Raw genomic sequence first — 72,089 nt, 5'->3', positions numbered from 1 at the left:
CTTCACAGATTCATTAAGCGTAGTAAGGGCCTTAATGTGTTTTCGAAAACATAAAAACCCTGTTTTTGATAAACTATACACAGAACTATGCATAGCCTTAACATACAACCAAAACATAGTCCTGTGTTGGGTACCTGGCCATAGGGGCATAAAAGGTAATGTAGCTGCTGACGAAAGTGCAACGTCAGTCGCCTTTAATCAAACGGATGTGAATATACCCATACCAGCCACAGAACTTAAGCCCTTCTTGCGCCACAAACTGAGGAAACACTGGCAGGACCAATGGGATAATGCAGTAGCGAATAAGCTACACGTTATCAAACCAAAATTAGGGAACTGGATATCTGAAAGAACAGCAAGGCATAAGGAAGTGCTTCTTTGTAGGTTAAGAATAGGACATACCTATGCCACTCACTCCTACCTTTTGACGGGAAGCGAACCTCCGACATGTACCAAATGTGGCAAGAGGCTTACAGTTATTCATGTTCTTATCCAATGCACTGAAATAGAGGCAGAAAGAAAGAAGTACTTTCCGTCTGCTTATCTCCAACACATACCGTTACACCCAGCATTTTTTCTGAGCAATGAGCCCCTTTTTACTTTTCAATCCGTATTAAATTTTCTAACTGAAACGGACACCTTACAGGTGATTTGGCCAGGCTACTTGTAGCACGGCCTCCACCTGGAGGTCGTAGCTGCAACGAACGCATATTTTAGCACACGTGTCTCCCAGCCCTTGCTTTCAAGGCCTTGCTGAGGCACTAGTGCTAGAGACATTACTTGTTTTACTGATCATCCCTCATCTCGTGAAACATCTATTGTCATCGCAGACGCGATCAATCACTGTCATTTTTTTATACTTGTGTTTTACGCATTTCAGAGCGAATAAATTTTAGGCCCTTTTAGAGCCACATTGCACCACATGCCCATCTTGCACTTTTTAATGAATATTTTAGGCCACTATACAGCCCTGTTTCATTAATCCCCGCAATTAACACCCATATATCATTGAGAAGCACGGACCATCGACTTGGCGCTCTTTGGCCACATCTGGCCCTTGCGCCAATAAACTCTACTAATCAATCAATCAATCAATCAATATTCACCCCTTTGATGTCAACTTCGGGATCTGGATATGTGCTGATGGATATGTGCAACTATTTATAAGAAAAAAATTAATAGAGACGTATCCGGTGCAGGGTGGAATCCACCCTGCCTTACATGTATTTTGGCAATCTTTTCTGAATATGTATTCAAACCCATGGCACGTGAGGATTTCGCGGCGGTTCTGCTAGATGGCACAGCGTGTCCAGAAGGAAGTGGGAGAGAGGAACCGTGCCTCATACACGGCAAATACATAATGCCTCCATGAGGCGGTACTACGGTGTTTCGCTACATTGCTTCTATGCTAAGCGCGTTGTCATCGGCATTAATCGTGAGATGGGTTTCGCCGAATTTTTTCGTTAGCAATATATATGCGCGTTCATTTGCTGTTACTTCGTGTGAAATACCGCACAGAAATCAATAGTGCGCACTGCTGCACCCCCATTGCTGTCGCCCTTATATGACATGCACAGTGCAGTGCAAAATTGCGCATTGCCTAAAGGTATTCGCAATGCCAGCGACCTATTGACGATGATGAAGATGACTGTTATTGTGGCCTTCCCCTTTGCATCGTGTAGGCACATCATGGTGCCCAGACCAAGAAATATTAAAAGAAAGAAACGCTACATCAGTTCTATGAACAATACCTATGCGCCTTGCTCACTACACCCTGACCACCACTTTAGAAGTCTCGCCTTCGTGATGAAAGTCGCCGCCAGGGGTGCATGTTTGTGTCGTAGCTAGGGTGCCTCTATGTCCGCCTCCACTATAGGGTGGACACTCAGCTTTTTGTGGGTGCCATCTTGGCTCGAACGTTCCTGTTCACTGGCACTGCCCGGCGTTCAGCGACTGAGCGCTTTCGGTAAAATGCGCGGAAATTCGGCTCAGTCAATCGCTTTGGAAAGCAGGGTTTGCGCATATATTGTTTGTAACAAATAGGTGAGGCTTTATCTAACGTTAAATTTAAGCTGCGCTGTTCAGCAGTTCCAAATGCAAAGCTATTCAGCCTGTTCATATTGCTATACGTAGCACCAGTACTTACGATGCTGCGTTAATGTAGAATAGAGTTGATCTTGACAATCTGACACATTTTCTCCAATGGCAGAGCATTGCCTAAGCTGCTATGGCCATTTTTTTCGTCACTTTCAGACAACTCACCATAAAAAAAGAAAAGAAAAAAAAAGTGCTCACGACAGAATTAAAAAATGACTGGCAATGCGCAATGCTAATTGAAACCCATTTTATTTTGATTTGTAATGTTGTCAGCCTCAGAGGTCAGTGATTACCACATGTTCTCAGTCGGCCTTCCCTTCACCTTGTTTTGAGCGTTATTTCTCCTCTCAAAGTATAAATCAACTCCCCACAATTACTGCTTCAACTTAGCTTCAATTGATTCTCCTGTGCACTGAACCGCTGTGCACTGAACCGCTGTTGCTATTCTCTATCTTTACCTCCTACACAGGTTTTCATCCTTTGCAGAAATTATCCTGTAAACAATCACCAATTCTTCTCCGCATCGATTATTTTCTGAGTGATTCTGTTCCACACACAATCAAGAGCACCGTCCACCTACATATGCATAAAAAGTGGCAGACCTTAGGTTTAATTTTTGTTGTTATCTACGCAATGCTTCTGAGAAGTACTCGGTGTATAGCATCACCACAAAAACACAGCTGAAGCACATCATTTTAGTTGTAATGCTGCTAATTTTCTGTTTATGAAGCTCTAAGCCAGATATCGGTATTTTTGGCCGAAAGTGATAAAGTCAATGTAGGCTCAAAAGCATATACAACATATGGTTTCATTGAACCAGTCAGGTCGCACTGAATTGGGCTCAGCTTCACAACATTGAAATGGGATGCATTAATAAAACTGAATTGAGGAAGAGGGAACAGGAGGAACTGTACAAACGACATGGTGATATACACAAATATATAACTGCAAGAAAACCGAAAATACATTGCTAATCATAAACAAAAACTGCCATATCTACTCTTTCCGATTTGCAGCAGATCAATCATTTGCAACAGAAAAACATTGCTATTCACAAACAAAAACCGTAGTATCTCAACTTTCCGATTTGCAGCCGCTCATCATTTACACCAGAGAAACCATGGTCATTCTCACTTGAGGATCGTACTTGCAGCAGGCGTGCAGGTACGACTGGCCCGGTTCTTACGATGTGCTTAAGGAGTGTGTGTAAATGCGAAGTCGAACGAAAACAAAGCGGCTTGATGATGTGTGGTGTTTTATGGCGCAAGGGCCAGGTATGGCCAAAGAGCGCCATGACAAAGGTAATGTTACCGGTGCATTGTGAATCATGCAGGCAATGAATTAGACAATGAGTTTCTCATGGTATATGTTATATGGCTGTAAAAAGGCCTAAAATCGGTCGCTGTGGGTGGCGTAAAATATATACTTGATAAAATAATGACACTGGTTAAGTAAGTAGTGCTGTGGGCTATGGTAATGGAGTATCGTTAAAATCATGATGCAATAAAACATTACATTCACACTTTAGCTTCAAGAAAGCCGTTGAGTGCAGGGCTGTTATACGTGAGCTAAAAATTTCCTGGCCAAATGATCTCCAGAGTGTCTGTTTCAGCTAAAAACTCTAAAACTAGTTTCGGATTAAAAAGCGGTTCATTGCTGAGAAAACATTTCGGGTGAAGAGGAATATTTTCGCGATATGCGGAAATGAAATACTTTCTCCTCTGTGCTTCTATTGCAGGGCATTGAATAAGAACGTGCAGGACTGTGAGATTTTGACCGCACTTACTACAAGTGGGAGGATACCCCCCAGTCAAGAGGTAAGAGTGAGTGCCGTAAGTGTGTCCTATTCTTAATCGGCAAAGGAGCACTTCGTTATATCGTGATGTTCTCTCCGATACCCAATATCCTAATTTGGGTTTTATCAAGTGCAGTTTATTTGATATCTCAGCATTCGACTGTTGCTGCCAATGGATTTTGAGTTTGTGACGCAAGTATGCTTTAAGATCTGTGGCTGCGATGGGTATGTTTATGTCCGTGTCACTAAAAGCTGCTGAAGTAGCTTTCTTGTCCGCAGGTTCGTTGCCTTTAATGCCACAGGGGCCAGGTACCCAGCATAGGATGATCATTTGTTTAGCACTATAAGCTGAGCATAGCAATGTATACAGTTCATTAAAGACAGTGTTTTTATGTTTACGTACATTCGTAAGGGCTCGCACTACACTCAATGAGTCTGTGAACACTATAGCCCTAGTAAGACTCGTTTGCCTGATTAAAAAAAAATTATGGGGTTTTACGTGCCAAAACCACTTTCTGATTATGAGGCACGCCGTAGTGGAGGACTCCGAAAATTTCGACCACCTGGGGTTCTTTAACGTGCACCTAAATCTAAGTACACGGGTGTTTTCGCATTTCGCCCCCATCGAAATGCTGCCGCCGTGGCCGGGATTCGATCCCGCGACCTCGTGCTCAGCAGCCCAACACCATAGCCACTGAGCAACCACGGCGGGTACGTTCGTTTGCCTGATGTGCTTCACTACAGAGAGTATTGCATATGCTTCCGCTGTAAAGATACATGTATATGGGTTCAATGTACCGGATATTAAGAATGCTGGTCCCAGTGCTGCGTAAGCAACACCAGAAGAAGACTTAGTGGCATCTGTGTAAAACTCAGCACAAGAATATTTCTCCTGAAGCTCAAGAAAATGTGACCGTATGTGTGCCTCAGGCGCTCGTTTTGATACTTCTGCAAACGACACGTCACATTCGATAGTCTTCCACTCCCAAGGCGGTGGAAGCCGCGTAGTTGCCATTATGACATTCTCTAATATCGGCGCACCTGTTTCTTTGGACAATGCTTCCGACCGAAGGGACAGAGGAGGTGTAGTGCCTGGGCGGTTACGGAAAAGCCTAGCCGTAGACAGGTCGTAAATAACTGAATGGCATGGATGATGGAAACCTGATTTCACTTTGAGGGCGTATGATAGACTTAAATATGTTCTTTGAAGATGTAGGGACCATTCGTTAGATTCGGCATACAGGCTTTCTACGGGGCTAGTCCTGAACGCACCAGTAGCAAGACGGATACCCAAGTGGTGGACGGAATCGAGCATCTTCAAAGCACTAGGCGCCGCAGAGTTATACACAATGGCTCCGTAGTGAAGGCGTGACCGTATAAGGCTTTTGTACAAGCTCAAGAGGCATCTTCTGTCACTTCCCCAAGATGTGCGGGACAAGAGCTTCAGTAGATTCATTGTCCTCAAACATTTCATTTTCAAATATTTTAAGTGTGGGGTAAAAATTAGCTTGGAGTCTAAAATGAGGCCTAGAAATTCATGTTCATGACTAACAGATAGCCGTTCTCCATTAAGATCAATAACGGGCTCCGGTATTACCCCTCTCTTATTGGAGAAAAGAATGCATGTACTTTTTTCAGGGTTTAGTTTAAAGCCGTTCTCGTCTGCCCACTTAGACAACTTATTCAGGCCAAGCTGCACTTGTCGCTCGCAGATACTAAGATTACATGACTTGTAACCTATTTGGATATCATCCACGAATACGGAATAAAAGATTGTACGTGGTATGATAGTATGGAGCGAATTCATTTTTACAAGGAATAAAGTACAGCTCAGAACTCCACCTTGTGGCACACCTGTTTCCTGAGTAAATAGACGAGATAGGACATTATCAATACGAACATGAAATGTGCGGTTGCACAGATAACTTTGAATCACCCTTAGCAAGTTGCCTCGGATGCCCATTCCAGCTAGATCACGAAGAACTCCGAAACGCCAAGTAGTATCGTATGCTTTCTTCATGTCTAAAAATACTGATAAGAAAAACTGTTTGCGCACAAAGGCATCCCGGATATTTGTCTCGATACGGACAAGTTGATCTGTTGTGGATCTATGCTCCCTGAAGCCACACTGCAAGGGATCTAGTATCTTGTTACTTTCAAGAAAATGCACCAAGCGACGGTTGGTAATTTTCTCAAAAAACTTACATAGGCAGCTTGTTAGGGCTATAGGCCTATAGCTGCTGGTCAAAGACGGGTCCTTGCCCTCTTTCAAAATAGGGATTATGACTGCTTGCTTCTAGGCTGACGGGATGTAGCTGGCAGAGAATATGGCGTTAAAAAGGGAGAGGAGTGTTTTGTGTGCTTCGGGGTGCAGGTGTTGAATCAGCTCGTAAATTATTCGATCGGTTCCAGGAGCTGATTTATTACAATTCCAGAAGAGGGTTATAGCGCCGAAAAAACACAACACACAGCAAGCGAGACGGGACTCGTTTTCGGTGCTATAACCCTCTTCTGGAAAAATGCACCAACTAGCCCCCCAACAAGTATTACTCGATTTATTACAACTATGTAGTGCAGCCTGAAATTCAGTCATATTGAAAGGACGGTTGTACGATTCATTGCTCTTTCCTTTTAGGTCCAGAGGCAGTCTCTCAGCTTGTTTCTGGTATCTAAGGAATGCATCGGATTAATGCAATGGGCTAGAAATGTTTTCAAAATGTGCCCCAAGAGAGTCAGCTTGGTCCTGAAGAGTATTTCCTTGCGTGTTTACTAATGGTAGAGGATGAGTTTGCCGACCTTTGATTTTATTCACTTTGTTCCAGGCTTTTTGTTCGTCAGTATAAGAGTTGACGCTAGAAATATATCTTTGCCAGCTTTCCCTTTTGGCACGGCGCCGCGTTCTTCTACCCTCAGACTTTATTTTCTTGAAAATGATCAAATTCTCCGTAGTTGGAGAGTCTCGAAGGTTGTTCCAAGCCCTATTTTGATTTCTACGCGCTTTTTTGCAGTCATCGTTCCACCATGGAACACGGCGCTTACAGGACGATCCATTTGTTACGGGGATACATATTGACGCCGCATCAACTATGAACGCCGTGAAATATGTCACTGCATCTTCGATAGAAAGATTACAGATGTCATTCCAAGTCAAATGTGTCATCTCCCTGGATCGTGTCCAGTCGGCACAATCGACTTTCCACCGGGAGACATGTGGAGAGCACTCGTCACCTTTTGTTAGTTTTATGACAATGGGGAAATGATCGCTCCCGTAGGGATTCTTAATTACGTTCCACTCGAGATGCGGCAAGTGTAAACTCGATGCAATGCTTAAATCGATAGATTAGAATGTTTTGTTTGCGACACTGTAAAATGTAGGTTCTTTCAAATTAAGCAAGCAAGCATCTGTAGTGAGGAGGAAGTTTTCAACTAAGCGTCCTCTGGCATCACAACGACGGCTTCCCCAAAGGGTGTCCTGTGCCTTAAAATCTCCAACGACAATGTAGGGTTCGGGCAGTTCATAGATAAAGGTGTGAAATTCTGTTTTTGAAAGTTGGTAGTTCGGGGGGATGTATACAGAGCTAATTGTGATCAGTTTATTAAACAGTACCGCACGGACTGCAACTGCCTCTAGAGTTGTCTTAAGCTGTAGTTGCCGGCAAGCAACACCCTTATCTACTATTATTGCGACGTCGCCAGACGAGGTGAGGGCGTCGTTGCGGTCTTTTCGATAAACGGCATACTGCCGGAGAAAGTTCGTGCGTGATGGATTAAGATGTGTTTCTTGGACACACAGCACCTTTGGACTGTACTTATGTAAGAGTTCCTTAATGTCGTCTAGGTTGTGGAGTAAACCCCTGACGTTCCATTGTATTATCTGTGTATCCATAATGTATGTGTTCCCCGCAGGGGCGTCTGCGTCAGCAGGCGTTTGGTGTGTTGCGACACCACGTACCCGAGCACACGAGACCCTCCCGCGTGTAGCCGTGCGCGGCTTAGCCGTGTCTGGGGAAAGGGGGATCCTGGAGGTTGAGCCGATGCTGGGTGTTTGGACCTTTAAGGCCCCCCGGCGGAGGCAACACACCTCTTCGGCCTCGGCTTCACATAGACGGCACCTCCAGGCTGACCCACCTGGAGGAAATCGGCAGTCGCCTTTTCCTGTCCTCCTCTCCATTCTTCGTCTTTCTCTCCCACTTTTCCATCTTTCCTGTCTTCTCTTCACTTCTAATTACTTCCGTATTTCCGGGCGGCAAGGGTTAACCTTGTGTAATATATCCAGTCTTGGGTATATATATATTAGGTTATAGTGGGAACGTACCGCTGGCGTACGCAGAATAGAATTTTTCTAATCCTGTGACGTCCCCAGGTTGGGCTCCGAGGTGGGCGGCGGGCATTCCTTCCGAATACAGTAATCCTATATATGGCTTCAAATTTCCCCACACTCCCTGATCGCTCCCTGAAGAGGGGGCGCACCGATGAAACCTTCAACTTTCTCTTCAAACCAAAGGAAATATTTCCCAAGTACCACGTAATACATAGTCAACACGAAACCAAGACAGTCCGTACAATATCCCCGTTTGTGGTCGCAAAATGCCTGACAGAAGCAATCGGTTCTGGTTACAAAGTAACGAAGATGGGAAGCGGCGACCTTCTTCTGGAAGTGCGTGACAAGCTCCAATACAGCAAACTGACGAAACTTGTTGCGTTTGGTGACATTCCTGTATCTGTGGGCCCCCACCGGTCTATGAACACTGTGCGTGGTGTCATTTCTGATGACGACCTCCTTGATCTTAGTGAGAGCGAGCTGTTGGAAGGCTGGCAAGACCAAAACGTGGTAAAGGTGCAACGAATTAAGTTAAGGCGTGACGACAAGGAAATTCCAACAAAGCATCTAATAATATTTGGAACAAGTGAACTACCTGATTCATTAGAGACAGGATATTGTAAACTACGCGTACGACCGTACATTCCCAATCCGCGCCGATGCTTCAAGTGTCAGCGTTTTGGGCATGGGTCTCAGAGCTGCCGAGGGCGTGCCACTTGTGCAAAATGTGCATCTAAAGACCACTCTTCAGACAACTGTTCTTCTACAACCCACAGCGCCAACTGTGACGGAGACCACCCCGCCTATTCGCGATCGTGCCCGTCATGGAAGAAAGAAAAACAAATAATCGAACTGAAGGTAAAACTAAACATCTCTTTTCCAGAAGCGCGCAAGCGTTTTAGTGTCAACAACCAATCGAATCCGTCCTACAGTGATGTGACGCGCCGGGAGGCAGCGCCACATCTTCTGGCGGCCGCGCAAGTCACACGGAGTGTGACGGCGGTTACGCCATCAGCCCCCCTGGCGGGAGCAGTCACTGCTCTTCCGCCCCCTACCACGAAGGGCCAGCAGACCTCCGAGCCTGCTGGTCCCAGGGCCACTGCTCGTGCAGACAGGCCCGAAAAACCCCCGCGCGTGCCCGCTGAGCGGGCGTCATCCAGCGCCTCTGACGAGGCGATGGATGTCACAAAAACTTCTGCGGCGTCTCAGACGCCGAAGGAACGGCGTGGCTCCCTGGAGCGCGCCAAGAAAAAAGAAATGCCCCGCATCAAGGGGCCTGAAAAGGTCCCTGGAGCCAACATAATTGATCTCTTGACACACACCATAAAACACTTCCAATATGGACACACAGATAATGCATTGGAATGTGAGAGGTTTATTACATAATCTTGATGATATTAAGGAACTCCTGCGCAGGTTTAATCCAAGGGTGCTGTGTGTGCAAGAGACACACCTCAATCCTTCACATACTAACTTTCTCAAACAATATGCCATTTACCGCAAAGATCGCAGTGACGCTCTCGCCTCGTCAGGCGGTGTTGCTATTATAGTTGATAAGAGTATCGCCTGCCAACATTTACATCTGCAAACGTCCCTTGAGGCAGTGGCAATCAGAGCCGTGCTATTTGATAAGTTAGTAACAGTTAGCTCTCTGTACATCCCTCCATGCCATAAACTTTCCACAATAGAATTCCAGAGCTTTATCGCAGAACTCCCCGAACCTTACATTGTAGTAGGTGATTTAAACGCACATAACACCCTCTGGGGAGATTCCCGTTGTGATACGAGAGGGCGCTTATTAGAAAAGTTCCTTTTATCCTCCAATGCATGCTTACTAAACAAAAAAGAACCCACATTCTACAGCGTGGCTAACAAAACGTTCTCATCCATTGACTTAAGTATAACATCAAGTACACTAGTTCCATACCTGGAGTGGGACGTGATTAAAAATCCATATGGGAGTGACCATTTCCCAATTATCCTAAGATTAACAAAAGGCGATAAGTGTTCCCCACATCTGCCACGTTGGAAGGTCGACTGTGCTGACTGGAAAAGATACAGAGAGCTCACACATTTGACCTGGGATGAGATCTGTACTCTCTCAATCGATGATATAGTATCTTATTTGACGGCATTTATAACTGATGCTGCATCAATATGTATCCCTCAAACGAATGGATCACCCTCTAAACGGCGTATTCCTTGGTGGAATGAGCAGTGTAAGGAAGCCCGCAAAAATCAAAATAAGGCTTGGAGTCGCCTTCGCGACTGCCCAACTACCGAGAACTTGATTAGCTTCAAGAAAATAAAATCAGAAGGTAGAAGAACGCGCCGCCTTGCCAAAAGGGAAAGCTGGCAAAAATACATCTCTAGTATTAATTCTTATACAGACGAGGGAAAAGCCTGGAACAGGGTAAACAAAATAAAAGGCCGCGAAACTCATCCTCTACCATTGGTAAATACACAAGGAGACACACTCATTGACCAAGCCGACTCTCTAGGGGTACATTTCGAAAGGATTTCTAGCTCATCCCACTATTCAGACACATTTCTGAGATACCGGCAACAAGCGGAACGACTGCCTCTGAGTCGGAAAGGAAATAGCAACGAACCTTACAACCGCCCATTTAACATGGCGGAATTTCAGGCTGCGCTGAATGGCTGTAACAAGTCCGCTCCAGGAAGTGACAGAATATTGTATATAATGATCAAACACCTACGCCCTGAGACCCACAAAACACTACTGACACTCTTCAACTCTGTGTTCTCTGCCGGGTACATTCCATCCGCCTGGAAGGAAGCAATAATTGTTCCAATACTAAAAGACGGCAAGGACCCAACTTCAGTCAACAGCTATAGGCCTATAGCGTTGACAAGTTGCCTATGTAAACTCTTTGAAAAAATGGTTAACCGGCGTTTCCTTCATTTTCTTGAAAGTAACAAACTATTAGATCCCCTACAGTGTGGTTTCAGGGAAGGTAGATCCACAACTGATCACCTTGTCCGCATCGAGACGAATATTCGCGATGCTTTTGTACATAAGCAGTTCTTTTTGTCAGTATTTATTGACATGGAGAAGGCTTACGACACGACGTGGCGGTTCGGAATTCTCCGTGATCTGGCCGAAATGGGAGTCCGAGGTAATTTGCTGAATGTCATCCAAAGTTACCTGTCTAACCGCACGTTCCGCGTCAGAGTTGGTAATGTGCTATCTCGTCTATTTACACAGGAAACAGGTGTACCACAAGGTGGCGTGCTTAGCTGTACTGTATTCGTTATAAAAATGAACTCACTTTATACTATCATACCACGTACAATGTTTTATTCTGTGTATGTAGATGACGTACAAATAGGTTTTAAATCATGTAGTCTTTCCATCTGTGAGCGACATGTGCAGCTTGGGCTAAACAAATTGTCAATGTGGGCTGACGAGAATGGGTTTAAATTAAACCCACAAAAAAGCACGTGTGTTCTCTTCTCGAACAAACGAGGTATATTACCTGAACCCGCTGTTTATCTTAATCGACAACAGCTCCCAGTGAGCCATGAACATAAATTTTTAGGCCTCATATTAGACACTAAATTAACATTTATCCCCCACTTGAAATATCTTAAGGCGAAGTGCGTGAAGACAATGAATCTTCTGAAGCTCTTGTCCCGTACATCCTGGGGAAGTGACAGAAGATGCCTTTTGAGCCTGTATAAAAGTCTGATAAGGTCACGCCTTGACTATGGTGCTATAGTGTATAGTTCTGCTACGCCTAGTGCCTTGAAGATGTTAGATTCGATTCACCACTTGGGTATTCGTCTTGCTACAGGTGCCTTCAGGACTAGTCCTGTAGAGAGCCTGTACGTTGAATCCAACGAATGGTCTCTTCATCTACAAAGAGCATATTTATCTTTCTCTTACGCCTTGAAAGTTAAATCAGATATTCAGCATCCATGTCATCTTGCAATTAGCGACTTGTCCACTGCCAGGCTATTCCGTAACCGCCCAGCCATCAGGCCTCCTCTGTCCCTCCGAGTGGAAGCACTGTCGGAAGAAACAGGCGTCCCTTTTGTAGAAAATATCCTAATGGCTCCTATTCGGTTCCCACCGCCTTGGGACTGGCAAACTATTCAATGTGACATATCTTTCCTAGAAATATCGAAACGAGCGCCTGAGGCTCACATAAAATCACATTTTCTTGAACTAAAAGAGAAGTATTCCTGTGCTGAATTCTACACGGATGCTTCGAAGTCTGCTGATGGTGTTGCTTACGCAGCTCTTGGACCATCATTTTCAATATCTGGGACACTAAACCCACACACAAGCATCTTTACAGCGGAAGCATACGCTATACTCTCGGCTATTAAACACATCAGGCTCACAAACATCGCTAAGGCTGTTCTCTTCACAGACTCGTTAAGTGTCGTGAGAGCACTAATTAGTTTACAAAAACATAAGAATTCCGTTTTGAATGAGCTGTATAACTTATTGTGCGCCCTATATATGTGCAATCAAGTGACTGTCATACGCTGGGTACCCGGTCACAAAGCTATAAAAGGGAACGAAGCAGCTGACGAAAGCGCTACATCCGTAACTTTTAGCGACAGAGATGGAAATATTCCCATCCCTGCGACAGACCTAAAGCCTTTTCTGCGCCGTAAATTAAGGAATCATTGGCAAGGCAAGTGGGATAGACAAGTAATGAATAAGCTTCACATAATGAAACCAAAACTGGGGAACTGGATCAGTGGGAAAACAGCACGTTACAAGGGAGTAATTCTTTGCCGACTAAGGATAGGCCACACATACAGTACTCACTCCTATCTCTTGACTGGAGCCGATCCCCCGACTTGTGGTAAGTGCGGCCAGAGTCTCACAGTACTCCATGTTCTTATTCAATGCCCTGCAATAGAAACAGAGAGGAAAAAGTATTTTCCTTCTGCATATCGTGAAAATACACCTCTTCACCCTGCATTTTTTCTTAGTGATGAACCACTTTTTAACATGAAATTAGTCTTACAGTTTTTATTGGAAACAGATACTCTCAAAATCATTTGGACAGGAAATGTTTAGCACACGACTAACAGCCCTTCTAATAAAAGGGCTCTCTTGAGGTTTTACTATCACTGTTATGTGTTGCCTTGTTCCATCATGTTTTTTAACGAAACCCAATTGCCATCGTCCATGCCCTAATCAGTGTCATCATTTTAGTACCTATTTATTTTACGCCATTTACAGCGACAGTTTTTAGGCCTTTTTACAGCCATGTCACATTTACCATGATAAATCCACTATCCACTGCATTCACAATACATTGTTAAAATTACCTTTTGGCATGGCGCTCTTTGATCATACTTGGCCCTTGCGCCATTAAACACCACATATCATCATCATAATGTATGTGTTTTGTGCTGTGTGTCTTAAGAAATATGGATCAGATTATCTCACGAGACCTTTCCAGGCCCCGTGAAACGAGATCTCTCTATCTTCCGGGCGCGCTCAAGGGAGCTGCGCCGTTCCTTCGGCGGCTGAGACGCCGGATTTTTATTTGTATCCATCACCTCGTCTGAGGCGGTGGATAGTGCCTGCGCAGCGAGCACGTTCGTGGGGGTGGTGGGCCTATCTGCACGCGCAGTGGCCTTGGATTCAACAGGCCCGAGGGTCTGCTGGTCCTCCTTTGTGGGGGCCGGTACAGCGCTGGCTGTTCCAGCCGGGGGGGCTGATGGCGTGATCGCCGTCACACTCCGTGTGACTTGGGCGGCCGCCGAAGGATGTAGCGCTGCCCCCCGGCGCGCCACATCGGTGTAGGATGGACTAGATTGATTGATGGAGAAGCGTTTGCGCGCCTCTTGGAAAGAAAGGTTCATTTTTACTTTGATTTCAATTATTTGTTTTTCTTTTTTGCAGGGTGGACAAGAACGAGAGTATGCGGGGTGATCCCCTTCACAGTTAGCGCAACGGATGGTGGAATTGCAAGTGTCGGACGAGTGCTCATTTGATGCACATTTTGCACAAGTAGTGCGCCCTCGGCAGCTTTGCAAACCGTGCCCGAACCGCTTGAAGCATCGGCGTGGGTTAGGAATGTATGGCCTTACACGGAGTTTGCAGTATCCTGTTTCTATTGAGTCTGGTAAGTTGCTAGTTCCAAAAGTGATGATTATATGCCTGGTTGGTATTTCTTTGTTATCGCGCCTTATTTTTATCCTTTGTACCTTGACGACGTTCTGTTCTTGCCATCCTTCTAGCAATTCATCTTCGGTAAGTTCGATAAGGTCATCTTCCGAGATGACACCGCGCACTGTGTTCATTGACCTGTGTGGGCCCACAGAAACGGGAATGTCTCCAAATGCAACAAGTTTCGTGAGTTGGTCGTATTGTGGCTTGTCGCGAACTTCGAGCAGAAGATCGCCACTTCCCATCTTCGTTACTTTATAACCTGGGCCTATTGCGTCAGTGATAGATTTGGCTACAAGAAATGATGATATCATTCTGGCTGTCCTTGTTTCGTGCTGACTGTGGACAAAGTGGAAGTTAGGAAAGGACACTTTCGGTTCCATGAAAAAGTTGAACTGTTCATCGGTGCGCCCCCAGGTGGGTCAGCCTGGAGGTGCCGTCTATGTGAAGCCGAGGCCGAAGAGGTGTGTTGCCTCCGCCGGGGGGCCTTAAAGGTCCAAACACCCAGCATCGGCTCAACCTCCAGGATCCCCCTTTCCCCAGACACGGCTAAGCCGCGCACGGCTACACGCGGGAGGGCCCAACCCTCGTGTGCTCGGGTACGTGGTGTCTCAACACACCAAACGCCTGCTTACGCAGACGCCCCTGCGGGGGACAAAGCGGCTTAGCAGCTTGTCAGTTATGTCTGGATGCCTGGAGCAAGAAGTTTATCGCACACCGAGATGTCTACTTATGGGTGCTTTAGACGACTGAGATCTTCCTTCTCACTAATGTGCTTGAAGAAACTTTTGCATTGAAAGACAACTTTGAGAACCTCCCGGCTTGCATCATCATCATCATCATCAGCCTGGTTATGCCCACTGCAGGGCAAAGGCCTCTCCCATACTTCTCCAACTACCCCGGTCATGTACTAATTGTGGCTATGTTGTCCCTGCAAACTTCCTAATCTCATCCGCCCACCTAACTTTCTGCCGCCCTCTGCTACGCTTTCCTTCCCTGGGGATCCATTCCGTAACTCTTAATGACCATCGGTTATCTTCCCTCCTCATTACGTGTCCTGCTTATGCCCATTTCTTTTTCTTGATTTCAACTAAGATATCATTAACTCGCGTTTGTTCCCTCACTCAATCTGCTCTTTTCTTATCCCTTAACGTTATACCCATCATTCTTCTTTCCATAGCTCGTTGCGTCGTCCTCAATTTAAGTAGAACCCTTTTCGTAAGCCTCCAGGTTTCTGCCCCGTACGTGAGTACTGGTAAGACACAGCTGTTATAAACTTTTCTCTTGAGGGATAATGGCAACCTGCTGTTAATGATCTGAGAATGCCTGCCAAACGCACTCCAGCCCATTCTTATTCTTCTGATTATTTCAGTCTCATGATCCGGATCCGCAGTCACTACCTGTCCTAAGTAGATGTATTCCCTTACCACTTCCAGTGCCTCACTACCTATTGTAAACTGCTGTTCCCTTCCGAGACTGTTAAACATTACTTTAGTTTTCTGCAGATTAATTTTTAGACCCACCCTTCGGCTTTGCCTCTCCAGGTCAGTGAGCATGCATTGCAGTTGGTCCCCTGAGTTACTAAGCGGCTTGCATATATTAAGCTATTACCACCTTTAACGTACTTTTTTAACTGAGTAAGGCCATGCTCCTCTCTTGGTTGTTCAGCGAGCAACATTTCAGTGCAGTCTCCACAAAGCTCTACAGCAGAAACTATTGGCTTCAGTAAGAATCCTGTTAAGCGTTCTAGGATGTCTCCCTCTATTGAGAAAATTGGCTCGAGGTCGACATTTCAATCGGTGCCGTTTTCACTGCCCTCTGGCTTGCCAATGCTTTTCACTTCCTGTATTTCTCCAGACAAGAAGTCCACTGAATAATCACTGTCGTCAATGTCGCAGCCAGACATCTCTGGCACCTTCAAGAATTGGCTCCCTGAAACTATCTTAAAGGCATTCTTTAAGTCATACGAGCTCAGAACTGGTGCCCTCATGCTAATGACCGAGAAAAGGTTCTCTACAGTCCTGTACAAACCTGCCAGTGAGTAGAAACTTGTAGCCACATTCGTCTAGTAGAAAAACATTGAGCTTGATAACAACGTCCGCAGACATGAGGACTCCTGATTGGCACGGCTTCCAAACTTTCCGAACATCTATACACAATCCCATAAACACTTTGGATGCAAGACCCAAAGCAGAGATTGCCTGCTTGTATTTCAGCATATCCGTGAAGCTCAATGCAGCCAATGGATGCCGGGCTGTCATCAGCGTATATCAATTGAAAACGAGTTAAAAAAACCAGATGGTTGTTTCTACCGCTGCTGGAAGCTTTTTTTTACCAAGTATCTGATAACTGCCGGGTACTCACTGAACTGAACAGTTACGCCCACTTTCATTTTTTTGAAGTGCTCATCCGACACCTGGGCTGCACTTAGGTTTGGGGCCACTTGTAGTTTCTCTTCGTTCTGTAAGCGAATTAATTCTCGGACATGGCTCATTGAAACATGGGCATGCGGCAAAATCTTTTGAAAAAGTCTCATCATCCGATTTTATGGGTCGTTCCTTAGAAAGTCCCCTCTTATATTAAATACGTGGGCAAGGTCTGGCAAGCAACACAACTCCTTGTCATTGTCGCATGGGTGCGGAATACCGCACACTGTAACTGAATTGCGTGACATGTTCAAAGTCCGCCACATAGCGCGATTGGACGAGCTCATGTCACACGTGACGCAACGCACACGAAGTGAAATTTCGGCACAGAGCTTGATGAGGTCGAAGACGAAGTCCTTTAAGGTGTCACCGGATACATAAACCCGAGTAAAGTGATATGCGATGACCTGTTTCCAGCAGCTGTTGCTACCACCAACCATGAAGACGAGCGCATGGTTTGCCAGTTGGTTGCTCGCAGGGAGTGTTCTCGTTCCAAGAGTTGCTGCCACGGTCAAGCTCAACTCCGCTTCATATTTCCATTTCGTCTAAAAACATGACGCAGTCCTTTTCTACGTGGCTCATCCTCGCAACTTTTGTCTTCATAACGTCGAAGATTTCCGATAGTACACCAGGCTGGAATGGCAGATGCTGAGGTTCACAGCGTTCTGATGCACAGTGTTCTTTTTGACGGCCGAGGTGTGCCCTGTTCCAGCAGGAGATCGTAACCTGTTGACCTACAGGAAAATTTAAGCTGTAGGGCTTTCTTAACTGTTTGGGCAATCTAGTTATAGCCTTTACGGTTGTCTTTCTGGAGGACAACCTTTTGGCCCTCGCTTAAGAACGTTAGGTTTGATGTCAGTGCTGCCATGCGGCACCCGAGACGCTTCGTTCTCTTTGTTTCTAGTTCCATTTTTTTTCGTGGTGTTATTGAATCTCTCTTGTAGTAATGCATGCTTCTTCTGCAAGTCTTAGAAGGTTTTAAGCACTTCGCTTGACGAAAGCAAAAATGGATCAACCGGTTTTTTCTCCGAGTGAGAGCTGCTTGTAGCTTCTAGTTCCATAAAATCACAAGTTTCCATTTCAAGGTTGCTCACGTCAGAGTCACTAGTAGAGACACCATGTTTGTCCGCTGTGAATGGAGAGCTTTCACTGGCATCAGCTGTGTGAACTGGTGGAACTGTCCTTCTAGTGGGAAGTTCCCGTAGTTTTGGTGGAGCTGCAAAACAAACAAAAGAACTCCATGTGCACAGCTGTACTAAAAAAATTGTCCGCATATCAAATGACCGAGAACCTCTTTTTTTTCATAATCTGGCTGACCTAGCAAACACAATGACAAGAAAAGAGTCCATGAGAGCGCAATTAAATTTCCCCGGTTTTGCACGCCTTATAACATCTACCGACTCATCAAACTATCGTGACGGATCTGGGTTAGTACAACAGCACAGTCAAGGTATTATACCAAACACAGGAAGCATGCAAGAAGTTATCTGCAACACAGGAAAAAGATCGTCCTCCCCACAAAATACATTCATCTTCGTCGGAGGCTTCGGCGTATTCCCTGGTAAACATTGGAAACATAAAATCACTCCTTTCGCTTCTCAGCGCTGCATGGATGCCGGTAAGCGCATGTGCGTAGTGTAGTTAGATCTCCCTCTTAGGTAGGGGGCCAGTGGGAAAAGTTTATTTCTTCGGCGTTTTGAAATGAAATTTGAAACTAATTACATATATTTCTTGTCTTTAAAACTGCACAGTTGTCTCTCTAATTCATTTGTGTTGCCAATTTTTTCAAAATTAGGACAATATTCTTTTATTCCTTTCAAAAGTGCTGCCAGCTTTTTATACAAAACCCTTGCAGAAATGGGGAGAACAAACAATGCAATTGAAGACAAGAAAAAGGTAAAAGCAATGACCACTGTAGTAAAAAATAAAACATAATATAGCAACAACGTCGCACTAGTTCCAACAGCTCCACTCAATGAAGAGAATAGCTGCAAGCCACAAGATAAGAAAAATCATGCACAAAGAGGGTTGTAAACGAAAAAATTGGCCTTTATATGCGAAACAGCAACAATGAGTAAAACAGGAAAGCATTCCATTCACCACGTGTGGGGATCCATACTTCCGGGCGGGGGGTATGATAAGTTGATCCTTGAGCAAATTTCAGCCAGGGTTCAATAGTCTTATACGGCGCTTATCAGCTATGCTTCCGGATAACCCGACAGAGCTATAATGTGTACGAGAAGTTCGAAATGTGTTGGGTCATTGCGGAATTTCCAATAAACTATGCATGCCGGTGCTCGGAAGACTATTGTGTGTTACGAGCAGCGCAATAATTAGCACGCTGCCATGACAGAGCTACATATGCCATCAAGATCGAACTCAGTAAAAAATGGAAAGATCTGCATAGCAAATCTTCGTGCGAAGTTATATACCTTTGGATGAAAGACAAGTTTTGCAAAAAAAAAATTTACAAATATTTCCAGTAGTCAAGCTGCAATTACCAGCTATGTCTCACAATGTCCAGAAAAAACGCTGCCTTATGCAAACTTTGTGTTTAGTAAAAATAATTGGCGCCTTTAGTAAATCGTGTCGCGAAATTTTAACGTTCGTCACTTTACTAGGAGCTGTGCAATTAATTCTTTAACCCGCCTTCTTTTCCCTTTTCCCGGGTGTTACACAACGTTCGACTAGTGTCTCCGATAAATTAAATGAGGCATCTTGCTAAATTTTGCTTAAAGTAACGAAGGGGCAATGGGTGATGCGCAAGCAAAGTGGGAATTGTGTGAGTTAAATGTGACCATTGCAATAAATTACATATGCATGATCTCCGGAGCGTTATGAGTGTGTTTTACGAGCAGAGTAAAATTTTGTCCACCGCCCTAACATATCTAAAAACGCCCCCAAATACAATGTTACCAAACATGGAGGGGGGGGGGGATTTAGACAAGTTAATGTGTGGAGTTAAATACCTGTGAAATAAGAAAGTGCTCGGACATAAATACAACTTTTGCAAAATAAATTGCATCCCCATGTACTTTTTCAAAAGTCCTATGCCCCAGGAAATTCTACATTATAAAAGGTTTAGATTTGTCTAACATAAGGAGCACGTTACGGGTCATGTGCAGGCAAAATTGAAATTGTTTCGGTTTATACCGTTCTTTGCAATAAATTGCGTAATCAGAGCCTACATGATTGACTGATACGAGTGGTGTTACATTTTGCACGCAACCGGGGCATAACTACACATGCAATCAAGATCAAACTTAGCAGCTATAGGCGGTCAATTTATCTTCACACTTCACTCCTTTTTAGGGAGGACTGCACGGGACTGGAACCATTTTCCTGCAATTTCTGTGCACCACTCCAATCCACATCAATTCAAGGCTGCACTGGAATCGCACTTTCACTGTAATTAAAACCCATCCCTCATGTAATACCCCAACTGGCGCCTTTGAGGCATAATAAATGAAATGAAATGAAGTGAAATCTTTGTGCGAATTTATGTGTGTGGAGTAAACATCTACTGCCTTTGCCAAAAACTTGAGCCAGGGTTGAAAGGTGTGATACGTTGTTTATCCGCTATGCTTCCCAATAACCCGAGAGAGCTATACTTTACATCAACTTTACGTTTGCTGAAAAGGGGTTCAGGGCAATCGTTCAATCATTCAGTGTAATCGTGGAATGAGTGACGAGACTTTAATTTTCCTGGCGGGATTAGAAATTTTCCAAATAATTACTGATCGGAATAATTAAGATTGGACGGGGATAAGCTCAACGCATTACTCAGGAGAGCAATCAAGAGAGCTCTCGCCCCCCCCCCCCCCCCCCCCCCATATACACTCACACGGAACGCTTACTTCAACTTGGCATGCATAACACGCTAGAGGAAATAGCGGAAGCACAAGAGAGGGCCCAGTTCGTCAGGCTATCTACCACACAAGCTGGAAGACACATCTTACAGGAGCTGGGCGTTCCCGCCACAGTAATCAAAACAAAGGTCTGCAGCATCCCTCGCGAGCAGCGGGACCGCATCACTGTCGCACCGATCCCACGAAACGTCCATCTAGAACACAACGTGGGAAGACGTCGGGCGCGCGCGATGGCTCTCCTGGAAAAGGCTCGTGAACGGGCTTCGGAGAACAGTTTAGTAGGCGCAGCGCGCTACGCCGACGGAAAGGCCTTCGCTGTAGTTAGCGTAGATGATGAAAGGCAAACAACGAAAGCAATCTCGATTCGGACGACGTCCTCTGAGATCGCAGAGCAGGCTGCAATAGCGATGGCCTTATTGGACGACAAGAGGACATCAATCTACAGTGACACGATATCAGCTGCTCGGGCATTTGCCAAAGGAACCATATCCGAGCTGACCCTAGGGATACTAGGAAGCAAGGAGATCAAGCCACACACATTGATCTGGTTTCCAGCCCACATGGGACAGATCGAGGGTGCCCCGCCCAACCTCAATGAGTCGGCACACGGAGCTGCGCGAGGAATCATCAACCGCGTAGCTACCGGGCAGCGTGACGCTGGGGGTTCTGACAATCGGGACTCTCCTTCCTCGTACACCGAAATTACTAAACACTTTTACTTGGCTCCGATGATCTACCCCCTCCCACACTGCAAGCTCAATAGACCTCAGGCTTTGACACTAAGGCTTCTACAGACGGGGGCATACCCAAACCCCTACTTCTTCACAAGATGTACCCCGAAATTCAGACAACAAATGCATGTGCACAATGCAATGACTTAGCGAAGTTACCTCATATGCTCTGGCGATGTCCCGCGTTACGCGGCAATGAAAGCAACACTTCTTCACGCTTGGATGCGGTCCTACACAGCCCCGACCTCGAAGAACAGTTATGGGCTGTCCAACGGGCTCGCTACGCGGTGGAGAGGCTCGGCCTCTCTGTCCCGAGTGCGCGCCCTACAGGACCCTAATAAAGTTTTTCATCCATCCATTCATCCAGTTTTGTTTTTCTCTTTTTTGAGTTAAAGCAGGTTAGTAGTAGGTTTCGCCGGAACTACGAGTACAAACGGCACCTTGTTCATATGTCTTTAGAGTTAGAGGCAGAATATAGGTAATGTGTCGACAAAGTTTAAGGGGTGTGGGCAAATTAGAACATTTGCACCAAATTATGTATGCGGGATATTCGGAGCGTTTTACCTGTGTTTTATGAACAACGAAGAACTTAACCTGCGGCCCTGGGGGAACTGTAAACACCAACAAGCACATATTTAGCGAAAAAAAATGGGGGAGGGAGATTACGGCCAATGTTCTCACAAAGCAAAATGTGCGCGGATGAATAATTGCATTTGTAAAAATGTTTATCAAGTTCCCCAAGACGTTATATGCTGGCAAAGTTTCAGACGGGAGCGTCATATACGGCCAATGCTTTAAGCTGTGTGCTTTAATTACATGCAACTAAGGGAATGGTGAGGAAGGGTGGTGGTGGCCTAGTTAGAGGCCACTTTAGTGGCAGGAAACCATGAATGAGGACACGTTGTTACTAAAATATCGCTTCATTGCAAAATATTAATTTCCAGGTGTACTGCAATCCTTGCCCATGGCTGGGCGGCGCATAAGGAGCACCAAACCACGCCTTCCGTGACACTCTAGTGACGCAGGCCCACCCCTGAAGACAAAAAACGTGCAGTTCGCCATTACCAACTCTTTACCGCCGCGCTGTGCTCCCGTTTGGACGAAAGCTTAAGCGGCGCTTAAACCTAGCAAAGCCCGTGATCCTGCGTTGCATCTAGGGAAAAGCCCATTGAGAAGCAAAATTCAGAAACTGCGTCGGTGGCAGAGGTGTTCGTGCTCATTGAGCGGCAGCCGCTATGACCTGTGCAACTGTGTGTCGGAACCGAATAAACAGAGATGCGCTCAGCCTCGTTTGCACGCGCTACTATGCGAACGAAAAGAAAAAAGTTCTAGCGGTTCTCCGCACTACTAGGGGTAAAGTAAAACGGTGGCTTTTAGCCAAACTGCCAGGGCGACATGAGGACAATTCGCACATGTTCGACAAGTAAAGGTGACGTATCAATAACTGAGGAAGGCGTTTTCTCGCTTCTTTTGAAAGTGGACCACAAAAAATACCCTGCAATAGACGGCATACCGAATGCCTTCCTCATTAGATATGCCGAATGGTGCTCGAAATATTTAGCCATAATATTTAAAGAATCCTTACGGCGAGCGGATCTTCCACATGATTGGAAGTATGGAAGAAATGTCCCCGTTCCTAAATCACAAAATCCATCACATATTGCGATATACCGGCCTATCTCCATTTTATGCACATGTGTGAAGACACTTGAACATATCATTTTCAAACATATATCGAAGTTTCTTGAAAATAACAACCTGATCGATTCCAGACAGCATGGTTTTCGCAAGAACCTGCCAACGGTAACACAATTGCTCGAAACCGTTCATGATTTTGCCGCATCATTAGATAAGCAAAGCCAGGTAGACATTTTATTCTTAGATTTCGAGAAAGCCTTTGATCGCCTGTCCCATCCTAAACTGCTTGTCAAAATGAAATCAATATTCAAGAACACTTCATTAATATCCTGGATAGCAGCATATCTATTATTGCGACAGCAGAGTGTTTCCGTCGACAGCATTAGTTCCAGTCCGGCCCCAGTTTTGTCAGGCATACCGCAGGGGCCCATCCTGGGACCACTGTTCTTTTTAATTTTTATTAATGACATTACTCGAGACATACCAGTGAAAACTAGGTTGTTTGCTGACGAATGTATATTGTATAACGTAATTCAGTGTCCGAATGATCAGGCTCTTCTAAATTCATCTCTATCTAAAATAGACCGTTGGTGTTCTGAGTGGCAAATGAAGGTAAATGAGAAGAAAACCGTATCAATGACAATAACAAGAAAACGGATTCCCCTACATTTTCAATCTTCAATAAATGGCCGCAGTCTTTCTTCAGTAGAGAGTTATAAATACTTGGGTGTCATGATCACGTCTGATCTCACGTGGAACACACATATTAACTACATACAAAAAAAGGCCATGAAGAAGCTTGGGTATCTGAAACGTTCCCTACGTCAGTCGACAGAAGAAATGAAGTTACTGGCATATAAAACATTTATTAGGCCGATTCTTGAATATGCTTCCGCCTTATGGGACCCATTTACTGAAGTTAATATAAGAAAACTCGAAAGTGTCCAAAGAAAATGAATAAGATTCGTCTTTAATTCATACAGCTGGCACACATCTCCGACTCAGCTGCTAGAAAAAGCTAATTTAGAAACACTTCAACTAAGACGTCATCGTGATAGGTTGAAATATATGTATTTAATATATCATGATAATCTGCGTATTTCCCCCCCCCCCCCCAATAAGAAGGAATTGTACATTCAACAGGTGACTCGTCGGTCCACACAAGGAAATCACTCGAAAAAAGTTAAAGAATTCGCCTGCAGAACCGCTTGCTGCAGTAATTCATTTTTTTCCGCGAACTATCCGAGAATGAAACCGGCCCAGTGCACACATTGTCAAGAAACCCACTATACAGTCATTCTTAAGTGCTTTATAATTCTTCCACCATGTATAATTATAATTCTACCATTTTCAGCAACGCTTATCATCTCGCGACATATGCTATGGTTCTCCCGCAAAATGCTTCGATAAGGGATTAATTAAATCAGTTTGTCATATCGTGCGACGCGCATGGGCAACTTGAATGGTCCGTGTTCTTATCTGATTTCTCCTTGTCAAGCACTCTGTCAATATATCAGTACACAATTTTATATCTGTAGCACGGGTTTGTATGCAAAAGACGTGCAAACTATTGGTCTTTCGATGCTTTTCAGTGCGTGGTGTGAGCCTTGTGTAATGCGTTCTTGTCTTCTTATTTTTGATCATTTCTTCATATGTACTGTCCACTCCTGCCCACGGCCTTCTCTGAAGGCTGGCAGTATTTATCAAATAAATTAGTATTACAGGAGCCTTCTGTACTTCGGCGGACATGTTTGACTATACATAATACTGCCTTCCTCCGAAGTTGGGCTGACGCAGTTGTTTGTTATTCATGTTTGTTGGCACATATAATTCTGATGTCGATACGCATGCAACACCTAGAAGATACATATTTAGGTCACATTCTTGCAAAACAAATGTGATTACCCTCATGTTTTTTATTTTTTTTTTGTAGAAATGTGCGTGCCATAGGAAACGCTTATTCAACGACGCGCACTGCTCGTATAATATTCCATTTACTTGCTTGAAAATGTCGGCACTTGAACATAAAGGTGATGTGTCGCAGACTCGCCCCGCGTGAACCCCCCGGGTCATGCCCGAGAGAGCTATATAGGAAGGCCTTCTCTTCCGGGTTAAGGATTAAGAAACAAGTCGTTGACCTGTCGAACGATAAAGCAATCATTGATTACTTGGTATACTCAATACCATCATCGTGTATTTATAACGAGAAGAGAGAATACCACCATAAAGGCACCAACAAAGCAAGACATATCTCCGACCTCTGGAAACGGAAGCCATGCGACTAATAAACTGGAAGCTTTGACGTTCCCAAAACTGCACACGTGGGTTATGAGAGATGCCACGGCCAGGAATAAAATCAGCGACATCGTGCTAAGCGGCGCAGTCACTAGGCCACCTTGGCGGGTAGTACATTCACTTCAGTTCTAGATTAAGAAAACACTGATTATCATAAAGGAGTTAAATGCAATAATAACGCTGCGCAATGGATTGGTGCCAGTAACAATTATTTTCCCATAACCACATCGCTTCTCGTTTTGGGCAAACATAAAGAAACGCGCAAAACTTCATTACGCAAGTTCTGCGCAATAATCTCCCCTTTAAATTGAGCGAGCTTTTAGTGCCGTCGTCATTTTAAGTTTCCTAACTTGCGGCAACGTTCTCGAAACCGCAGACCCCATCTGTGCGTGGCCAGCACCCTCTAGAGAACTTAAGGCCGTCTGGCGGCACCCTCTCCCCTTGAGCTACGTCACGCAAAAGAGGCCCACATAGAAGTTCCCACCCGCCGTGGTTGCTCAGTGGCTATGGTGTTGGGATGCTGAGCACGAGGTCGCGGGATCGAATCCCGGCCACGGCGGCCGCTTTTCGATGGGGGCGAAATGCGAAAACACCCGTGTACTTAGATTTAGGTGCACGTTAAAGATCCCCAGGTGGTCGAAATTTACGGAGTCCTCCACTATGGCGTGCCTCATAATCAGAAAGTGGTTTTGGCACGTTAAATCCCATAATTAAATTAAATTATTAATAGAAGTTCCGTGCATCGTGCTACGGAGCTACGAGCGGCGCACCTGTGTTGAAAATGAGACGCGGAAGACCGAGTGGGCGACGACGGCGATAACAAGTCGATCAGTTCCGGGAACCCTGCCACTCCTTGGATAGCTTCGGTACAGTGAACTAGAAGCAATTCTAGTACACTGTAGCATCGGGGTTAGAAAAGTCCTGGCATGCTGCGATATGCTTCCGAGCGCACTTTTTTTCTGAACGTGAACCGTGCATGTAGTCTCTCCGCTTGTGCTGCGATTGCGGTTGTGTGTCCGGCCAGCCTTCATTGCCGCGGAATGTGGATTACGTTCATGCCAGGATATGCCTAATAAGTGCATCGTGCTCAATTGCTGGAGCAATTACAAATCGGGGCCGAAAAATCATGCGTTCATGTTTCCGCAAGATCAATGACAGAATATTGGGTGCCAATGTTAAGGCAAAGAAGAGAAAAGCTGGAATTCTGGCGAATAAGGCAGCTATTTCTTTGTAAATAGTTGCACGAATGTTTTGTATCTCCATTGCTAAACTCATTTGAGGTGTTGTAAATATGTGGACTGCGGTACTGAATGTAATAATGCCTCGAAAGCGAAATTGTTTGTTCAGAGCCTAATCTAGGCTGGAATAACTACGTGTGTCCCGAATGTGAAGAAGGTCACACCAGTGAAGCTGTCATGAGATATGTGTTATGGTGCAGTGCTAACATTTTGTTGAATTTTTGTGGTCACATGAACGGCAAACTCTTTGACACAGACGATGAATCAAGGCAAAAAGTGACTCTGAAGAAGAGGGCAACACTGTGAGCTTTCAATATAAGCCATGCTCCCTGTCATCATTTACCCGAAATTCGTTCTCAATCCTAAGGTTGAACCATTTCATTTTTATGAACGGGCTGTTTAATAATGCAGCGCGTAAATAGTTTTGCATAAATAAAATAATCTTGGAACACTTTCTGTTCTCTGCGGGCCATCTGCTCAACTATGCCTAAAAAGAAACAACTGTGCTCTGATTAACGTTGCTCATAAGGGCGCGATCCCTTCATTCAACCCGTATCCCCGAGCACGCCGCCGGCCTCTTCTCCGTGACGTCACTCGCCGAGTGCTCAGACCTTCGCTTGTCTAGGTGGTGTTGGTGTGGCTCTGACATGAGAAGAGGAAAGCGCTACACTCTATTGCGGTTCCACATGCAATTCTGGTCCGTCGCAAGACACACATTCTCGGGCTCCCGGCAAAACGCAGAGCGCCGCAGTTTTCGTTTTCCTGCTCGACACAGGCCTTGAAAAAGTGTCCCTCAAGCTTACGCGGGTCTACTGTGTACACATTACGTTCATAATTTTGGGTGTTCATACACGTCATGTGAACGGAGTGCAAGCAACATTCTACGTCATTGCGCGTATATTTTCATTATTACGCGTGTTTATGTGCTTTGATGTTGCGTCTGTACAGCGTTTGTATACTCATTGTGCATATACGTGTTTTTATACGTGTTTATTTTATTTATGTATTTATGTATTTATGTATTTATTGAGTACGTATTGTGCAAATAAATGTTCTTTTGGTCGAGCAATCGGTATAAATGATCGCCTTCACGCGCGCAATATGTTCCTGTATTTGCGCTGTGTTTCGGTATAAATTTGAGGTGTTCACAACGATACTCGGTTAACGTTGGGTACGTCACGCTATAGGCCGACATAAGACCGATGTCAATAAGAAGTCGCGACGTGATGCCGACGCCAACATTTAGCCCACTAATTGGTAGACTGTGTCATTGGGAGACATGTATTGCCATACTAGTCAAAGTCGACTTGTTTGCGCGAGACTCAGAGTGGTATCGATGCGGCGGCGCGACTCACCATTCTGAATAGCTACGCAGGAGCGCTAGCTTTCGAACGCCAGCGGACAAGCAGACGCGACGAGCGGATGATACGCGACTCGTAATGACATAGCGTGCAACATTGACGAATTCTACAGCATTAATGAGAGGGTAGCAGTAGTCGTAATCAAACTCAATAAGAGGTATAGACTAAAGGTAGTACAAGGCTAAGCTCCAACATCCAGTCACGACGATGAGGAAGTAAATCAGTTTTATGAAGATGTTCAATTAGCGATGAGAAAAGTACGAACTCGGTATACAGTAGTAATGGGCGACTTCACTGCAAAAATGGAGGAAAAGCAGGCAGGTGAACAGGCAATTGGAAACTACGGCATCGATTCTAGAAACGCTTGAGGACAGATGCTGGTAGAATTCGCAGAAAGGAATAGGCTGAGAATAATGAACACCTTTTTCAGAAAACGTAGCAACAGAAAGTGGACCTGGAAAAGCCCTAATGGTGAAACAAGAAATGAAATTGATTTCATACTTTCTGCCGATCCCAGCATATTGCAGGATGTAGAAGCGATAGGTAGGGTAAAGTGCAGTGGTCATAGGTTAGTGAGGGCTAGAATTCACCTCAATTTGAACAGAGAAAGAGTTAAATTAGTCAAGAAGAAACAGGTCAACTTAAGAAAACAAAATTACAGGGTTTTACGTGCCAAAACCACTTTCTGATTATGAGGCTCCTCGTAGTGCTGGACTCCGGAAATTTCGACCACCTGGGGTTCTTTAACGTGCACCTAAGTCTAAGTACACGGGTGTTTTCGCATTTTGCCCCCATCGAAATGCGGCCGCCGTGGGCGGGATTCGATCCCGGGACCTCGTGCTCAGCAGCCCAACACCATAGCCACTGAGCAACCACGGCGAGTGCTGTCAAAACTGATCAACAAGGCGAAAATAAGTGTTATTCGAAATTATAACGTGAGAAAGACTGAAGAAGCCGTAAAACATGGACGCAGCCCGAAATCAGTGAGAAGGGAACTTGGCATAGGACAAACCAAGATGTATGCACTGAAAGATAAGCAGCGTTATATCATCAGCAATCTCAAAGGTATAATAAAAGCAGCAGAGGAATTCTATACTGACCTGTACAGTAGACAGAGGACTCGGGAGTACTCCATTCGAAACAATAGTGAACAGGATACAGAAATTCCTATAACTAGCGATGAGGTCAGAAGGGCCTTGCAAGACATGAAACGGGGAAAAGCGGCAGGAGAAGATGGAATAAACGTTGATTTATTCAAAGATGGAATATACATATTGCTAGAAAAACTGGCGGCTCTCTATTCAAAGTGTCTATCGACTGCAAGGGTCCCAGAATATAGGAAGAATGCAAACATTATATTAATCCACAACAAGGGAGACGTTAAAGAATTGAAAAAATATAGGCCCATTAGCTTACTCCCAGTATTATATAAAATATTTACCAAAATATTCTCCAATACAATAAGGGCAACATTGAACTTTAGTCAACCAAAGGGAACAGGCAGCTTCAGGAAGGGACACACTGCAATGGATTACATCCATGTCATTAATCAGGTTATCGAGAAATCGGCATAGTAGAATAAGCCTCTCTATATGGCTTTCATAGATTACGAAAAAGCATTTGATTCGGTAGAGATACCAGCAGTCATAGAGGCATTGCGTAATCAAGGAGTATAGACCGCTTACGTAAATACCCTAGAAAATATCTACAGAGATTCCACAGCCACCTTAATTCTACACAAGAAAAGTAGGAAGATACCTATAAAGAAAGGAGTCAGACAAGGAGACACTATCTCTCCAATGCTATTCACTGCATTCTTGGAAGAAGTATTCAAGCTATTAAACTAGGAAGGCTTAGGAGTAACAATCAACGGCGAATACCTCAGCAACCTTCGATTTTCAGATGACATTGTCCTGTTCAGCAACACTGGGGACGAGTTACAAATTATTGAGGACCATAACAGGGAGAATGTAAGAGTGGGGTTGAAGATTAATATGCAGAAGACAAAGATAATGATGAACAACCGGGCAAGGGAACAAGAGTTCAGGATCGCAAGTCAGCCTCTAGTGTCTGTGAAGTAGTACGTTTCCTAGGTCAACTAATCACAGGGATCCCTGACCATCAGAAGAAAATTCACAGAATAAAAATGGGTTGAATGGGATACGGCAGAGGTCGTGAGCTCCTGATTGGGAGCCCACCGCTATCATTGAAAAGGAAAGTATACAATCAGCGCATTTTACCGGTGCTGACATATGGGGCAGAGACTTGGAGACTGACAAAGAAGCTTGAGAACAAGTTAAGGACCGGGCAAAGAGCTATGGAACTAAGAATGCTAGGCATAACTTTAAGAGACAGAAAGAGAGCGGTTTGGATCAGAGAGCAAACTGGTATAGACGATATTCTAATTGACATCAAGAGGAATAAATGGCGCTGGGCAGGTCATGTAATGCGCAGATTAGATAATCGTTGGACCATTAGGGTGACGGAATGGGTACCAAGAGAAATGAAGCGCATTAGAGGACGGCAGAAGACTAAGTGGTGCGACAAAATTAGGAAATTTGCGGGTGGTAGTTGGAAGTTGGTAGTTGCGGGTGGTAGTTGGCGCAGGACCTGGGTAATTACGCTATCGAACACACAAACTATACGGCTGATGAAGAACGCGAAAAGTGAGAACTATCTGTCAAAATCAGCAGTAACCGCTCTCCCCAAAACGGCGACTAGGGGGTCGTGTATACGACCACCTAATCGCCGTTTTCGAAATCCCAGGGACGCTCATACCTTCTCGTCTCAGTGTGATATAAGGATTCTGGGGCCCTATAACGTAAAACTATTCCAATGGGTTTTTATTCCAATCTCCTGACGTCAAATTTGAATAACCGCCGACGCAAGCATCGGGCGGTCACCCGCCGGGTTCTCTGAACAGACCAATCAAACGCTCTCCTCGTTCATAGGAGGTCACTTTTGTTTGCTTGAAAAACGAATAACATTGCCTACACTGAGCGGCTTGTCTTATATAATTGGCTCACAAGAAGCGAGGAGCACGCTCAAGTGGAGAGGGATTCGATAGGGCCGAGCCACTGCACTGAAAATCGATAACCGGATGAACAGGGTGGTGCCGGCGTCTGCGATTGGTCCACTTTCCCTTACTTAGCTTGCGGTGGCTCGTCGACAATCGCGGCGGCATGCAAAGGAAGCATAAGAATGACGCTAAAACGGATCCTCAGCAAAGGAGAGTTGGCAGAACGAGGTCGTAAACGGGCCGAAAGTGCTATAAAATGTTACACGACCACGTAGAAAGTTTTATTACACGCAAATAAACCCATGCTCTTCGACAGGTGCGAGTAGCCAGTGCCTGAGCGATCGGCGGCAGCCATCTTTTATTCCTTTCGGAACGGGGCAGCCTGCGGCTATTCAGAAGAAAATTCAGTTTTGTTCGGCATATTAATGCATCTTTATCGCGTAGACGTCACTTTGACGCGGTCAGTTCTTGCGGTTTTGTGACGTCGCGTGAGAGGCAGGTGAAGTGGGCGCAGCCCGAAAACTTTTGACCAATGGCCGAGGGCTAATGGCGAAGAGGCGTCGAATCAGAAATAACTATTTTTCTTTTGTTCGGTCAAATCATGCATAATCCGTGTGTACACGTTATATCACATGAGGAGCTATCGCGGTTTTCGTGACGTCGCGTGACAGACAGGTGAAAGGGGGGTGGTCCAAAAAGTTTTTGACCAATCGCGGAAGGCTGATTGCAAAATTGGAATAGAAAAGTTTGGAATAGTTTTACGTTATAGCGCCCCAGATATGCGCATGAGAACTGTTCATACAGGTTTTGACAAGAGAAGAAGCGGAGAGCCTTGTGTTAATTATAACCAGACAATGCCAACAAACAATGAAGCCATCGGGAAAATTAACTGTGGTTGAAATTTGAATTTAGAAAATAATAATGAAAAGGGAAATATAAAGTGGACAAACATCGAACTTGTCACCGGTGGGAGCTGAACCCACAACCTCCGCATTTCGTCATTATTTCGTGTCAGTGGTGCACGGTTTCTACTGTACTTCAAGCGAACAGCGAGCGGTCACAGTACAGGTGCCGATGTAAACAAATGCGCCGCTCTACGCAATTGTTTGCGGAGAACGCATAAATACTCTGTGCGCAGTAACGCCCCTTTAAAGAGCTATGCCCACTATACGGTCAAAATTGATGCATACAAGCAATTTTTATCGTCCTATTGGCGTGTACATTCAGTGGAGGTCTAAGAGCGGCAAATGCATGAACCCGGCTGCTACGATACGGCTACCCTCCGCTAAGCGGAATCAAGACCAGCTCGACCTTGATGTGGGTGGCTAGCGAGTGCTCATCTTCATGCATTTCCACTTCCTTAGCACGTTTGAATTCATATTGAGTAGGACTAAATAGGAATAATAGGGCTACAAGCGGAGGCGCTGTAGCAATCGCGCTACAGTGCGACGTATTTGTTCAGAGGCACATCGCACGGTGACTGGTTTTGCCGGCGTAGCTGCACGAAAGCACGTCCTCGTATTTCTCGACTACTTGCTGTTTTAAGTGGCGCTAGAGTCACTGGGGACCTGGTTGCACTGCCCAGGAAGCGTCCAGTGACACTAAACGAAAATAACGGCTGACAAATGCACAAAAGCATTTCAGCTCGTTTCAAGCTGCGTACCTACATGCACCTCTCTGCGTCCTGCGGCGCGCCGACGCCGTACGTTTTCTTCCTCACGGAATGCATCATGTAACCGCACAAAAACAAGGGACAAAGAAGGAACACACAGGACAGGCGCGCCTGTCTTGTGTGTTCCTTCTTTGTCCCTTGTTTTTGTGCGGTTACATGATGCATTCCAATAACGACCACCAACTAGCCCGCTTATCCCTGTTAAATATGTTACCTTCCTCGCGGAGCCCGCTAAGATGGCGCCACAGCGCTATGCAAAAAGCGGATTCACGTAGCACCCCGCTTGACCCTCCAGCGCTCGTACGCGGACACACGGGGCAAAACAGCGGCGGAAGAGGCATTCGGGCGCCCCTCCTTATCGCCGCCGATGGCCGTCTGGACTGAGGGAGCATCGCGGAAGATAGCCGGCTGTAAAAATTTATTTGACCCACCCTAAAAGAAAAAAAAAAATTCCTCACCGTGCGTGTCGCGCCGGCATTGTAGCGACCTGTAGAGTTTTTTTTGTTTAGCGCTTGTGTTTTTCGTGGCCGCGCGAAGAATAGCACCCCCCCCCCCCCCCCCCTCTTTTGCGGCGTCAAGATCGTATAAGCCGGCGTCGGACGATCGTATACGTGTAAATGTGGTGATGTGATCACATGCGTGAACCGCGGTAGTTTTGGCGGGGCAACGTACGGATGAGGGAAAAGCTCGCTGAGTAGGGGCACCACCCAATGACACAGCGCGTACTGAGGTAGAAACACAATGAGCTCGTCGGCGCGATAACGGGAGAGAAGGGGTCGTGAGTGACGTCACCGAAGCGCTTGGCGTCTACTTATGAATGCCACCGCCTGCCCGTCCGTCACTCAGCCGCCCGGCCAGAGACAGTTCACACCAGCAAACAGGGATACTGAAGGCGCAGCATCTCGGTAAGCGCCCCCGTGTTTTTCTGCCGCTTTAGTTTTGGGTGTTTCATTCATTTGTGTTCTCGGTTGTCTGCTCCTACCGGTGACGTCGAATGGCTTCCTGCTACACATGCCATTATTGGAAGATGCCGATAGGCGACTCTCACGGCCACGGCCGAATATTGCGATCACACTTGAGGTTACGCTCAGAGAGAAATTAATTAGTGGCTTGACAACGCTCGCGGAAGCAGTTAGTTGCTCTTGCGTCTGAGAGAAGCGCCATCAAATTCGGAAGTTTGCTAGTAAAAAGTCAATGATTAAAAAGTGATAACCAATCAAGTTTGGAGCATCCGAGGAGCGCGCAAGGTGCGTTACTGACCTGTATGCATCATCGGCATTTGAATGAGAAAGAGGCTGGACTGGCTAAAGATCGTTGTTGCCCCGGTTCTCTCCTCCTACAATCACCGAAGTGGATTCATAGGCGTGATATATATATATTTTTTCACAAAATATAATATTTTGAGATGCAACAGTCACCCGTCGCTGTGGCTAAGTGGCTATGGTGCTCTGCTGCTGAGCACCAGATGGCTGGCTCGACTTCCGGCCGTGGTGGTCACAGCCCGATGGGGGGGGGGGGGGGGGGGGGGGGGCGGAATGTTCGCGTACGCTGCTTTGGATGCGCGTTATCAGCTGGTCGAAATCATTCTGGCGTCTCTCGTATTTCAGTGTGTTGCTTTGGGAGGTTAAACTCCACTGAATGGGAATGCAAAGTGAGCGTAGCTCAACAGCCGGCTTCAACAACAGCCAAGAACGCTTAAACCAGGTAGCCAAGTAACGCGCGCCAGCAGCTAAGCGGGTATATAAAAAAAAGATGTTAGCCTCGGACTCCTGCGGCTGCTTATTTGGCCACGTGACTTGTATAATGCAACTCGCGTATTTATTGCGCCATGTTGTACGGATCATTGCACATTGCGCTTGTTTTTCTGCGAAGCAGCAGTCATGTCCAGGAACCGGACATGTGGCTCTCACTGCTGCAAAAATGAACCAGGAGTCTTTATTTTTCGTCAAAATCTATACATTTGCCGCGCCCCACGCGCTCCTCCCTCTTCTATCGCCATTTCATTAGTTCGGGCACGCACAAGAGTACAGCGGTGTCGTGCACAACCTGCAGCATGCGCCACGCTCACTAAGTGTATGCCCGTCTCTTCTTGACGTTTAGCGCTGCGCTTGTGGACATAATCCCCTAAGTGAAAACCACTTATTTCTGGCTTTCACAAGTTAGCCACGAATTTCGAACGCGCGGATAGTGCAAAGATATGAATGTTCTTACTGCAATCAAAGACAGCCTCAGTGTATGGTATTACAAAACTACCCGTGTAAGAAGAACTACCCCTGTAAAATGTTCCACCTCGCATGCGACCGGTGTAGTTTATTTTTACGCGATTCGATAAATAGTATTTTTGTCTATCAATACGCTAGCGTGTTTTTTGCGGCTAATTGCGTATTACATTTAAGACGTTCAGACGAGCGAGTTAGTTAAGCATACTGAGGTGCCTACGATGCGCCTACTAAGCGCGTCGCCAGAACAGTGATGCGAAGCCAAGGCAAACGCACGCGTAATCGTCTTTCTTTTTAGATTGAAATGTGCAATAATTATGTATGGGCCTAAGCTCTGCGCATAGCTTCATAATATAGTCAAGGAAAGGGTAAATGAAAGTAGAAAAAAAGGACTATGCATGCCTTCAGCGGCAGCCGAACCCACAACCTCCACATCTCGCGTGCGATGTACTACTAACTGCACGATTCCCAGCCGTCATGCGTTTATGGGCTCGTTTCAGACTGAACCATCTATAGGGCGTGCTCATAAGTGTATCAGTATTTGAATGACGCGTAATTTGTAGTCGAAGAAAACGGGTTTTGTTTGGCCCCTGCGTCAGCTCGCGCACGTGACCACCGCGTGCCTCCCGACCAGAGGCCAACGTGCTCGTGCGGGTGCTACGAGGCTCTGCCAGGCGCGGAACTGCTCGGAGGGCAAATGTTGCCTAGGCTTGCATGAAACCGAACACGGAGCACAAAGGAAAATCTCTCTCCTTCGTCTCTTCATGGCTCGATTCGGCGAAGTGCGCCGCTTTCGTGTGTGCGCAAGCTTGCTAAGAACGCACAAGTTCTCCGCGTGATTTCAATGATACATATATATATATATAGAGGCATGTGTGGAGGCCGCCTTTGGTGATGTGAAATGAAATGTGATGAGCCACTCAGTCTGACGTTACCCAAGAGGCCGAGATTCGGCGTCCAGCTTCATTCACGACTCATTAACGTACTTACTTCCTCGTGCTCGTCAACTTGAAGGTCAGCAAACCAAACGGTACTCCTCTCGCCATCCATTTACTGGTAAACGACAAAATCTGAGAAGACTAAACATATATCGCTCGTTTAAAATCGACATCATGGAGCGTTCTTCCTGACATTCGAAATTGTTCTTGCGAAGGTAGGTTCAGTCACGACGAATCAGAGTAAGATTGGTTTTTGGTTATCGTGATCTGTTTCCTATTGGATTGTGCGCTCGCTGCGCCTTCCTCCGCTACCATAATAGACAGCCTCTTCCTCCCCTTCCCTCCTTTCATTTTTTTTCATATGATCTTTGCTTGCGAATGGCTATCGTGAATCTTGGCCCGACAGATTTGCAAAGCTCTTCGTATGCGTAAGCTTGGTAAGTCTAGCACCTCGACCATCGTATCGTTGCAGCCTGGTTCCATAAGTGGCCCAGTAATTCCGCACGCCTCCCGTATTATCGCTGATAGAAATAGCGGAGAAATTAGAGCATGTATAGAAGGGAACGTTACAGACAGAAAGTTAATTGACCAACTGACAAGCCGCGTCTGCTCGCATGTCGGCCTCAGGTACGAACAGTTGCGTGAACGTTCGCGGCCATCACGCATGACACCGCTGGTGTGCGTGTTTGAGAAGTACCATGGCTTCTATATTCGATGTATGGCACCTAAGCATTTGGCTCCAATTCGAGTAGTGTCATCATTGCGCGGAACTTGAGCGAAAATCACAATAATACCTTACGCAGCACAGTAGTTGGTGGTTTGATCCGCCGTACTGATGATACTTCTTTGGCCGACGGAATAACGAATAAAGGCTTCAGACGCAATCCAGACAACTACTTCATATCCATGCTGCGAAAGGCAGCCACTAAGATTTCAAATGGTGCGGCAAAGGTTACCACTTGACTCGGACACCACGGACGGAATTTTCACCAAAAGAAAAAAAAAAGGCCCACAGACGCGTTTAATTGCAATATAACTTTACGAAACTTTTCCCGCCGCTTTAAGGAGAGCTACGGGCAATACGTGAAAAAAATGACCTTCGAGAGCTTCGATGTCACAATACAGGGCCATTGTCTCCACTACAGAATCATGACGAAGGAGTACTGGCCGAACTAGAGGCATCCAAACTTTGAGTTGCATCGAAGCTATTGTAGCGCAAAGAAAAACGTACAGAAAAAAAAAGAGGACAGTGGTATCTTGTCTGTGTCCTGTCCTATTCTTTGTCCGTGTCTGCGCTACAGTGGCTTCAATGCTTATCAACCAGCTCGCACGAGAAAAAAGTTTTACTTTGAGTTGCAGGACGCATTGCCAAGTGCAGAAGTGATTGTCGCGGAACTACGAGGCAAGCGAGAGTGTTCTTACAGCCGTGTTAATATAGCAGCAAATGTGCGTACGCGAAAGATAAGACGCCACTGTTTTGCACACCTTTAAACTGGGCGCATAAATGTGGCGTAATCAGGGCTGGCACGCCGCAGGGAAGCATTCATCTTGCCTTTAGAGTACTTTAGTACGCGTAATTAACAAAGACAATGAAGACGTAAATACAGCTGACAACCGCACCTCTCGAATGAAAGTGAGTGGCACGCCTCAATTACGCGACCATTTCGAAACCAAGAGCTCCAACTTCAAAGCAGCCTCAACATATTGGACGACGTTTTCTGAAGCGCAGACGCAAGCCGCGGGCATTGAAAAATTAGAATAGGTACACCTATTTAACAGTTCATACCAGCACTCGCATCGTTCGAGCTCTTTATTCGTGCCTGTCTGCAAAGCAATTCAATTTACAAATTTTAACCGTTCTTGCTCGACGTGAAAAAAAAATACCTTAAAGTGCCGCCGTCTAGTAGCCATTTCTTTCACTTGGGCCGATTGGTTCCTCAATGGAATGACGGACAGTGACAATCGTTTCTAGTGTGGTATGGAAGGAATTTTAAAACACCTCCAGTGGGACTGCCCATCTTACGAAGATAAAAGACTTATCCTTCGGACATCGTTAGCAAAATTAGATTATCTGCCTTTTAGCATTTGAAGTGAATTTTATTCAATTTTTTCGTTAAACGAATTAAGGAAGCCCGCACAAAATGTTAACCCATGTTCACTACAGAAGAAGAGATGCTGGGACCCCGGCCGGGTGCATCTGCGATGTATAAAGCTGCGAAAGCGCTGCTGTGTTTGTTGAGATAGCCAGCCTATACTACGGCTTGTGATGAACTGAACAGTGAACGTGCCATTACGTGGTGTGTCTATGCATATTGTGAGCTTTATTGCTTCTTCTCATCTTGCGCTCCATTTTCCTCCTTTATCAATTCGGGGTAACTTAGCCTCTGCAGGGGCGTCTGCGTAAGATGGCGTTTGGTGTGTTGCTACACCACGTACGCGAGCACACGAGGGTTGGACCTTCCCGCGTATAGTCGTGCGCGGCTAAGTTGTGTCTGGGGAAAGGGGGATCCTGGGCGTTGAGCCGATGCCGGGTGTTCCGACCTTTAAGGCCTCTCTGCGCAGGCAACACACCTCTTTGGCGAGTGCTTCACACAGACGGCGCCTCCAGACTGACCCACCTGGATGAAATCGGGAGCCGGCGTTTCCTCTCCTCCTCTTCAATCTTCGTCTTTCTATTCCGCTACCTTGTCTCTCCTGTCTCCTATTCACTTTACTTCATTTCCAAGTTTCCGGGCGGCCAGGGTTAACCATGTGGGCATGTCCTTCCTTGGCCGTGGTCATATGGTTATAGCAGTTGTACCCGCAGGGTGGATTGGCCATACGAAGTCGATTGAAAAGCCCATATGTTCTCCCGTACCTTCAACGCAATCGCTTATTTATCTTTTTTCCACCCAGGACAAGATGTAGAAACGCTCACATGCTGACCCTCGCAGTTTGCATAACGATACTCGTTTGTGTACGTTTCTTCCCCATTGTCTGCGTGACCGCATTTAGCACAAGTTGCCCTTTCGCAACATGACTAGGATCTGTGCCCATATTTCTGACACCGAAAGCACCAGCAGGGATTGGGCAAACGTGTTATCAATCTAAAGTACAGGTAAGCGGCCTTAACAGCCGAGTGGTCTTTGTCGCTTTGAAAAAGACAAGTCAACTTGTCGAAACGTTGGCCCCGGCATTCACCTTGTTCTCGTTTTGCTCATCATTCGTCTTTAAGACACTCCGATGTTGGGCTCCATGGGGGGCGGCCAGCTTAGCTGCCGAACGTTTATGCGTTTTTATGGATAAAACGGTCGCGTAAAATTTAGGTCTTACTGGTTTGTTGCTCAATGACATCTGACCCCATTATGGAGCACCAAACATTATGTAGCGCTGTACAAGATAACTTGCCTTATTCAGTAGAATGACCGACACAGGGCCGCTTGTATTTTGGGAGTTCTGGCAGCCCGCGGGCAGCAAGAACCGGTTCAGCTAGTTCCGGTCCTGATAGGAAGAAACATGGGTTGGTATCCCAAGACAACCCCGAAGCTACCCGAAGTACGCAAAATTGAACGCCGGGAGACAGCTCGCCGCGGGATAAACGTAAGCATGCTACCAGCATGACAGCGGCCGGTGAAGCCCGCACGCACTCGGCGTAGTTGGACCATTTAGGCGTTGCCGGCTAGAAAATATATACACAGTTGCATTCGGGGATACGAGCACTTGTTGGCGCGATCAGATTTCGCGCGACTCGCCACTGGGCGCGCTCATGCCCCTCACTTTACCCAGCTCAACGAACGGCCTCCGACGCGTTCAATGCCAAGACGTGAAATTTCACGCACTTCGAAAGCGATCCCTCGAGGATGCCTGCTCGCAGCGATCACTTCGCCCAGCGGCGACAATGCTCACTCGGGCGTTTTGTCAACATTTGACAAGACATGAAAAAGCAGGATATTGGGTATGTCTCACACGCACAAAATTTCGTGCCGACCTGCTTGCACTTCGATTTCAGAAAGTTTGTTTCGGCTGCAGTGGTGCTTCTTTTCTGCCCCTGTGCTGAAGGAGCTGGGGCAGCGGCTGGAGCATGAAATGCGTACCGCCTGTGACCAGCGAAGGTTTTCACGCGAAAAACAGTACTGATCGATCATGCGACCAATAAGCTAATTTACTTGTGGCTATTACACTCAACCATTGCTTTCTTTCGACATCTACGGCACAGTTAAACCACACTGGCTTCAAGCAGCCACCCGAACATACGACGGATAGATGAGCGAACACTGGCTAGCTGGGACGTCTTCACTAACAGCAGAAAAAGCAGATATCGCCACATATACGCGAGCGATGTGAAAGGGGATACGGCCACATAAAGATGAACCGAAAAGGTATTGCAACGTGTGGTAACCCCCGTCGACAAGACGATGCCGATAGCATGCACACATGAGAGCGCAGCGCGCTGTTCCCGGCCGGGAAGAAGCCTTCACGCAACATACACACATAAACAAAAAATCATAAGCCATTCCACTCTGTGGAGGTGGATGACCAGCAAAACTAATCCGATCGGCGCATCCGCTTCGGAACATGTGCCAGCACATGCTGGTACACGTGTCAGTTCGTCGTCGAGAAACATGGAACCGCACCCTTTAGCAGAGCCTCTGTACACGCGTTGTACTGAACCGAGGCACGTTACCCTTTATCAGCGCCTCATTACACGTGCCGCAGACTACAAACTCCCCAACGTTGTAGCCGGGAAAACACCGCGTCAGCACATCCACCGCCTTCTGCCATCGTTCTTCCGACCGTGTGTCGTTGATTTCCGAGAGGTCGTTATCGAACCACAGGCGACCACATACTTGGCAGCTTGATCCGGAGCTGCGATCGAGGAACCCTCTTTGGAACCTTGCGTAGGCGCCGTCGAATCCCGGCACCGTGCCCTCGCGGCGTGGACGTCTCTTTGCGGCATTCTAGGCGTCGCCATATGCGTCATCAGCTCTTGCTTGTCGCTTACGCACCACATCGCCGGCACGCTCTTCTTCCCGGGCCGCCGGGTTGGCACGACGTCGTTGGTCTCTCTCCCGCCGCTGCTCTCGCTCTCGCTCCTCGCTCTTCGCTCTTCAAGCATACGGATCACGCGTGGTCTTACCATAGCAACGGCAGGGCGAAATGGTACCGAAAATTCCCCTTGGTCGCCTTATCAGGCGCACACTACGTCGTCCACTACCTCATACATTCACAGAGACACAGCTGTGACGCAGCGCCGTTTCCATTTTCAGACACAGGAGGCCGTTTAACCGAGCTCTGATACGAGCGGCGATATGCGTTTGCTTTTGTTGTTGGCTTTTTCACTTTTTTAGGGGAGAGTTTTTCCGCGCGGACGCCATAAAATCCCGGATCCTAGCCATAGACAGCTTCACTGTAAAAAAAAAAAAAAAAGAGGAAATGGTTCCCCGCCGCGCGTATCTCACCATCTCGCAAGGTGCGGTAGCATCTTAGAAGAGAGCGCTACAAGTAATTCCGCCCAAAGGTGACTGTAGCCAGTTTGCTGGTGAGTTAGAAGTCCTCAAGCGCCTGCGTTTCAATCCGTTACGTCTCAATAAAAATGGAGGCGAGCGCTCATCGCCTCTTTTTGTAATCTGCTAGCCAGATAACTTCCAGAGAGCAGCCAGATGAAAATCGTCCTGGCTGCTTCTGGCAGCCCGCGGGTAGGCAGAACCACCGTCCAGCCCAACTAAAACGAACGCGCGGCCGAAGTGCGTCGCGCTGTGGGCGAAGCAACCCGAGGAAAACGAAGGCGCTCCGGCTGGCTCTGGCAGCTCGCGCGCAGTGATAAGTGTAAAATCAAAGAGGGCCAGTGCTGCTTGTGACTACTGCGTCAGCGAGGAAACTATTGAACACGTTATTTGTTGTTGCCCTCGCTAAAGCACAGACATGTTAGTCAGTCGCGACCACATTAGGCAGTCCGACAACCGTCCGCTTTCGGAGGCATTTATGAAGTACCGGCCAGCAGGGTTGCCAAACCCGCAGTCAGTCAAAGCTCTATTGAAGGTCCTATTCTCGGGGAACCTGTTCGAGAAACTAGTTCTTCCGTTTTCCTCCCCGTTCCCATTTTTCTTCGTGCGTCTGCTTTATCGCAGGTTTTATTTTGTTTGCCCCTTATACATGCCCCTTTGTAGGGTAGCGAACCAGAAGCCTCCCTTTCGGCTAACCTTCCTGCCTTTACATTCTCATCTCTCTCTCTCTCTCTCTCTACTCATGTGAATCATATCCAGTCATGTGCGTGAATAACAAAGATTCATGTGAGATCAGCATGAATTTGGGGAGGTTTGGTCGAAAGCTCGTTGACACCACGTTTCGTGCTGTTAGCCAAAATCACACTTACATTGATGGTGTTCTATGAGGTCTTTGTTATAAAACAAAAAGAGGGCAGCATTCTGAGACGTCCAGTGCTACGCGATGCTTGAGAAGAATATTTATGTCTAGCTCAACTTGAATTTATAGCTCAAGGACGAGATTAACGTAGGGACTGGTAACAAGCTAGAGTGCTACTTATACGATGTTGTTGTAGCCATCTATGTAACGTATAAATAAAAACAAGACAAATTCTCCTCGTAGTCATGTGGCAGAGATGGTTGGAGCACGCGTTCAGCTGCCGTTAGCCAATGCTGTTCCCGAATGTATGTAGCACGAGAAAGCACAAACCTTTGTTTATGCAGCCGATAACCCAAGGTTTTTGCTGTTCTGGTTAGTATACGAATACAATCGACTGGTATTAGCAAAATTTGTTTGGCGGTACCCATAAAATAACCCGTAAAGGAATAAATGGGTTGCTTTAAAATGGAAATCAAGAACCAAAATTAATATGCTATGCGAGAAAAGTCCGCCCTCGATGTTCCATGTGGTTTCCCACATAACCTTCGCTCCTAGAAAGTCTGCCCGACTGCCAGTTTCCGCTAGCACAAGCAATTCGCATAAGGTTGTTTTGTTGTGATGCGCACGCAAAATATTCGCAGCTCATGAAACAAGTCGCGCCAATTTTGTAATTACATTAAATTATGGGGCTTGACGTGCCAAAACCACTTTCTGATTATGAGGCACGCCGCAGTGGAGGACTCCGGAAATTTCGACCACCTGGGGTTCTTTAACGTGCACCTAAATCTAAGTACACGGGTGTTCTCGCATTTCGCCCCATCGAAATGCGGCCTCCGTGGTCGGGATTCGATCCCGCGACCTCGTGCTCAGCAGCCCAACACCATAGCCACTGAGCAACCACGGCGTGTCCACTTTGTTATGTCGGAAAGACAGATACTTCAGTGTTACTGTAATTCAAGCTTCTAGTCATTCTTCTTGAGCTCGTGCACCTTGCTTGCCTTTCAGCCATTGTGCTGAACGTTGGGTAAAAGTGGCAGATTTTTTACCCCACTATTTTGGAAGCAGTAACCTCAGTCGGGCTGTTATGAATGGAAACCTGAATGTAATATTTATGTGACCCTGCACACACAAAATTTGGGAAACGTGTGGCCCATTCTTTTGCTGGGCGGCAAGTTTGTTTCTTATAGAGAGAATTTTGCCTTTTCCCTTTACTTGCAATATTGCAGCCGTCGTAGGTTGTCACGAAGGCTGGCCATCAAGGTTAGGGGCAGGATTCACTAAGCGAACTTATGCTATTAATTACGCTTAAGAATAATCTTACGATAAAAGTGAATTCACGAAGCGAAAAACTGTTCTTAAGATCTGGAAGCTTACGATGCCCGCCGCGGCAAAGACGAGCGCAATAATTGAAAAAAATGCGTATATGTTAGGGTAGCACAGGTGCGAACTTCAGTATTTCCGCCAATAGTAAGCGTAAGTCGATTCACAAAATCTAAACAGCCGTCGCAAATGACGACCTCAGAAGAAATCTCTACCATAGGGGTGTAGCAGTCTTACGAACCTAATTACGTCCATCTGCGCCACCACTCGAGCTGACGCGAGTAAGCGTTGGAACGCGCTGTAGTGGCTGACTGGTCAGGGGCCACAACTGATAGCCGAGGATGGCGCGTGCTTATTATTTTTGCGTCTTGCTCTGATTTGTCATCTCAGAGTGCATCGAGCTGTTTCAGCGCATAATTCTATTGAGTGTGCGTTGCTGCCGAAGGCAGCAACATTCATGCTGTGCAGCGAACATCTGCCTAATGTCTGATAGGCTGTGTTTCTGTATGCGCGCTATAGCCGGAACTCTCATACTCGTAATGACGCTCCACTGGGTGCTAGCAAACAGAAGTGTCCGTCCCTGACAACCATCAAGTTTGTCACTGATGTGTTATGAGCACTTCTATCACTTTCTTTTTCCTAGTTTGTGCTTTCTTTTGCTCAAAGGGCTTCAGATGATTATTGTTTTAAGGCTTTGAGGCTATTGTTCTGCATGGGAGACCTAACTGAAAAATCGCCTAAACGCCCAACGCCGAGGCGACTGCTACATGGAACAGTTTCTCACCGTCATTCCGACGTCACCAGTTCCGTTCGCCACCAGCTCGTCGACTGTCAGTCGTCCCTAACGCCTCAGGCTACGTTTCACTAATTCTGCCCCGTGACAGTATTGATTGCATGCTTAGGAGTGTTCAAGGTATTAGACTGAGAACTGGGAAGGATCAAGGGAAATGATCAACGCGGAATATCTCAACATGTGTCATTGTCCAGTACAGCAACGCTGTGGACACATTGTAAGAATTGATTGAGAACTTTAACAGAGACAGTGCAAGAGAAGGTTAAAGAAAAATATGCGGAAGACAAAGGTAATGTTGAATGCGTTGTCAAGCGAACAAGAATTAATGACCGACAGTCAGCCTCTAGAGCATATACAGGAGTAAGATTCTCTAGGTCAGTTAACCACAGGGAACACTGATCGTTAGACTGAAATATGTAGAAGAGTGAAAATGGTTCCAAGTGCACACGGCCGGCATTACCAAATCGTGACCGGGAGCTCACCGCTGTCGTTGACAAGAACATCCCGATCTTCAAGTACTATCATAAGGGGCAGAAACTTGGAGGTTAGCAATGAAGATTGAGATTAAGTTAATGACATCTCAAACAAGCGATGGAACGAAAAATGTTAGACCTAATGCTAAGAGAAAGGAAGAAAGCGGTGTGGATCTGAGGACAAACGGGGGTAGTCGTAGGGGAAATTAAGCGGGAAAATAAGAGCTGGGAAGGCCGCGTAATTCATACGGCACATACGGGGGTCTAATACAAATAAAGACTGGGTGCTAGGGAAAGGAAGGTGGGGTAATGAAATCAGGAAATCTGCAGGCATAACTTGGAATCTGTTAGCGCAGGTCAGGGTCAATTATATATATAACTGGGAGAAGCCTTCGTCCAGCAGTGAACATAAAAGTACGCTGATGGCGTTTTACAACATACAAAGTTTGTGCGGAATATTAACGGACTGTTGCTCTTGAGCCGCAGTTCGCTTCGTACTGCGAGGTCGCATTCGCTTCTTTGCAGAACGGCGTCGGGCGCCGCTTGGATGTCGCCACCCCTACATTGTCATCGTACTACATGTGCAGTGACAAAGTGCTTCAGTGTCGCAAGATCGAAGCCTTGAACCGATTTGATCCGAAACCAACTAGAATGCTGAACCGCTATGCCTTTCGTGTAGGGTGCTGTGCATTGTTCTGACTTGCACTTGAGCGTGTTTTTGTCAGGCTAGTAAATTTATGGCAGCGTTGGTGCAGAGCATCTTAGTGATGTTGGCCGATTAGCCTTGAGTTCTACGAGGTGCCACTTGGGTGATGGCTGACAACGTAGTTAGGGGCTGCATGCGCTAAAGTCGTCCACCTGTCATTTATTACCAGACTCCAAAATTGAAGTGCGCGAAACATTGTGTATTTTGTCTCCGTCGGAACGCGGCCGCCTGAACCCTCGAAAACAAACCGTTTACCTGGTGCAAAGCATCATCGTGTTTTATTAGCTGAGTAGAAGCCAACAAGAAGCGATGAACGCTGATACCGTGTCAACGTGTGATAGGGAGCAAAACTTGCAGGTGTGGATGTTACGCATAGTGAAGTTCTCTGTGATAATTTTGGGAATGTCGGTAGCGCCGGCTTCTTTCTGTATTTCTCTTTCAGGGCTATTTTAATAGCTCTCTCTGCCCTCGACAGCGATCCTATGCGAGGGGAGCGGCGTGCATTTTGTCGTCGATCGGCGCTCGACAACATCGTCGACCAGCACCTTATAGATGGTACCGGTGGCCCAGGGAGCTGATATTGAGCCTATGCGCTGCAGTATAACCGCACCTGCAGCCATGAGCAGTGCGATCACATACCATACCGGTGAACATACGGGTGCTGGGCCTCTTGTCTTGAGACCATACGAACTATATATTATGGAACTTCTTTATTTCGGTAATTTAATACGTTGGGAGTGGTGGTGGTGATGAATACAGGTGGGGTTAGACTGGCAGACTCGGCCGGCAATTCCTTCGACTGAGCTTCTCTTTCTGCTCTAAATATGTCACCATGTGTCCCTCAGTCCGGTCTCTCGTATAAATGTGAAAATAATGCATAGCACTCCCACTGCAATTTTTTTCACTGCGGTGCTGTGTACGGGTGAACGCGGTTGCGCTCGTCAGCGCTGTAGCACACGTCCGGAAAAGGAAGCTGTCGAATAGGAGTGTGCAATGATTTGCCGTAAGAATAAAGCCTGAATTACTTGTGCATGATCTGCCGTCATGCTATCAGTTGACCGCGCTTTCATTTCTTGTCATTTAATCCAAGCTTTCTTTTCTCCTCGTTCTCATACGACGCCGTACGTTAAATGCGCTGCCACTCCGGTTGCACTCTTATCTGAGCGTAAGAACTTGTTGGCTAAGGAACTGGGTACGAACAGCGCGGCTTAGTGAATTCCGCCCCAGAATACTTGGTTCCACAAACAGTGATTTGTAAGATACTGCACTTACACTTAATAAATCGTAGCTGCTTCCTTCACGTTTAGTACAAACTACAATGTACCCAATAAACGTGGTGGTAGAATGAACTTCCTAATGATTCCACAGTGAAACAGAAATTACCAACTCCGCACTTCGCGTCCAGTTCACGCGGAAAGAATATTCGCCGAGGAAACGACATGCGCGGGCAAAAAAGGTGTGAGAGCTATATTCCTAGCCATCGGCTGACAACATTGGCAGTAATAAACAAATTTATTGTAACCTTTACACTGAGCAGGCATGCTTTCATCCGTCTCTGCAGCACTTAAGAGAGACAACACCACGTTTTATGTCTTCATCTTCCGGGATGTATTAGATAAAAGAATAATTCGTGCCTTCTAGACTTCCTTCTTCATGGAAGATGTTTACCACCATTGTGGCCCAGAAAGAACAAAAAAGAATGCCTTGGTCTGGTTTTACTTTGTTTATAAAATTTTGTTTCTTCATTGCTGCCGTTCAACGGCACCTTCTTATCAGTGCAATCAAGGAGATAATAGCAGAATCGAGTTTTAATCGCATATCTTATTCTGGCTCACAATTATAAGTTTTCTGGAAAAACACCCAAGAGCTCTCTTTATTTTGCAACACTTCACTCTTCCTCGCATTGGTGTTTTCACTTTTCCTGCCGCTGAACACACAGTTTATACAAATGACTGGCGCAAGCCTAATTTACTTGATGCCTTTGGCTTTATGCTTTGTATCCGTTGCGTATGCATGACTAGGCAGATTATGGGCACATTTTATGCTCTTTCACCCTCTCTAAAGCAATTTCATAGGCTGCCCATTATAGAGCCTTCTGGAAATATGAACTATGTTGTTTTTTTTCTCTCGCAGACTCGAATACAAGGAAAACCGTGTACCACCATGAGTAGGAAGGAAGTTCAGAAGAAGCAGAGGCAGGTACCTTACTACAACATCATTGATGGCGTGCCCCGAGGACCGTACTGTGAACCGGAATGCTTGCGCAACGCTCTCAGCTTCAAGCCGCGCGACGGTGACGTCATCCTAGTGGCCTACCCGAAATCGGGGTCGCATTGGGTTCAGCAGGTCATGCTCCTGATCCTCAACAAGGGCGAGTCGGCCACTGATTACTACGACCACATAGAGAAGGCCGCTTTCATGGAGATGAACGGAACGCAGGAGCTTTTGGACAAAATGCCGTCTCCGAGAATGATGCGCACCAACCTCCCGATCCTGAGCCGAAACTCGTGCCACAAGAACGCCAAGTACGTCTACATGGCTCGGAACCCATGGGATTGCTCCGTGTCGTTTTATCATCACGTCAAAGGAATCGCCAAGTTTCGCTTCGAGAACGGAAGTTTTGAGGACTTCCTCGACTGCTTTCTCGAGGGAAACTTCGGATTCGGAGACTACTTCGACCACATTCTGGCTGGCTACGAGATGAGGAACGAGCCGAACGTGTTCTTCAGCACCTACGAGCAGTTCAAGCAGGACACGCCCGGAAGCATCCGAAAGCTCGCGTACTTCCTCGGCGAAGAGTACGGCAAGCTGCTGGACAGAGACGAGAACATCTTCAAACAGGTCATGGAGAAGAGCAGCCCTGAGTTCATGAAGAAGATTATGGAGTTCGAGTCGACCGACTCCGCCGACGGGAAGCAGCAGGACGTGAAGGTGTTCAACTTCGTGCGCAAAGCCAAGGTGGGCGACTGGAAACACTACTTCAACCGGGAGCTCCTGCAGAAAATGGCCGCCAAGATCGAAGAGAAGACCAAAGGGTCGGACATCATGGATCTCTGGAAGAGACCCACGGAGCAGGATTTATAAGCGACGTCGTCTTTTGGATATTGGAGAGTGATAGAATAAACAATCGTTTGTCTTTCGACCTTATAACCTGGCCTTAACGAGTGGATATTTTCTTACAGGTCAACTTTGCACGCAAGAAATGCCCTGAGACCGCTGTACTGAGCAGTTTTATAGTGGTGAAGCGCGATGTTCAGATAAACAATGTATGAATAAACAGCCGTTGACATATTTTACTTGGTTTTACAGTACGATTCCCACACGCATAATACTACAAAGCTAGCGTTTTCTTTGTGTTTTCATGAGCAATGCGCAAAATAAAAACAAAAAAGCTAACGGAAGGAGCAGAAAAAGGTTTGCACTTTTCGTCTGGTAAGATACCGTCGTGAATGTCCTTAATTTTCGTGCGTTCGAGCCAACAACTTTTATTTTTACACTTCTTGAAGCATGCAAGGTGGGGGCAGGCACTAATACAGAGGACGCCGTTGGCAGGAATTTTTCGCTGATGGTGCCTTCCAGTCGACGAACAAAGAGCATGCTGGAACTCGTTTTACCAGAGCAACCGTTTATTGATAATATAACTCAATTTTCGGTAATTATATTAGTTCTCGATGTAGCACCATCTCTAATTCGGCACAAGCAGAGTAGGGTATACTCACTACTTCGTGGAGTAGCGACAGTGAAAAAAGAATAGCTAAATTTCACATGAGAGAGTGGCCAGCACGCATCTCCTTTTAGAGGACATGCGACTGCTGACAGCGTAAATCACGCTGTTAATGCAGAAAGTGGAGGGGAATGTGGTATCAACTGAGAAAAGGGCGATTCTAAACAGGAAAACAGACGAAATGACCACTGCGTAGCAGTGCTCTTAAGGCACGTTTCAATTATCAGGCAATGACGGCCGTCTGCGTCATCAGAATTTGCCTGTTTCTGCTGTTACACAGATCATCTCAAAGTATGTAAAAGCAAACACGTCAGGGCGTGAAAGAGGTCAGTCGTAAATGTGGTATTCCTGTTCTTTCTCTCGATGTCTCCCAGTGGTCTCCCAAAACCCTATTCTGAAACTCACACCGAGTACATTCCGTAAATCTGGCGTGCGCAGAACTATTTAGCTCCGCAAATTTATTTATTTATTTACAATACCTTACACGCCCAGAGGCATTTGAGTAAGGGGGACGAACAAGGATATTATAAGAAATGCAAAATATACAGGTCAAAAAAAGGAAAGGGAAAGTATTGCACAGTCCCAGTACTAAAAAGCAGCAACAAACATAAGATCAAAGTAGATAAAATAAATGAAGTATATAAATACAGCACAAATGTCTGACACATGACTAAAGAAAAAGAAATAAAGCAGTGCTTTACAAAAACACAATAGCCAAAAAGCGCGATATCTTATACAAGAGAAGGTTTAACGTCACGATGACATTTGAAAGTATGCGCACAGCTGATCATGGAATGATTGATGGTTGTAGATGGATGCAATATTATCGGGCAGATCATTCCAAAGGACGATGGCACGTGGAAGGGCTGATGAATTGAAGGCTTGTGTTCTTCCGTATATGCGCTTGATGCTATACTGATTATGTAAACGGCTCGAAATGCGTGACGGCGCTTCGAGAGGTAACGCAGACTGCCTGGTGCAGTGGCGATATTTATGAAATAAGCATAAAAGAGCTATTGAACAACGATTGTGTAATGGTTCAAGAGAGATATCAAGTTTAATCTGTGTTACGCTCGAAAGGGGACTGTAGTTACGTGTAATGAAGCGAGCGGCTCTATTTTGTACGGATTCTAGCAAGTTTATTAAGTAGTTTTGGTATGGAGACCATATGGATGCTGCATATTCTAGCTGTGGCCGCACATGTGTTAGATGGGCCAGTTTTCGAACATTGTTAGCGGAATTCCACAGGTTCCGGCGCAGATACCCCAGTGTCTTTGAAGCTTTCGAACAAATGGTGTTGACATGCGTGGCCCATGAAAGATTATGCGTGATATGAATACCTAAATACTTGTATGATGATGCCTGAGACAATACCGTGCCATCTATGAGATACGAGAAGTTAGAATTGGTAGGCTTGCGGCTGAAAGAGATAACCTTGCATTTATTCGAGTGAAGTGTAATTTTCATTTATTATACCAACTGGAAATTAGGTAAAGGTCACTTTGGAGGGCGAGATGATCATCCATGGAATTAATGGAGCGGTAAATGATGCAGTCATCAGCAAAGAGTCGTAGACGAGAAGATATGTTAGCGGACAGGCCGTTAATGTATGTGAGAAAAAATTAAGTGCCAAGAACGCTGCCTTGAGGTACACATGAAGTTACGTCACAGAGTGATGAAGTAAAATTGCTAACTGTTGGGAACTGTTGGCGGCAAGAAAGAAAGTTACGAATCCATGACAGTGTAAAAGAATCTAGGCAAATAGCACATAATTTTGAAAACAAACGCGAATGTGCAGCGCCGTGAAAAGCTTTAACAAAATCTAAAAAGATGCAGGCAGTTTGTAGGTTAGCGTCCATGTTAAAATGCAAATCAGTCGTGAATTCTAGAAGTTAAGTATCACAAGAAAATCCTTTCGGAAGCCGTGCTGTTCAGCAAAAAGGAAGGAATTATGTTCGAGGTGACTGTAAATGTGAAAAGCGATAATGTGTTCGAGTAATTTACAGCAAATGCACGTCAGTGAAATTGGACGGTAGTTTTCGGGCGAATTTCTGTTTCCGCTTTTAAACACAGGAATGATCTTGGCAATTTTCCAGTCGGTAGGAAGCAAGCCAGATGATAGTGATTGTTGGAAAAGGAGGCAAAGAATTTGGCTGGAAATTGATGCAGTGCTTTTTAATATTTCAGAGTTAATGTTGTCAACACCGGCACTTGTAGAAAACTTTAGGGTATCAATGAGTTGAGCGGTACCTTCAACGGTAACATTAATAGGGGCCATATATTGCCAATCATGATCAGGTATATTCCCTATTTTGAAAGAGGGCAAGGACCCGTCTTTGGCCATCAGCTATAGTCCTATAGCTGATGGCCAACTTATTGAGAAAATTACTAACCGTCGCCTGGAGCATTTTCTTGAAAGTAACAAGATACTAGATCCCTTGCAGTGCGGCTTCAGGGAACATAGATCCACAACAGATCAACTTGTCCGCATCGAGACAAATATCCGGGATGCCTTTGTGCAGAAACAGTTTTTCTTATCAGTATTTTAGACATGGAGAAACCATATGATACTACTAGGCGTTTCAGAATCCTTCGTGATCTAGCTGGAATGGACGTCCGAGGCAACTTGCTAAACGTTATTCAAAGTTATCTGTGCAACCGCACATTTCATGTTCGGGTTGGTAACGTCCTGTCTCGTCTATTTACTCAGGAAACAGGTTTGCCACAAGGTGGAGTGCTCAGATGTACTTTATTCCCTGTAAAATGAATTCGCTCCATACTATCATACCACGTACAATGTTTTATTCCGTATACGTGGATGATATCCAAATAGGTTACAAGTCATGTAATCTTAGTATCTGCGAGCGACAAGTGCAGCTTGGCCTGAATAAGTTGTCTAAGTGGGCACACGAGAACGGCTTTAAACTAAACCCTGAAAAAAGTACGTGCATTCTCTTCTCCAATAAGAGAGGTGTAATACCGGAACCCGTTATTGACCTTAATGGAGAACGGCTATCTGTGAGTCATGAACATAAATTTCTAGGCCTCATTTTAGACTCCAAACTAACTTTTATCCCACACTTAAAATATTTGAACCTGAAGTGCTTGAGGACAATGAACCTACTGAAGACCTTGTCCCGTGCATTTTGGGGAAGTGACAGAAGATGCCTCTTGAGCTTGTACAACAGTCTTATACGGTCACGCCTTGACTACGGAGCCATTGCGTATAACTCTGCCACGCCTAGTGTTTTGAAGATGCTCGATTCCGTCCACCACTTGGGTATCCGTCTTGCTACTGGTGCGTTCAGGACTAGCCCCGTAGAAAGCCTGTATTCTGAATCTAATGAATGGTCCCTACATCTTCAAAGAGCATATTTAAGCCTCTCTTACGCCCTCAAGGTGTAATCAGATTTCCATCATCCAAGCCATTCAGTAATTCACGACCTGTCTACGGCTAGGTTTTTCCGTACCTGCCCAGGCACTAGACCTCCTCTGTCCCTTCGGTTGGAAGCATTGTCCGAAGAAACGGGCGCGTCGATTTTAGAGAATGTCATAATGGCAACTACGCGGCTTCCACCGCCTTGGGAGTGGAAGACTATCGAATGTGACGTCTCGTTTGCAGAAATATCAAAAACGAGCACCTGAGGCACACACACATACGCTCACATTTTCTTGAGCTTCAGGAGAAGTATTATTGTGCTGAATTTTACACAGATGCCTCTAAGTCTCCTTCTGGTGTTGCTTACGTAGCACTAGGACCAGAATTTTTAATAACTGGTACATTGAACCCACATACATGTATTTTTACAACGGAAGCATATGCAGTACTCTCTGCAGTAAAGCACATCAAGCAAACGAATCTGACTAGGGCTATTGTGTTCACAGACTCATTGAGTGTAGTCCTAGCCCTAATGATTGTACTTAAACATAAAAATACTGTCTTTAATAATTCAAAGAATTTCTTGAAGCTTAAGTGTCAATGTTATGTTTTATTGCATAATGCTTTTAACGAAACCCCATTGCCATAGATAGCCCACAGCACTAATTAGTCAGTGTCATTATTTTAGCAACAATATATTTTACGCCATCCACAGCGACAGATTTTAGGCCTGTTTACAGCCATGTCACATATACCATGAGGAATTCATTGTCTAAACCATTCACAATGCACCGTTAACATTACCTTTGTCATGGCGCTCTTTGGCCATACCTGGCCCTTGCGCCATAAAACACCACACATCATCATGATCAGGTATAACGGGTATGTTGGAATGACCTTCCCTTGTGAATACTGATGCAAAGTGCCTGTTAAATGCATGAGGGCATTCACTATCAGAGAGTGGTAGATGGTCATTATTGGTCAGTGAAATAGGATTACTAGCGCTGTCGGGAGCTATCACACGCCATAACTTTTTGGGATTGGATTTTAAAAGACATGGGAGGTCGTGAGAAAACTATTTATCCTTAGAAACGCGAACAGCAGAACAATAAGACAATAATATTTTGAATCAGTCTGGGAGGCGGCTATCAGAAGTTCAGAGCTGGCAGACCAGCTCTGGGCCGTCCGGCAAGCCGAAGATGCCGCTCGAGTCCAAGAACTTCGAGCCGTCACCTGAGGCCACCACATCAAGAACTGCCGGGCTATTCTTTACTAAAGTTTCTTCTTCTTCTTCTTCACATGGGATGATGGTTCTGCACCCCAAACAGTACATTCCATTAGGCACTGTATATCTGAACCAACTATTAGACAAAATGAAATTTTGAATTTGCTCCTTAAACTAGATGAGAAAAAAGGTCCTGGCCCTGATCTAATTCCCAACGCTTTTTTAAAGAGATACGCCAAGTGGTGCTCATGTTTTCGTTTAGATATCTATACTAAATCTCTACAATCTAGTGATGTTCCGAGAGACTGGAGGCGGGCTAAGGTAGTACCGATTCACAAACAGGGTTCCAAACACGATGTCACTAATTACCGACAAATCTCTTTGACAAGTACATGTTGTAAAACGCTAGAGCACATCGTAACTACCAACCTAACTAAATTTGTGGAAGAAAACGACATTTTGGGTAAAAACCAGCATGGCTTTCGCCGAGGGTACTACACAGTCACTATTCTCACTGAAGGTGCGCATGAAATCGGTCAATGTATTGATGGAAGGGGTCAAATAGATATGATCCTTATCGATGTCCGCAAAGCACTCGACAGAATATCCCATAGAAAGCTGCTTGTGAAGGTGTCTCATTTCTTATGTAATACCTAGCTATTAAAATGGATTGAGGCATATTTGTCAGAAAGGGAACAATTTGTTTCATTAAATTCTGTCTGCAGTACCAATAAATCAGTTCGATCGTGTGTGCCGCAAGGATCTGTTCTAGGCCCTTTACTTTTTTCCATTTATATTAGTGATATGGGGCGCTATAACGTAAAACTATGCCAAACTGGTCTATTCCAATTCTGCTATCAGCCCTCCTCGATTGGTCAAAAACTTTTTTGGACCGCCCCTACTTCACCTGTCTGTCACGCGGCGTCACGAAAATCGTGATACCTCCCCATCTGATATGATGTGTACACACTGATTATGCATGATTTGACCGAAAAAAGAAGAACAGTTATTTCTGATTCGACACCTTTTTGCCATTATCCCCCGGCTATTGGTCAAAAGTTTTCGGGGCTGCACGCACTTCCCCTGCCTGTCACGCGACGTCACAAAACCGCGAAAATTCACCGCGTCAAAGTGACATGTACGCATTAAAGATGCATTAATATGCCGAACAAAACTGAATTTTCTTCTGAATAGCCGCGGGCTTCCCCGTTCCGAAACAAATAAAAGGTGGCTGCCGCCGATCGCTCAGGCGTTGGCTACTCGCACCTGCCGGAGAGCATGGGTTTATTTGCGTATAATAAAACTTTTTGCGTGGCCGTGTAACGTTTTCAAGCACTTTCGGCACGTTTACGACCTTAATCTACCAACTCTTTTTTGCTGAGGATCCGTTTTAGCGTCATTCTTAAGCTTCCGTTGCATGCCGCCACGATTTTCAACCAGCCACCTCGAGCTAAGTAAGGGAAGTGGACCAATCGCAGACGCCGGCACCGCCCTCTTCATCGGCTTATCGATTTTCAGTGCACTAGCTCGACCTCATCGAATCCTTCTCCACTTAATCGTGCTCCTCGCCTCCTGGCAGCCAATTACAGACGAAAAACCGCTCTATCTAGGTAATGTTATTAGTTCTGAAACCAAAGTGACCTCCTATAAACTAAGAGTGAGGGCGTTTGATTGGGCTGTTGAGGCAACGCTGCGGGTGACCGCCCGATGCCTGCGTCGGTGGTTACGTAAATTTGACATCAGGGGATTGGAATAATAACATATTGAAATAGTTTTACATTATAGGGCCCAGGAGTACGTTTATCTAGGTAAATTACTTACAGGGGACCCTGATCATAACAACGCAATCTATGGAAGAATAAAACTGAGGTTAGAGTATATACTCAGGCGTTACCTAATCCTTACTAGGAGCTTACCGATCTCGTTCAAAAGAAAAGTATGCAATCGTTGCATTCTAACGGTACTAAAAAATGGGCCAGAAACTTTCAGGTTAACAAAGAAGTGCCAAAACAAGGTAGGGACCGTGCAAAGAGTGACGGAACGAGAAATGTTAGGCGTAGGGTAAGAGACAGGAAGATAGTGGTGTGGATCAGCGAGCAAACAAGGATAGCCGATATTATGCATTAAGGGGAAAAAATGGAGCTGGAAAGGCCATGTAATGTGTAGGATGGATAAGCGGTGGACCGTTGTAGTTACGGAATTGGTGACAAGGGAAGGAAAGGGCAGTCAAAAGACGGCAGAAAACTTGGTGGGGTGATGAAATTAGAAAATTTGCAGGCGCAAGTTATAATCAGCTAGCGCAATTGGAGATCGCAGAGAGACGCCTTCGTCCTGCAATGGACCTAAATAGGCTGCTGCTGCTGCTGCTGCTGCTGCTGCTGCTGCTGCTGCTGCTGCTGCTGCTGCTGCTGCTGCTGCTGCTGCTGCTGCTGCTGCTGCTGCTGCTGATGATGATGATGAATACAGTCGGTTTTAAGTTATGTCTAAAGCACCCGGATTTTGTAAAGTGAAACTGCATATTTACGGTTTCATTGTGAACTCGAGTTGTTGCGAATGCACATGTGTTGCATAGGAAGTCGTCAAACAAACAGATCATATCCTAATAAGCGGTTATACGCTTATAATGCAATAACGCCTGCTGCAAGGAACAGTTTCCTTTCACGCCCCTTTTTTCCCCTGCCACTCCTGCTAAAGAGGAACCTGCAGCATTCACAACCCCCTTTTTCTATAAGAATTCATTCCCTGCTTCCTTCACCGAGAACTTACCTTATTCTTTCGTACCTGCTTTGGCTCCTCGTCCGTGAGGTTGTATGAGCTATACAGGGTGTCTCAGGTGAGGGTATCCCAGCTGGTAAATGAAAACAAAATGTGGTAGAACCCATCTCACGATGACTGTCGACAGTGATCCGTTAGCATTGTATAAATATACCGATACAACGTTTGCCATCGTCGAAACGAGTTATGTATGAGCCGTCTACTGGAGCGGAACTCCTCTTTCGCGCTTTCCTAAGAACATTAGGCGCCACTGCCGCGAAACCTGCACGTGGCTGCCGAAATGCTTGGTATGCCGGTGCTTGCGCGCGTTGAAAAGCGCGTCATCCGGCGATCGGGCTCCTCCCACGCGCTTCTTTCTGGACACGCTGCGCTATCTAGTCGCACTGCCGAGAAGTCCACGCGCGGCCTATGAGACGAGAAGCCTGGCGATCCGATGCCTGCGAACGCTGAGAACCCTTCCCTCGCTTGCCGCACATTCACTCGCACTTACCCAGTGACCCAAGCTGGCGAGAGGTTCATTGAAGGGCGGCCTGCGTTGGCGCTTACGTAAATTTGACGTCAGGAGATTGGAATAAAAACATATTGGAATAGTTTCACATTATAGGGCCCAGCAGTACGTTTATCTAGGTCAATTACTTACAGGGGACCCTGATCATGAGAACGAAATCTATAGAAGAATAAAACTGGGTTAGAGTATATACTCAGGCATTACCTAATCCTTACTAGGAGCTTACCGATCTCGTTAAAAAAAAACTTGTGCAATCGTTGCATTGCACCGGGAATGCGACGTCAGACCTCTGACGAATGAACACCATAGGTCTTATAATGGTATCGTGCATCGAGATTTAAAGCGACGTTTCCTGTCTCTTTTTTTGGGCTTTTCCACTGCTGCTGTATTGGACGCCGCGCCGGGGGGGGGGGGGGTGGGGGAGGGGTGCGGCGTTGAGAACGTGTATATCTGCATGGCAGCTGTGTGGTAGAGGGGAAAGGTGACGTCAGAAAGCATTCCTAGTTTACGCTTTCTTTTCTTTTTCAGATCTTTCCAACAAGACCTCGCTGGGCGCCTCCACAATGCCCTCTGAAACAGCCGCAATTACGCGCGTCAAACCCCCTGCAAGGGCATTGTAGGAGATACAGCGCTTACCTTCGTGCACACGCGCAACAGTCCAGAGAGGAGGTAGATAGAATGGTAGATATGAGGTAGGGAGAGGAAACACTGAATGGGCAGAAGCAACACTGTCACGAAAAGAGTGAACAGTAATGCCCCTCTTCGCTCGTGACAGCTCGCATGCATAGGAGGATCACTGTAGAGGGAAAAGGTGCCGTCAGAAATTAAGCATGCCCCGTTTGGATTTTTTCAGTAAACGAAGCGCTATTTCTAGACATAAGAACAGTCAAGGATAAAGCAGAGAATGGGCGCTATAACGTAAAGCTATTCCAAACTTTTCTATTCCAATTCTGCTATCAGCCCTCCACGATTGGTCAAAAACTTTTTCGACCACGCCCACTTCACCTGTCTGTCACGCGACGTCACGAAAACTGCGATACCTCCCTATCTGATATGATGTGTACACACTGATTATGCATGATTTGACAAAAAAAAGAAAAACAGTTATTTCTGATTCGACCCCTTTTCGCCATTAGCCCTCGGCTATTGGTAAAAAGTTTTCGGGCTGCACCCACTTCACCTTCCTGTAACGAGACGTCACAAAACCGCACAAACTCACCGCGTCAAAGTGACGTGTACGCGATAAAGATGCATTAATATGCCGAACAAAACTGAATTTTCTTCGGAATAGCCGCAGGCTGCCCCGTTCCGAAAGGAATAAAAGATCGCTGCCGCCGATCGCTGGGACGCTGGCTACTCGCACCTGCCGGAGAGCATGGGTGTATCTGCGTACAATCAATGTTCTTGCGTGGCCGTGTAACGTTTTCGAGCCCTTTCGGCACGTTTACCACCTCATTCTGCCAACTCTTCCTTGCTGAGGGTCAGTTTTAGCGTCATTCTTAAGCTTCCGTTGCATGCCGCCGTGATTTTCGACCAGCCACCACAAGGTAAGTAAGGGAAAGCCGACCAATCGCAGACGCCGGCACCACCCTCTTCATCCGGTTATCGATTTTCAGTGCACTGGCTCTGCCCCAATGAATCCCTCTCCACTTGAGCGTTCTCCTCGCCTCTTGTCAGCCAATTAGATACGACAAGCCGCTCAGTGTAGGCAATGTTATTCGTTTTTCAAGCAAACGAAAGTGGCCTCCTATGAACGAGGAGAGCGTTTGATTGGTCTGTTCAGACAACCCTGCGGGTGACCGCCCTGTGCTTGCGTCAGTGGTTACGCAAATTTGACGTCAGGAGATTGGAATAGAAACATATTTGAATAGTTTTACGTCATAGGGCCCCATCATAAATTAAAGGTTCTGTGGGGTATTTTCTTGGTACTTCTGAAAAATAAACAGCGTGTAAGTTTGTTTATACGGACAACTGACGTAGCTGGAGCGTGCACACGCAAAGCCGCAATCATGCACCACGACGACATGACAGCACACGCAAGCGGCCGTCCAGCAAAGCAGCACTTCAGCCATGATGCGATGCGCCATGTGGGGCAAAACGACAGTCCTAACCTTCTCACAGGCTACCAAAAACTGCGCACAACGCCTCGAGCCAACAGGTTTCGCTGTGTGTTCTGTGTACTATGTACTGTCGGCCAAAAAAGTTAACGGACCACGGCTAAAGGGGCCGAACCGGCTGCGGGGCCACACCGGGGCGCTGCTATCTCGCTCCGCGCGCTCACGACGAGAGTACCCCGACTGACGCCAGACTTCGCCCTCACTCTCACGCGAGGCCTCGTCACGCTTGACAAATGTCTAGTGCACCGTTTGGTTGCTCTGCTGATGACGGTCGCGACAAAGGGGACCGTGCATGCCCGGTAGCCCAGCACATGGCGCTGTCGCACAGTTGCGGACGGCAGCGGGGCATCTAACCGCGGCAGTGAGAAGGAACGAAGACCCGTTCTAATTGTTGTTTTGCTGATATTCACCTTGTGTTTCAAATTAGTGCATGTCGCCGGCGTCCACCGCTGCTCGATTTTAGGCAACATCGCGCAAGTAGCAGCACCGGCGGCTACGGTGACGCGCGCTCTTTCACGTCCGCGCGATAAGTTAAGAGAATGGGAAGCGCTGCGCGGAGGGCCGGAGCTATAGCGGCGGCGCTCCAGGCGAGTAAACCAAGGCGAGTAAACCAAGTGATCGCTGTCGACGCCAACTTTTCATCGCACTGAGGACCCCTTAATGCCATGGAATGCTTCCGTGAATAAACTTTCACGACTGACTAGTTATTCCAATTCGTCTTCCCAATTATCTCTTCCTGGCCGTACTTTTCCAAAGTTTGATAACGGCCTACGCATTGTAGCAGCTAACTAAAGCAGCTTTCAGAGGCGTCACTGATGTAAATAATAAACCCACTGCTGGAGACACTGCCGCAAAAGCAATCTTGACGGAAAAGCCGTGCCCTCAGTAAAGCTTTGCGCCTGTAACTTATCGCGCCGGCGTGAAAAAGCGCGCGTCACTACAGCCGCCATTGCAGCTACTTGCGTTATGCTGCCTAAAATCGAGCAGCGGTGGACGCCGGTGACATGCACTAATATGAAAGATAAGGTGAATATAAGCAAAACAACAATCAGAACGGGCTTTCTTTCCTTCTCAGTGCCGCGGTTTGATGCCCCGCTGCCGTCCGCAACTGCGAGACAGCGCCATGTGCTGGACTACCGGCGACGCACGGTCCCCTTCGTCGCGGCCGTCAGTAGCAGAGCAACCGAGCGGTGCACTATAAATTTATCAAGCGTGATGAGGCCCCGCGTGAGAGTGAGGGCGAAGACTGGCGTCACTCGGGGCACTCTCGCCGTCAGCGCGTAGAGCGAGCTAGCAGCGCCCCGGTGTGGCCCCACAGCCGGTTCGGCCACTTTAGCAGTGGTTCGTTTACTTTCTTGGCCAACAGTACGTAGACAAACACCAGCGGTGCACGCAAGGTAACACTTAGCATCATTCTGGCATGTCATCAACATTACCGCTAATTATTGTCAATCAATGAAAACAACCCAGAAATCTTCGCTTACATCAGTTCACACAGTACGCGGGATCTCGATGTTCTTTTTAGAAACTCGGCTAATGTTAGCCAGGACACACGTAGGAATGCTACGAAGGAAAGCGTATAATGGGCTGGCGAGGACATCTCCCCTTCTACAAATGTTTCTTGGCTGCGGCCTCCTTTGTATTTCTATTTTTGATGTTTATCAGTAGTATCTTATGATCCTCAAGGAATTAAGCTACTACAGAGCTCGGTAAACGCCTTGATTGTCAATGCTTACTCGCTAACCACCCTGCCACCACGTTCAACCTAATACTTGCGAGTTTTCTGCATGCGTACCCTCATCACTACGTGACTGTGCGCAAAGCTGACGCTCTATGGGGTACCCACCTGTATTGGCGCGTACAAGTGCCCCCCTGTTATTTTTCCATGTCCATTTTCTGAATCTGTAGTTTAACACAATTGATGTCATCGATAAACTGACCATGCTGAAAGAAACTCAACGAGAAGTTATAGTGACATTTTTGAAGTCGAAATATTACACACTAGCGCGTCTTCTTGGCAGTAGCCTATGCTAGAAGGTGAAAAAAATCTGTGGGCTTTACGGGCCAAAACCACAATCTGATTATGAGGAACGCCGTAGTGCGGCACTTCGGATTATATTTTGAACACCTGGGGTTTTTTAACGGGCACCGAAACCTATGGTACACGAGCCTTTTTGCCTTTCGCCACAATCGAAATGCGGTCACCGCGGCCGGGATCAAACCCCCCACCTCGAGCTCAGCGGCGCAATGCCATAGCCACTGGGCTGCCGCGGTGGGAGACAGATAGAAAGTGATTGACAGGTGAAACAATGATTCAACTATTCTTTTCGTCTTTACTTAGCAAACGTGGCAGTATGTACAACGTGCCGGGTAATATTCAAGTAGCACGAGAACAATACAAGATAGACGGACATTGGGTAAATAACAAACACTGGAATGTAACAAAAAAAGAAAGAAGAAAACACTGAGCTCCTGCCATACGGAAGGCAGCTGCCACGCAATGCCACCAGCGACGAGTGGCTGCGTGACACTGCAGGCATCTCGCGAACTTCAGGTCGTTTCTTTCGGCGGCGCTTTTGAAATGATCAGAAAATCTTGGGCAGATGGCAGTTGCTGTAGGTACAGCCACACGTGCGTTTCCCTGTCAGGTTCGCCGTCAAGTTGGCCCGGTGCTGAAGCCTCGTTGCTTATGGTCTCCAACAGCGGCTCCGTTCCACTCAGCGTCTCGGAGGAGGTTGTCTCGGATCCTCCTTTGACCTAGGTTGGTAACGTAGGTTGGCGAGACCGAAGATAGAGAACACCCGTTGAGAGCTCAAGCAGCGGCTAGCGAGTACTATAGACTGGTTGAATAATTGTGACGACATCGATAATGTTGGTAACCATTACTGCCTTTTTTTTTATTCGCGACAAATTAGTCGCTGCGCTGTGAGGTGAAGGGATAAAGCACGTCGGATGAATTGTACAACGCAGCACACATAGTGCGCGCATGAAGTAAAAAAAAAACACTACTATAATGCTAACATTAAAGCTGCAACAGTAATCTAATCGCATCTATAAGACGAGATGAAAATATAAAAAATGCATCTAGCTCGCGTGTGACTGCACCAGAGTTTGCTGGAGTTCGGGGACTAACGCCCCCACAACTCAGCTGCGCGAGAGCATATTTCCTTTAAATTGGCGACTTTCCATGGATTCCGCACCTACCACAGAAACGAGTGAAGGAATCGAAGTAAGCTATTCGCTTTAAAGTACTCAAACCACTTAATCGCGGTGTTAAACGTGAGTGAGTGACTGAGAGTGGTCGCTCTCTCGCAACTGCTACAACGTTACCCACGCAACCCTCTCTTCAATGCACGAGTCGACATCCGACTCACCTCAGGAAGCAACCAATTTACTTGCTACTGGCAAGACAGAACTGGACAAGCCATTCTGTCACACTTTTGCTGGATTAGTAAATCTGGCAGACTGTCAAGCGTGGTTCAAGCGCCAGTGATGTCCACCTTGGTGACGCAAAGAAGCAACTCAAACAGGCTGTCTACACGCCATGATCACGTAAATTACAAGCCTGAAGCAATTAAATCTCAAGCAAAATTGCCTGCATGCCATTCGTTGATGCTGCAAGTAGAAATTCTAAAAGAAATGTAGGAAGGCGATTCAACGTCTTGTTGAAGTCGATGAAAGACAGCGTCTTCTAGGCGGGTGCATGGGCGATACGACTGGGGTGTGGGAACTATATAGTTTATTGTGAGAGCCATATAACAGCGACAACCTTTGATCGACGTCCGCTAAAGGTTGAATTGCCTTTAAGCTTTTTTGCCATCGATTATCAACATCATCACAACCATCAACATTATCATCATCATCATCATCATCATAGTAATCACGGAGCCAGTAATCCAGTGGCACACACCTAAAGGCGTAAGTGGCTGCAGCGGCACTTATATTACACTGCACTTATTCCGCTATCCGCTCGCAAAAGAGGCTAGAAAAATGACACCACAAACGACATACCCGATACGCACAAGCAGCGGTTACTTGCTAACGAAGACATTGCTTTCAAAAGACAGTCAACAGTTTTACGCGAGAAAACGACGACCTGATTTTGGGGATGCCGCAGGCGGTTACCCCGCATTACTTTTATCCACCCGAGGTTCTTTAATGTGTAGCTCAATCTGTAAAACCACAGGCGTGTTTGCACTTGGCCCACATTGGAACGCGGCCGCCATGACCGGGATTGAACCCGCGACCTCGAGCTCAACGCCATAGCCACTGGGACAGCGCTGCGGCTCGGTACAAGTTTAGTTTCACTTATGCGCTAGTCCTGCCAAAGAGCGGCTGGCTCGGTGAGGAAGTGCAATACGTCGTCTTACCTCGTCGTCGTACTCGTCGCAAGTGCGTTCAAGTGCGCATTCTTGCGCTTCTCCAGAAGCCTGCTCCAGTTCCGATACGTCGCCTTGTCCTCGCTGGGTCCCGTTGTATAGTGAACGGGCCGTGCCGCGACGCCTTCCTCGGCCACCGCGGCGCGAACGGTACCGCCTCTTCTGGGGAGACATGCAGGCGTCGCTGCACGTGGACACCGATCTCTCTACGTGGAGGAAATGTAGGGAGCCAAGGCTGCCGAAGAACGGTCACCTGGGCGAGCCTGTCGCACTCGATCCGGGACACTATTTCGCGCGAGTGAAGCGACAGATGTCGAACTAGGAACATTCGGCGTGGCAGGGCACGAGAGGCTTCACGGGACGGGGCTCGCGCCGCTCGCTCTACTACCGTGGCCGTCGCCCAGCGTAGGCGCCTAGCGGTCGAAGCAAAGCGGCCACAGTGCACGCGCCGGTAGGCCCCTCTCGTCCCTTGGCATCGCAGTGCTCCAAGCAGCGCGTGAAAAAAAAAAAAAAGACAAAACAAAAACAAGAAAACGCGTGCAGTAGGCGGATATTCTCAGCTGGAACTACCCTGCTGCACCGACGAATGCAAGAGAAAATTCCCGTAATAAAGAAAGAGAGAGAGAGACAAAAAATTATTAGATTTCGCCCACCTGTCCGGGAACAATTGGTGTTGAGGGGATGGGGAAAGCTAACGGGGCATGAGGGCGGGCAAGGTTTCTCGGGTTGCGTGTTCTTTCGCTTCGGACCGCTTCACCTAAGCCCAGGGGTCGCAGTAAGGCACGTTGGCAAGAAGCTTTACCTCACAATCTCCTAACGAAATGGATAAGAACGGAGAAAGCATTTTGGAGCGAGTAGCTTTCCCGCAGTGTTGAGTTGCGTTCATCCAACAAATTAAATAACTAGACGCCATATTAGATATCTTACTCAATTTTAATAACCGGATCCGCTATTCCCTAACTATTTCTTTTTTATTTTCCTTCTTTTTGTCATTTACCTTTGGCCCATAGGAGATAGCGCCATTGCTTTACTGTTGGCCACTAGGCACGATAGATAAGAAATGAATTAAACAGGGCAGAAGAATAGCCATCACAAAATGGGCCCGAAGCTTCTCCTAGCCTACTGCTCAACTGTGCAGAGAGGCGGGAAGGGAAAGCGCGAACATATAGGGTACAGTAAAGTACGCACGCGTATGTAGGATGTGTTCACAGTGAATTCGGGGTGTAGTTGCATGGTGCATCTTTGAGAAGAGCAGTGCAGATTCAGCTGTTTTGTGAGTAATGGCGCAGGTTACCGAAGTAGCAATACGCTCTGCTACATAATAGCAGTGCCTAGTAAACAACATATACATCCAGAAAAAAAGGACAAGCGCTATCTGACAATTGAAACTTGCAAAGGAAACGTGATGCATGCAGAGTGACCCAACTATCATGCACCAAGGTTTAAAATTATGCCAGTGCCACGTTGCTAGATAGTACCAAGGTAATGTTGTTTGCCGTCGCTTGTAGACGGTCAAATTATTTTTTGCATCCCGCCCAGTTACATAATTAGCCTTAAATATTAATCAAATTTTCATATATTATAGTTAGATGAAAAGTGTCATTGAGCAAATTCTGGAGCGACATCAAAAACTCCTGATGCAGGTTTCTGTTGCTCAATGTGCTACATAAAAGGGGCTTTACAGCGTGAAAGAAGCCCGCAAATGCACGCAAAGTTGTCGCTCGACTTGCCGCTCGAGGCGCTTTGCATTTATTCGCGGAATTTCTTTCACGCTCAAAAGCACACTTTTATGTAGCACGCATACAGCAACAGCAAGCTGTATCGGGAGTTTTTCATGTTGCTTTGACACTTTTCATCTAATCATATTATTTGGGAAGTTGATTTTTTAAGCAAGACTAATTATCTCATGAGGCGGTGTGCAAAAATATATGAGTATCTCCAAGCGACGGCAAAGAACACTATCTAGGTTCTGTCCAGCTAACTGGCATGTGCATATTTTTAAATTTTGGTGCATGATAGTTGGGACCCTTTGCATACTACGAACAACCCAGACGAGAAATACATACAGGGCTGCGAGAATCTTAAACTTCAGAACCCCGAGAGAAGTCAAGAGCCATCACGGCATATAATCTCCCCCTTTGTCAATCGCACTGAAAGCTCGCTGACACACGCGCTTTTTCTTTTTTTTGTTCAATAGTCCAGAACGGGGTCTATAATTTGCCGCACACGCTGATAATTGTGCCTTGCAATTATGGTAGTGCTACAGAACTGCCCGCACTGGTGAATCACTGTCGCTTTTAAATGCGCAGCATTCCACTGCGTAGTCTGAGCCAAGGTCAAACGCGGCCATCTAAGGTCACAGAGTTTGTCGCCCGCTCGCTGACCGCGCTTTGGTTCGGTGTGTTCTTGCTCCACGCGTCCGCCAACACGCCGCGACTGGCTCGGCACCATCTTGCTGGTACGCACGCCACAAATAGACGCGGCTTGGTCGCGCTGGCTGCGCTAAGTCTGCGCGTAGGCCTCTGCTCGCAGACAAAACAATGGTCCCTCCCTCGAAAGTATCAAGCAGAAGAGGAGCCTAGCAGTACAAATGCTTTGCGGAGACTACAGAGGTACGAGATGCGTGCTAAAGCGGCGAGGCAGGAAGCGAAGCGACGGGCCTACGAGGTCCGCGCAGCCGTGGAGCTCCAGTAACAAAGGAATTGCGACACGCGTCCCAAGAACAGCGACACACAAAACGAACGTCCGCTTTTAATGCACGTGTCGCACACTAGTGCATGAATTTCGGTTTACGCTGGGCCCGCGTGTGCTTTGTAAACCGAAATTTGAGCACCAATCTGCGACATGTACAGCTTTCTTTTTTTTTCTTTTTTTAGGTATCACCGCACGCGTACGGTAGGACCGGATTGGAGGATTGGAGGACCGGAACTTACGGGACGCAGGGGCGTACTTCCAGAAGCACTTCGGTGAAGACGAATTTTGTGCGGCGTCTAGCGTACGCCACTGCCTCTAGTTCCCATCGTAGATCGTCAGGGTGTCGCGGCCCGCGCATGCATTTCGTGCTCCTCGAGCGTGCGTTTCTACCGAATGACGTGAATTCGTTCGGGCTCTGCCCCATGTGGAGGGGAGAAATGATTTGCATTAACTAAGGTAATCATCGAGGATAGTTTCTGCCATTATACTTTTTTTTTCCTTCGAGTCTGTATTGCTCTGACAACATTGCTCTGACGTTTCTTTTCTAAACAAGCTTCAGTTATCAGGCAGCGCTTAAGGTTTTAAAGGGCCCCTCACCAGGCCCCGTAGTAAATGTTGGTTATACGCTGGAAGATGTTACGTGTCCTCTGGGGAGCGTTCTGCTGCAATTTTTTTTCAAATACGCTCATTAATAGCCGACAATTATTCAGTGCCGCGAACCCATGATTTCAGCTGGCGGACTCCACTGCCAAGCAAGACGCTGTTATTACTTTGAGGTGGTCCCGTAGCGCTCGTCACCCGTTTCGTGACAGAGCGTTGGTAGCGAAGACTCCGAGTCAGGCGTCGGCGAGAATAACGGAAGGGACTTTATACACTATATACAGGTCATTATACAGGACAAGATCTGATCGGCACTGGGGCCGAGAGCTCACAGCAAACGCGACTGTTCCCGCACGGCGACGTCCGGCGAAAACGTGTGACACACCTCACCCCACTCGAGAGCGGCACTCTGCTGCCGGTGGGTCGGCGGATCCGGTTTTCCAGGCGCGGCCTCGCGGCTTATAATGCCCCGAGAAACCATTGTCACTCCAACGGCCCAATACAAAGCCAGCACTCGACGGTCGTCCGAGAGGTCCAACCAGCGACCGCGCTGGCCACCCGGTTCAAAGTTCGCGCGCGCGGTGACCTCTAGGCAAAAGGAGGTGCGGCGCCGGGCTGTCTGGCACTTGGTTGCACGTTTGGACATGTCGCTCGCCGATGCTTCTCCGCAGGACACCGCTGCCTGACGGCTCAGCATCTTGACTTGTCAAGGGAGAATTAGGGCGCTGTGCCTTTCGGCGCAGCCCCGGGTTTGTCCAAAGGGTGCTCGCAGGATAAATTCTGCATCTTGTAGATTCGGAATCCGGGCTGGTGGTAATGGCACAACAGCATCCCCGCCCTCATATAAGGCGCCGGGAAGACGAGCTGCCTCCACGTGGCTCGGATGCCAGGCGCGCACGTTCGTCAGGCTCGTCCAAGTTCACGTCCAGTGTCTGGACGCCAGGTAACTTCACGTGCCCAGGTCCCACTCGCCAGGACAGGAGCTCTGCTCACCGCGTTGTCGCCAAGGCACCTCAACCAGCTCCGCTCGGGTCGTTCCTAAGCCCTTGCTTCTCGCCACTGGTTGGTCGTTCTGCAGCTTGCAAAACCGACCGGCAAAAGGCAACACCCAACACGAACAAGTGCCCTCTGTCTCCCGCCAAACACCAGACAAGGCCATAATCCAAATCAACCTAACTAAATTGCTATCCCCCTTTTTGCTCCCGCTGCAACAAGAGGCATGGTGTACGATCTGGTACACAAGGCTCAAACAACCAGTTTTCATATTAACAATACACCAAAATATCAGAAACAATTAATAATCAGCAATAATAACGACAAATGGAATGGTCCCCTTGAAATCACTTGGACCGAAAACATACTACGGAGGAAGCAAGTGAGGTCATTCATTTTTCCCGGTGATATTTTCGAGGAATCAGAAGCTGCCTATATTTGCGACCCTGCTTATCCGTGTAGCGGCGGTACAATAAGCCAGATTCCTCGTAAAATGAAACCCTCTTTTTTTTCACTCCCCGTTTGACGCTCTTCCTCAGATCGGCTAGTGAACAGTCTTCCTGTTGCTCGCGAATCGGAGTTTCCCTTTCAACTGCAGCCTGCTCCTGCCAGCTGGCGGAAACCGGAGCGAGTGTGGAGCCCGCGTCACCTAACTGCGGCGTCGCGTCCATATCGGCGTCGCGTCCATATGACACTGCACGTGTCACTCCCACTCACTTCCAGGACACGCTCGCCCAGGCCGGCCTCCGAGCTCTGCCTCTCCCGTGCCTGCTCGCCACTTAAGTTACCTTGATCGGTCCGTGTGCCGCACCGCTGTTCGCTCACCGACGCAAAGTCAAGTTCCCTCGACAGCGGGCGCGCTTTGGATCGCGTGAGGGCCATGTACGCCACGTCGGCAAAGAATGATTTGCCCTGATCCTTCAGCAGCAGCTCCGAGCTATTTGAGAAGAGGTAGGGAAAGTGCTCCGGGAGGGCGGCAGACACAGCGGCTTCTGTGTTAAGTTTCCCAAACTCTCCTTCAATGATAACCGTTGCGATCGGTAAACACTCTCCTCCTCGGCCACTTGCCGTATCCAAGCGCACTCTCCCGTAAAATCATTCGAGGAGACGAAAGACGGGTGTACAACGTCCATAGTTGCTGCAGAGTCCCGAAGTGCTCGACACTTCTCGCCGTTTACCTTAATTTCCCGCATATATGGCTCCAATAGTCGTATGTTTTTGTTAGTTTCCTGTATTGTTGCAAAAGCAATTTTCTCTGGGCAGCTCGCAGCGATGTGCCCTTGCTTTTTGCAATTGTAGCAAGTTAACGGCTTCCGTTTTTCAAAAGAACGCGTCGTATCGTTTCGCTGCTTGGGACCATCGTCAGCATTCTGAGATGCATTCTGTCCTTCCCTTACAGTTTCTTTGGTAAGGGACTCGTCTTTCCGAAACTCGCGACGCGTGATTTGCTTCCGTTCGTCGGGCTTCCCGGAAAACCCATCTCTCCTATCAGCTTTTTCTACGCGCACTGCCTTGCTGTGCAAGCTGCGGCGGGTGTAATACTCTTCCGCTAACTCTGCTGCCTTGTTTAGCTTAACCTCCTTTAGCCTATCTTGCAGCCAGAGCCTGACGTCCTCATCAATGCAACGGTAGAACTGCGCCAACGCGATGCATTCGACGATTTTGTCGCGGTCGTCGTAAACCTCTTCGCCCTTCAGCCATTCCACCAGGTCGGCTTTTAGACGAAACGAGAAGTCAACATTCGGCTCCCTGCCCTTTTTTGCATACCGGAACCTCTGCCGGAAAGCTTCGGGCGACAATTTGTACTTCCGCAGTAGCGCTTCCTTCACATCACTGTAGCTCTCAAACGCCTCTTTCGATAAGCAAGTTATTACATCTGATGCCTCCCCAGGAAGCAAGGCTAACAGATTCTGTGCCCAGAGGGATCGCTCAATGCTATTCCGTTCGCACACGTGCTCAAATTTCACGAGGTATTTGGCCATATCCTCTCCGACGACAAAGGGTGGAAGTTGATCGCGTATTCTTGGAACGTTAGAAGTGAGACTAGGCGCCGGCGAGCTATTTCGGGTCTCCAACTCTTTCATTTTAAGCTCGTGCTCGCGACGTTCCCTCTCTCTTCTTTCCACCTTTTCCTCCTCGCGACGTTCCTTTTCTGCCTGCCACTCCCGACGTTCCTTTTCTGCCTGCCACTCCCGACGTTCCTTTTCTTTCCTTTCCTCCTCGCAACGTTCCTTCTCCCTCTTTTCCTCCTCGCGACGTTCCTTTTCTCTCCTTTCCTCCCTTTCCCGACGTTCATTGATATCCGCCCAGGCCTCTTCGGCTTCCTCAGCCGTTACGTCCCCAGTCCTCATGACCTCAAGGATCGCATTCTTTCTTTTGGTTGAGCCCAACTCAATGCTCAACTCCTCACAAATTTGGAGAAGTTCCTTGACCTTGTACTTCTCCATCGTTCACACTGTCCTCCTGCTGTTTACCCTTCTTGAATATACCTGCCGTACGCTACTATAATGCTACTAGTAAGACATATGCAAGTATTTCACACACTGCCCTGTTTACCCCCTCAGCATCCCCTGGTTTTCAAAACACTCTCGCTAGGCTTGAAACACACAAGGTTAACACAATGCAACACCAAATACTTCCCTAAGCTACTATAACCTGTGTCAGAGAAAGTCTGGTGTTTGAGGTAAACTTCAGGCACTCACCGCGCCGAGGTAGCCGATGCCGGTCAATCCCGTAGCTGCCATCCACTGTTCCGACTTTGAGGTGGTCCCGTAGCGCTCGTCACCCGTTTCGTGACAGAGCGTTGGTAGCGAAGACTCCGAGTCAGGCGTCGGCGAGAATAACGAAAGGGACTTTATACATTATATACAGGTCATTATACAGGACAAGATCGGATCGGCACTGGGGCCGAGAGCTCACAGCAAACGCGACTGTTCCCGCACGGCGACGTCCGGCGAAAACGCGTGACACATCTCACCCCACTCGAGAGCGGCACTCTGCTGCCGGTGGGTCGGCGGATCCGGTTTTCCAGGCGCAGCCTCGCGGCTTATAATGCCCCGAGAAACCATTGTCACTCCAACGGCCCAATACAAAGCCAGCACTCGACGGTCGTCCGAGAGGTCCAACCAGCGACCGCGCTGGCCACCCGGTTCAAAGTTCGCGCGCGCGGTGACCTCCAGGCAAAAGGAGGTGCGGCGCCGGGCTGTCTGGCACTTGGCTGCACGTTTGCACATGTCGCTCGCCGATGCTTCTCCGCAGGACACCGCTGTCTGACGGCTCAGCATCTCGACTTGTCAAGGGAGAATTAGGGCGCTGTGCCTTTCGGCGCAGCCCCGGGTTTGTCCAAAGGGTGCTCGCAGGATAAATTCTGCATCTTGTAGATTCAGAATCCGGGCTGGTGGTAATGGCACAACAACGCTCTCTGCATTCGCCCCGTCTAGCCTTCGCAAGTGAAATTCCTTCCCTGTGTTCTCCCATACGAGACCTCGGCGATCGCGGGACGCATACGTCACAGGACCCGCCTTCATATTTTTTTTCTCCTCGCTTTTTTTTTTTCCGGCGCTACGCCCAAGCTACGCCTTTCCACTGACGGCGTCGCGCGCGAGTGGTTGTCTCGTTCGCGCAGCGCACGATTTGGCGCGCTTTGCAGAAGAACACATGACTAGCGGTATAATTCAGTGCTACACGAATACTGAGGCCGAAAAAGCGGATCGCAGAACATGATCACGCGCTGGAGCACGGTAGAAAATGGCATAGTTTCGGTACCTACGCACGTGACCGCACGACCGTGGGAACAAGCAGACAAAACGGAAGTACATTTCTCTTGCTTCGGTGCGAAGTAAAAAAAAAAAAAACATGCAGACATTCCGTTTGTGTGTTTTATTATTTCTCTAAACTTCAACTCGTCAATTCAAGCAACAGATCCCACAGATAACAGATGGTGCCTTGAATATTTCTCAAAGTGACGTGTCACCACGAGCAACGTCAAACCGCGCAGACACGACTACGTAGTCACAGGCACACGAGTACGTCATCCTCCGGCTTGGAGCGCGGCGGCCGCGAGGAGAAGAAAGAACGGCGTTCGGTTCGAAATTTCAGATTTTTCCGCAGCGCGTAGCGATGTAATACCTTGCAGACACGATCGTTATCGCTGAATATATGATCTGCGCTTGTCAGCTCAAAATGGACAGACCTGGTGAGGGGCCCTTTAACAGCATCGCTGTTGGTGCGAAGAGAAGCGCTCTAAAGCCATATTTACATATGCAGGTCATTCGCAGGT

The 72,089-nt window shown here is 46.9% G+C and overlaps 1 protein-coding gene across 1 annotated transcript; it reads left to right on the top strand.

Moving 5' to 3' along the window:
* The first annotated feature begins 33,423 nt into the window (after positions 1–33,423).
* Positions 33,424–48,712, top strand: LOC126516420 (amine sulfotransferase-like). The gene is made up of 2 exons (XM_050166543.2): positions 33,424–33,530; positions 47,550–48,712. The coding sequence occupies exon 2, from the start codon at positions 47,580–47,582 to the stop codon at positions 48,498–48,500; it is 921 nt and encodes a 306-aa protein (XP_050022500.1). The 5' UTR covers positions 33,424–33,530; positions 47,550–47,579; the 3' UTR covers positions 48,501–48,712.
* The last annotated feature ends 23,377 nt before the right edge of the window (positions 48,713–72,089 follow it).

This window comes from Dermacentor andersoni, chromosome 1 (assembly GCF_023375885.2).
Source record: "Dermacentor andersoni chromosome 1, qqDerAnde1_hic_scaffold, whole genome shotgun sequence".
NCBI classification, from domain to species: Eukaryota; Metazoa; Arthropoda; class Arachnida; order Ixodida; family Ixodidae; genus Dermacentor; species Dermacentor andersoni.
Note: the sequence above shows the minus strand (reverse complement) of the source record. Positions and strands in the feature narration are given on the sequence as shown.

Bases quoted from the DNA above. Each gene is read 5' to 3' on its own strand.
- LOC126516420 (XM_050166543.2), top strand. From the start codon at position 47,580: ATGAGTAGGAAGGAAGTTCAGAAGAAGCAGAGGCAGGTACCTTACTAC.